Source organism: Malaclemys terrapin, chromosome 2 (genome assembly GCF_027887155.1).
Source record: "Malaclemys terrapin pileata isolate rMalTer1 chromosome 2, rMalTer1.hap1, whole genome shotgun sequence".
Classification (NCBI taxonomy): domain Eukaryota; kingdom Metazoa; phylum Chordata; order Testudines; family Emydidae; genus Malaclemys; species Malaclemys terrapin.
The window spans coordinates 283,280,422-283,350,852 of record NC_071506.1 but is presented as its reverse complement, the minus strand read 5'-3'; the positions used below and the strand labels follow the sequence as shown (position 1 = coordinate 283,350,852).

General features: G+C 51.3%; 1 protein-coding gene and 6 non-coding genes across 11 annotated transcripts; all 7 read right to left on the bottom strand.

Annotated features, from left to right (window-relative positions):
• Positions 1-16,670: 16,670 nt before the first annotated feature.
• Positions 16,671-45,806, bottom strand: TBRG4 (transforming growth factor beta regulator 4). Of its 5 annotated transcripts, none has more exons than XM_054016790.1 (11): positions 45,730-45,806; positions 43,644-44,141; positions 39,529-39,843; positions 36,768-36,939; positions 33,387-33,544; positions 32,650-32,760; positions 30,549-30,693; positions 28,183-28,428; positions 26,988-27,099; positions 22,328-22,442; positions 16,671-16,967 (listed from the first exon to the last, which is right to left on the bottom strand). In XM_054016790.1, the coding sequence occupies exons 2-11, from the start codon at positions 44,064-44,066 to the stop codon at positions 16,866-16,868; spliced, it is 1,899 nt and encodes a 632-aa protein (XP_053872765.1). In that variant the 5' UTR covers positions 44,067-44,141; positions 45,730-45,806; the 3' UTR covers positions 16,671-16,865. The 5 variants fall into 5 exon arrangements, with proteins under 5 accessions (XP_053872765.1, XP_053872767.1, XP_053872766.1 ...); XM_054016792.1 differs by having other exon boundaries at positions 43,644-44,079; positions 45,730-45,792; XM_054016791.1 differs by lacking the exon at positions 45,730-45,806 and adding an exon at positions 45,336-45,580.
• LOC128833285 (small nucleolar RNA SNORA5) lies at positions 18,123-18,260 on the bottom strand. The gene has a single exon (XR_008444175.1). It is a non-coding gene; the product is annotated as a small nucleolar RNA SNORA5 (small nucleolar RNA).
• Positions 27,444-27,581, bottom strand: LOC128833283 (small nucleolar RNA SNORA5). The gene has a single exon (XR_008444173.1). It is a non-coding gene; the product is annotated as a small nucleolar RNA SNORA5 (small nucleolar RNA).
• On the bottom strand, positions 29,233-29,370 carry LOC128833284 (small nucleolar RNA SNORA5). Its single transcript, XR_008444174.1, has one exon. It is a non-coding gene; the product is annotated as a small nucleolar RNA SNORA5 (small nucleolar RNA).
• On the bottom strand, positions 33,860-33,989 carry LOC128833286 (small nucleolar RNA SNORA5). Its single transcript, XR_008444176.1, has one exon. It is a non-coding gene; the product is annotated as a small nucleolar RNA SNORA5 (small nucleolar RNA).
• On the bottom strand, positions 38,248-38,387 carry LOC128833280 (small nucleolar RNA SNORA5). Its single transcript, XR_008444170.1, has one exon. It is a non-coding gene; the product is annotated as a small nucleolar RNA SNORA5 (small nucleolar RNA).
• LOC128833282 (small nucleolar RNA SNORA5) lies at positions 42,719-42,856 on the bottom strand. The gene has a single exon (XR_008444172.1). It is a non-coding gene; the product is annotated as a small nucleolar RNA SNORA5 (small nucleolar RNA).
• Positions 45,807-70,431: the final 24,625 nt, after the last annotated feature.

The window sequence follows — 70,431 nt, the reverse complement described above, 5'->3', positions numbered from 1 at the left end:
GCAGCTTTCACCGGCTCACTCATCTTTTGCATCATCCAGGGCCTGCAGCTGCCGTAGGCTCTCTAGCCCGGCTTGGGTTTCTCTGCACTCTATTCCCCAGAGCGCAGGGCCTGTCTTTTCCTCTTACCTCTGGCTGCTGGCGTCCTATTGCACGGCCGTGTTTTTTACCCTGGCTGGCTGAGCAATGGGGTGCACTTCCTCCCCACAGCAGAGGGGGGAAAATGGCTCTAGGAAGAATGTGGTGGACCCCTTTCTCTTGGGTGGAGGAGGGGCAGCCTTTGTGCCCAGCGGCTCCCTGAGGCTGGTCTCTGTCCTTTACACAGAAAGGTACATTCTTTGGGCAAGTGAAACAGTCGGAAAATCAACCTTAAAGGGACAGTGTCCGGTGGAAAATGAATGTCTTTTACAAACCCCCAACTCCCTAGCCTGTGTCACTAACCCCCTTGGGCTGGTCCTGCGTAAAGGATTGTAGGAATCTGATCTGATTGTCACGGTTTTTGCTGCAGCTTAACTCTGAGTGTCAGCCAGTTTGAGGTAAGGTGAAGAGATTGGTCAGTTCAGGGATTGGCAACCTTTCAGAAGTGGTGTGCTGAGTCTTCATTTAATCACTCCAATGCAGGGGTCTCAAACACGCGGCCCGCGGGGTGATTTTCTTCCTCGCAGCCCCCCCGCCTTCCCCCAGTGTTTACCAGAGCGGCTCCGGCCGGACATGCACCGGGAGCAGGGCATGCTGCCTGCCTGCCCTGCCCTGCGCAGCTCCGGGAAGAGGCTGGAATGTGGGGAAGGGGGGGCGGAGGGGCTGTGTGTGGCTGTTGCTTCAGGCAGCACCCCCAGTAACTCCCATTGGCCGGGAACGGGGAACCGCGGACAATGGGAGCTGCTGGGGGCGGTGCCTCAAGCAACAGCAACACACACCCCTGCGCCCCCCCTTCCCCACGTTCCAGCCTCTTGCGGGGGCAGGGCAGACGGGCAGGCAGGGAGCCTGCCCTGCCCCTGGTACGCGCCAGGCCAGATCCTGCCCCCCGAACCCCTCCTGCATCCCAACTCACTGCCCTGAGCCCCCTGCCGCACCCTGCACCCCGACCCCGTGCCCTGAGCCCCCTGCTGCACCCTGCACCCCAACCCCCTGCCTCACCCCGCACCCCTCCTGCATCCCAACCCACAGCCCTGAGCCCCCTGCCGCACCCTGCACCCTGACCCCGTGCCCTGAGCCCCCTGCTGCACCCTGCACCCCAACCCCCTGCCTCACCCCGCACCCCTCCTGCATCCCAACCCACTGCCCTGAGCCCCCTGCCGCACCCTGCACCCCGACCCCGTGCCCTGAGCCCCCTGCTGCACCCTGCACCCCAACCCCCTGCCATACCCTGCACCCCTCCTGCACCCTGACCCCTTGCCTCACCCCTCACTCTTCCTGCATCCCAACCCACTGCTCTGACCCCCATGCTGCATCCCTCCTGCGCCCTGACCCCCTGCCTCACTCTGCACCCCTCCTGCATCCCGACCCCCTGCCCTGAGCCCCATGCCGCACCCTGCACCCCGACCCCCTGCCCTGAACCCCCTGCCTCACCCCGCACCCCTCCTGCACCCCGACCCTCTGCCGCACCCTGCACCCCTCCTGCACCCCGACCCCCTGCCTCACCCTCACCCTTCCTGCATCCCAACCCCCTGCCCTGAGCCCCCTGCCGCACCCTGCACCCCGACCCCCTGCCTCACCCCTCACCCTTCCTGCATCCCAACCCCCTGCCCTGAGCCCCATGCTGCATCCCTCCTGCGCCCTGACCCCCTGCCTCACCCTGCACCCCTCCTGCATCCCGACCCCCTGCCCTGAGCCCCCAGTTGCACCCTGCACCCCTCCTGCATCCCGACCCCCTGCCCTGAGCCCCCAGTTGCACCCTGCACCCCTCCTGCATCCCGACCCCCTGCCCTGAGCCCCCTGCCGCACCCTGCACCCCGACCCCCTGCCTCACCCTGCACTCCTCCTGCATCCCGACCCCCTGCCCTGAGCCCCATGCTGCATTCCTCCTGAGCCCCGACCCCCTGCCTCACCCTGCACCCCTCCTGCATCCCGACCCCCTGCCCTGAGCCCCCTGCCGCACCCTGCACCCCGACCCCCTGCCTCACCCTGCACTCCTCCTGCATCCCGACCCCCTGCCCTGAGCCCCATGCTGCATTCCTCCTGAGCCCCGACCCCCTGCCTCACCCTGCACCCCGACCCCCTGCCATACCCTGCACCCCTCCTGCACCCTGACCCCCTGCCTCTCCCCTCACCCTTCCTGCATCCCAACCCACTGCCCTGAGCCCCCTGCCGCACCCTGCACCCCTCCTGCACCCCGACCCCCTGCCTCACCTCTCACCCCTCCTGCATCCCAACCCGCTGCCCTGAGCCCCCTGCCACACCCTGCATCGCGACCCCCTGCCCTGAACCCCCCGCCACACCCTGCACTCCTCTTGCACCCCAACCCCCTGCCTGAGCCCCCTGCCGCACCCTGCACCCTGACCCCTTGCTGTACCCCTCACCCCTCTTGCACCCCACCTCCCTGCCCTGAGCCCCCACCACACCCCATACCCTTCCTGCCCCCCGTGGGGGCAGGGAGGGGGCAGAGCTGGGGTGGAGATTTTGGGGAAGGGGTTGGAATGGGGGCAGGGAAGGGGTGGGAAGAGGCGGGGCAGGGGCGGGGCCTCATGGAAGGGGTGGAGTGGGGGCAGGGGGGGAAGGTGTCAGTAATGCGGCCCTCGGGCCAATGTACTAGTCCTCATGTGGCCCTCATGGTCATTTGAGTTTGAGATCCCTGCTCTAATTTAAGGTTTTGCGTGCCAGTAATAGATTTTCACGTTTTTAGAAGGTCTCTTTCTATAAGGCTATAATATATAACTAAACTATTGTTGTATGTGAAGTAAATAAGGTTTTTAAAATGTTTAAGAAGCTTCATTTAAAATTAAATTAAAATGCAGAGCCCCCAGACTGGTGGCCAGGACCCGGGCAGTGTGAGTGCCACTGAAAATCAGCTCGCGTGCCGGCTTTGGCATGCATGCCATAGGTTGCCTATCCCTGGGTCAGTTTCGCTTTTCTAAGGGGTTACTTTCACTTTCCTTCCTGGTCAGTTTCACCTGCCAGTTCACTCCCACTGGCAGGAGGCTGCAAGGTTGGGGTTGCAGAAAATGCAGGGGAAGGTTATTCCTTACCGAGGGCCAGAGCCTGCTTCCATTGATGAGTCCTTGCCCCAAAGGAAGTCCGCCAGCTCCCTCGGCAGTACGTGCCTTTGCCACACTGGTCTGGGGGTTGTTATAGGGCTACGCTGCACCCCACTAGGAGGTTTACACAAGTTCTGCTATCGAGGCTCAACTGTATGTGATAACTTACCTCTAGATGACGAGCTTAATTCTTGCATTGGAAAGGCAGCTACCACATTTGGCCAACTGACCAAGCGTGTGTGGGATAACAGGAAACTAACATTGAATGCCAAGATACGGGTCGACCAGACGTACGTTTTGAGCTCACTGCTCTATGGTGGCGAGAGCTGATCCATCTATGGCAGAAGGCGAATCATAGGACTGGAAGGGGTCATCTAGTCCAATCCCCTGCACACATGGCAGGACTAAGTATTATCTAGACCAGGAGTGGGCAAAATATGGCCCGTGGGCCAGATCTGGCCCATCTAACATTTCTGTCTGGCCTCCTCTGCCCTATCGTGATCTCCGAGTCCAGGTCGCTAAAAGTCCCGCGGTGCAGCGGGGTGCTCAGGCAGGCTGCCTGCCTGCTGTGGCCCCACGCCACTCCCGGAAGGGACCAGCTGCTGCCGGCATGTCTCTGTGTGCCCCTGGTGGGGGGGGGGAAGGCGGCTCCATGCGTTGTCCCCACCCCCAGAAACTGGTCAATGGGAGCTGCAGGGGCGGTGCTTGTGGGCACGGGCAGCGCACGGAGATCCACTGCCCCCCCTCCCCTCAAGGGGCTTGCAGAGACATGCCAGCAGCAGCCAGCCACAGCCGCTTCCGGGAGCAGCGTGGGGCCATGGCATGCAGCCAGCCTGCCTGAGCCCTGCTGCGCTGCTGGCCGGGAACCGCCTGTAGTAAGCACCTCCCGGCCAGAGCCTACACCTCACATCCCCTCCTACACCCCAACCCCCTGCCTCAGGTCAGAACCCCTTCTTGCACCCAAACTCCCTCCCAGACCCTGCACCCCAATCCCTTGTCCCAGCCTGGAGCCCCCTCCTGCACCAAACTCCCTCCCAGAACGCACACCCTTCACCCTCTCCTGCACCCCAACACTCTGCACCAGCCCGGAGCTCCCTTCTGCCCCTAAACTCCTTCCCACCTCCTCCATTAATAGAGTAGAAATGTGCAGCCCGTGATGACTTACCAAAATTTTTGGAGTGTCCCCCTACAAACATTATTACCCACCCCTGATCTAGACCATCCTTGACAGGTGTTTGTCTAATCTGCTCTTAAAAATCTCCAATGATGGAGATTCCATAACCTCCCTAGACAATTTATTCCAGGGCTTAACCATCCTGACAGTTAGGAAGTTTTTCCTAATGTCCAACCTAAACCTCCCTTGCTGCAATTTAAGCCCATTGCTTCTTGTCCTAGCCTCAGAGGTTAACAAGAGCAATTCTTCTCCCTCCTCCTTGTAACAACCTTTTATGTACTTGAAAACTGTTATCATGTCCCCTCTCAGTCTTCACGTCTCCAGACTAAACAAACCCAGTTCTTTCAATCTTCCCACATAGGTCATGTTTTCTAGGCCTTTCATCATTTTTGTTGCTCTTCTCTGGATTTTCTCCAATTTGTCCACATCTTTCCTGAAATGTGGTGCCCAGAATTCGACACAATACTCCAGGCTGAGGCCTAATCAGCGCAGAGTAGAGCAGAAGAATTACTTCTTGTGTTTTGCTTACAACACTCCTGCTAATACATCCCAGAGTGATGTTTGCTTTTTTTGCAGCAGTGTTACACTGTTGACTCATATTTAGCTTGTGATTCACTATGACCCCCAGATCCCTTTCCGGAGTACTCCTTCCTAAGCAGCCATTTCCCATTGTGTCTGTGTGCAATTGGTTGTTCCTTCCGAAGTGCAGTACTTTGCATTTGTCCTTATTGAATTTCATCCTATTTACTTCAGACCATTTCTCCAGCTTGTCCAGATCATTTTGAATTTTAATTGGATCCTCCAAAGCACTTGCAACCCCCTCCCAGCTTGGTATCGTCTGCAAACGTTATAAGTGTACCCTACTCTCTATGCCATTAGCTACATCATTTATGAAGATATTGAACAGAACCGGACCCAAAACTGATCCCTGCAGGACCCCACTCGTTATGTCCTTCCAGCATGACTGTGAACCACTGATAACTACTCTCTGGGAACAGTTTTCCAACCAGTTTTGCACTCACCTTATAGTAGCTCCATCTAGGTTGTATTTCCCTAGTTTGTTTATGAGAAGGTCATGAGAGAAAGAGTATCAAAAGCTTTACTAAAGGCAAGATATACTACATCTACCGCTTCTCCCCTATCCACAAGGCTTGTTACCCTATCAAAGAAAGCTAACAGGTTAGTTTGACACGATTTGTTCTTGACAAATCCATGCTGACTGTTATTTATCACCTTATTCTCATCTACATGTTTGCAAACTGATTGCTTAATTATTTGCTCCATTATCTTTCTGGGTACAGAAGTTAAATTGACTGGTCAGTAATTCCCCAGGTTGTCCTTATTTCCCTTTTTATAGATGGGCACTAGATTTGCCCTTTTCCAGTCCTCTGGAATCTCTCCCGTCTTCCATGATGTTTCAAAGATAATCGCTAATGGCTCAGATATCTCCTCCGTCAGCTCCATGAGGATATCTTCCATACCCATTGTCTTCACTTTATTCTAAATATCAAGTGGGAAAACAAAGTACCCGAGACAACAGAATCGCTTATTCACTATTCTCCAAACCAGATGTCACCGTTGGCTCGCTTGTCGGCATGGGACGGAGGGTGGCTACATTCCCAAGCATCTCTTGTATGGAGACCCTGTGGGTGCTTCCAGGCCACTGAGCGAGGTTCAAGGCCATTTGCAAGAGGGATCTGAAAACTTTCAACGTCGGCAGCAAGCTGGGAAGAGGCATCTGGCAACGGGCCACAATGGAGGGCGTCCAAGAGGCTGAAGCGAGGGAGGTGAAGGGGAAAGTGCAGCGGCCCTCAGGCGCCAGTGCTGTGCTGGTTTCATCTTCTGGCCCTGCACCATCGGGAGCGAGGACGGCCGCTCAAGAATTGGACTTTTTAGTCACTTGCGATTCTGCTGCGTGACCCACGGTAACTGACATGCTTTGGCGCTTACCCCATGGTCTATTGAGATGGACGGTTGCCATCTAACGATACACACCCAATGTGACACGTGCATCTGAGCCTGCGAACCAGATTAGAACACATTCAAAGTACCCGGCTCCCATCAGTTAGGAGCAGCTTGCGGCGGTGGGAATCCATGGGGCCTTGGTGCAATGGTGTTAGAGTAGTGCCCGCAGGCCTCCAATGAGAGAGAGGTCCCGTGGCGCTAGGTGCTGCACATTCTCATAGTGAGAGACTGTTCGTGCTGCAAAGAGCTCACAGTCTGAACAGACGAGCCAGACAAAGGAAGTAGAATCCCCATTTACAGATGGGCAGCAGAGGCCCAGAGAGAGTAAGAGCTTGTCTACATGGTGCCATAGTCCGCATCGGGGCAGCGTAAATTCTAGTGCGCGCCAACTGGCCCGTGTGGACCCTGCTGGTGGGCACTAAAAATCCCTATTTCCAAACAGTTCCACGTTAACATGCACTGGGGAACTTTTAATGCTCGTCAGTGGGATCCACACAGGCCCCAGTTAGTGCAACACGCTGGTACACCCTAGAATTCATGTCCCTCTGATGTGAGCTAAGGTACCCCAGGGACCAGACCTTAGGCCCAGATCCCCAAAGGTATTCAGGCTCCTAAGGGACTTGCTTGAGGTCCCCCGGAGTTGGGATTTGAAGCTAGCTCTCCAGAGTGCCCGGCTCTTCCACCCCCACAATAATCACCTCCCTCTTCTTTAGCACTTGCCCCCAGGAGCTCTCCAAGGAGGACAATATCATCGGCTCCATTTTACAGCTGGGGAACAGCTAAAACCAGTGCAGTTAATGAACCATATTTTGGGTGCACAAACATGGCCCCATTGTTCGACGTTCCGGCCCACGTGGTTTCCCGTAATCTCTACCCTGCGGCCCAAGCCAAGCCTGTTACTTCTCATTTCCCCTCCTCTCATGGGGATACCTGGTCCCTCCCCCTTCAGAGCATCCCTCCACAGCTCGTTAGCCTCTCGGGTGTCTCCTCCTCACACTGCATCAGGATTGCCTCCAGAGCCAGAGGTTCAGATCCTCCTCTCAACCCTTCCTCCTGGGGAGGATGAGTGCGCTGAGCAGCCTTCAAGCCCTGAAATCCACATGGCTGAGGGGGCGTGAGCGTTCATCAAATTAAACCTGAACCCCGTTGGTTCTGTGTATTCTGCACGGCCATGAAAGCCTCCATCACAGCCCACGAAAGACCCGCCATTGGCCCTGGTGTAGCTGACCAAAGTGCCTGACGCTCACCGGTCTGCTCTTGACTATGCTGTGGAGGCAGCCGCCTTTCACTGGTGTGACATTTACACACACACGCATGTGCAGTTTGTTGGACAGATGGACTCAGACAGAAACCTCAGACCCGAGGCCCTTCTTGGAGTGACTCCTAGATCTGAACCTGGCTTTGGCTCTGGGGCCGGTGGGGGGCTCAGTTTCTTGCCAGCTCGGCTGATTTTGCAGACTGAATCGCTGGGCCCCAAACCTGCTAGATCAGCTGCTGAAACTGACCCCGTCCCTCATTCCGGATCCAGAAGCCTGCATCTCCACCTAAGCCACATGCTGATGTCAGCTCTGCCCTCGTGGCCCCTCCTGGGAGGTGTGGCGTGTGCCCCGAGAAGCAATGCGTGTCCTTGCTCAGCTCCCACCGATTTCACTGGGAGCGCGGGGCGCTCGGGGGCTGGCAGAGATGCTCCCATACCGCTCGATGTCGTCCAGGAGAGCTCTGTTATTGGATCTCAGTGCAAGCAGGAGCGGGCCGGGATCCGAACAGGAGCGGGAAATGTATTACCTAGACCGGGGGTGGGCAAAATATGGCTCTTACACACAGCCCGGTTCCTGCCCATGGGCCACTTCTCTGGTTTATGTTCCATGAGGCGCCTCCAGTTCTTTCTCCCATCCAGATCTGGCTTCTGTTGAAGTGACTGGCCAAATCCCACGGCCAGGGGGTGGGTGCAGCATCGGACCCCGGGTCTTTGCTTGGGTTGTTCCCTGGGGCGCTGTGTGTACCCATCTCTCATTGTAATAACGCTGATTCATAACAATGGAGGCCGGGGTGATGAGTCAGCAGCTGCAGCCAGTGGAGTCTTTTCCATGTTTATAACAAGGAAGCAAATCAGTTAACGTACGCAGGACAGGGAAGAGAAACTACCCAGCCTGGGGTTCACCCAGGCCCTATGATCCTTTCCAAAGGCACCTTCCCCTCGCCCCCCCACTCCTAAACCCTTTGAGCGCTGGGGTCTGGATAGTGCCCATGCCCAGATCATCCATGTAGGGCATAACACCCCCCTCCCTGCCCAACCTGGAGTCTCCTGGATTGTGCTACATGCTTGGCGTGCGGGATTTGTAATGATCCATTCGGCGCCAACAAGCTGAGGTGGGCTCCATGTGTGATTAGAAGTGGGTTCCTTCTGTGTTCCTCGGCGGGCGGGCTTGGGGGCACCGGGGGCTGTGTTATCTGGGCAGGAGAAGCCCAGAGTGGCATTTGCTGCCCTATATGGAAGCACGAGCCGGCCTCATTTATTTATAGATCGCCTCCAGCTGCGCGCTTGAGCATTCTTGAGCGTGTGGGGTGCTGTGGCACTCACCACCTCGCCCAGGGCTGGAGACTGCCACCTCCCCGCCATGGCAAGTCTCCGATTCCTGGGGGCCTGCTGGACGCTTGGCATTGTCCACCTCCCTTATCCGTTAGCCTGATGAGTGCCGCCAGCCCCTGCTGTCATGGGAGCGCCTCCGAGCGAGGGGAGCGGTGCCAGCGTGTGGCTGGGATCAGTAGAGGCGTCAGGGCTGAGAGCCTGGAGTGCTTCTCAAAGCGCCTGCTGGCTACGAACGGGGATGTGCTCCAGTGACTGATAGACAGGGATGGACCCCAGGGGCTGCGCTGGCCAATGCAGAACACGGCCGCCCGCTCCCCCACCCGCCCTGCACACGGCCCCGAGGACGCAGGGAGCACGCAGCCTTTCAGCGCTAGGCCACTGGGTCAAACCTACCCGCATCCCTCTAGGTCCTGGGGATGGCAAATGGGCGTCAGGGGCGCCCCCTGCCCTTCCCATATTGCCAAGTAGGGAGGAGCTCTGGCAGGTTGAGAACCACTGCTCTAGCTATTGGTACCACGCCCATCACCTTAGCCTCTGAGCCCCGCCTCCCCCCAGCGCACGGTGGGAGCTGCTGTCTGACATGGCCCTTGTGGACCATGAGTCTGGTGGGTGTCAGTCCATTGCCTGTTGCACGGGTGCCTACATCACCCCCAGTCGCCTTCCTTGCTGGCTGCCTCCACAGAGAGGCCCTGCAGGGCTAGCGGAGATCCTCCTTTAGCTCAAGGGGCTGGGCTCTGTGCTTTGGGAGCACAAGGACAGGAGTTCAAGCCCTGGTGTTGCCACAAAGCCCTAGCTGGCCCTGGACTGCTGAGGTGCCTTGCACGAACTGCCTGTGGGGGGTGAGTTTGGACAGGCTGACCCCAGTCCGAGGTGTCCCTTGCAGCCAGGAGTGGGTGTGGAACGCGAGCAGGGAAAATAAACGACTGGCTCTTCCCGGTGTCAACCCAGCCTGTAACCATAGAAACCTTCCTTCCCCGCTCACCCTGGGTCTCCATGGCGACAGCAAGTGAAATCAGGCTTCCAACAGGCCGATTACATAGCAAGGAGGGGAAGATGGGAAATCTTTATGATATATCCCCCGCCCCCCAGCCCTTCCTCCCATGGAAAGGGGCTCTGGGGGGTCAGTGGGTGGAGGTCCACGGGAGGCTGTTGCACCAGCCGGGGATTTCCCCACCACTTGGAAACCAGCTGGTCTGTCTCGGGGTGCCTGTCCCAGCTCCCGCTCTGCAAAAGGCCAGGGCACGGCTGGGGATAGCCCCTGTGCACAGATATGCTCTGTCTCGGGTCTCCTCCCTCCCCCTGGCCCAAAGCTCAGCAGAGGGGGGCAAATGGGCTGGCTTTCTCCTCTGTGGCCTGGAAAGGAAAGGCTCCCGCTGTCCAGCCAGGGAGCTTTCCCTGGGCCGTGTGAGGTCGCCACTGCTCCAGCCGCTTGGGCTCAGGTCCCTCCCCAGCACGGCTCCCTGCCGAGGACGGTGCTTTTGGGGTCCCTGGCTATGGCCTGGCTCGTGGGTCTCTCACAAGGCAGTGGTGACTAGCGGACTGAGCATGGGACCGGGAGCCAGGAGGTCCTGGTGTCGAATGCCAGCCCCACCCCCAGCTGGGTCCCTGGCCCCTCAACTCCAGCCAGACCCTGCCCCAGCAGGGCCCCTGACCCCCAGCTCCTGCCAGCCCCCCCCAAGCTGGGTCCCTGGCCCCCAACTTCAGCCAGTCTGCTCCCAGCTGGGCCCTCGGCCCCCAACTCCAGCCAGATCACCCCCAGCTGGGTCCCTGGCCCCCCAGCTCCAGCCAGCCTGCTCCCAGCTGGCCCCCTGGACTCCTAACTTCAGCCAGCCCCCCCTCCAGCCAGGCTCCTGGCCCCCCAACTCCAGCCAGCCCCCCCAGCTTGGCCTCTGTTTGCACTGAAAAAGTTGTTTGCCACCGAGCTCAGCCTACATTAGCACTGAACTGGGCCGCTGCTGCCGGCAGCATGTAGCAGGGGGCACCAGCAAACTCCCTCCTCTGCAGCACCCAATGGGCGTCCTGAGGGCCTGATTTCAGTGGAAGTGGGGCTTTTCCAGTCTCTGATTTTCACCCAGATCCGTAGGATTGTGCCACGGAGACAGACAGAGCCATGCCCTCGAGTTGAGTGTAAGGCCTTGCTTTTCCTGGACAATAACAACAGGGACAGTGCCTCTTCCCCCCCGAGATCTCCCAGTGTTTTACAAAGATGGGCATGCACCACTACACCCGGATTGCAGATGGGGAAACTGAGGCACGGGATGGTGTATTGAGAAAGCGCTGGGGGGTCCCATGAGGCTCTTGGGGGTGGGGGCACAGATGATTTACAAACCCAGTCAGCTGGAAGATAAATGAGGGAGAGACAGGGCCCCCAGCTCTGGGACAGCTGGATTGCAGTCCTGAGCTGGGGGAGGGGGAGTTCTGTGAGATCTTAGACTCCTCACTTGCCTCAGTAACAGCCTGCTGCAGTGAGTTCCACAGATGAACACAGCGAGACGAAGCCCTTTCCATGACTCGGGCTGAATTTAGTCACATACCCTTTTGTTCTTGTGCAACGGGCTAATCCACAGGCCTTTGCTGTATCTTAATTTCTAATGCACCTGGCCAGATCCTCAGCTGCCGTAAATAAGCATAGCTCCAAGCTCTGACCTGCCGGCTCGAACCACGCTCCTCCTCTCTATGTGGTTTAGTGGGCCAAGTCTGGGGCCAGAAGGCCCGCACTGGACTGCCTCACTGTGTGATCTGGGGTGAGTCAGTTTCCTCAGGGGCCTCGTGTGCAGATATGATGGTGATCCCAGTGATCCCCGTGCCCTGTTCTAGTGCCGCGCCGCCCATTGATTCACACAAGAGCTGTCGCTGCATTGTTCCCTGGCCCCTTCTCAGTGCAGCCAAACCAGCCCTTCCAGCCTTTCCACCCCGGCTGCACACACACCAGGTGGGTTCACTGGGCCGCTCACAATGGGCCCTAGTTCGTGCCCCAGAGGGACCAAACAGAACAGGGCAGTTATTGAGTGGGCCAGCCCGTCGTCCCGGCCCAGCTTCCGGCAGTCGGAGGGAGGGCCAGATGCACCTCTGAGCAGCATCCTCAGTCATCCCCTTGCACTGAAAGCAAGGGGCAGAATCCCAAGACCCTGGGGCTGAACAGGTGGGACTGGGGGTGGAATTGTTGATGCAGAATTTTTATTGCCAGCCACGAGCCAGCTCGAGCCTCCAGGACTGGAAGCGCCTGGCTTTCTGGAGGGCCCCTTGTCGGAGAAGACGAGCATTTGAACCCCCTCCGGGGAAGGGCTGCATCGAAAGCCTTAATAAACAGGAGGCACGTGCTCTCCGCTGTGCACTCTCTAGTGACAGGTGAGCTGGCCAGGAAGAGAAGCAGGTCTGGGCCCTTGACGGCGGCTTTAGGATACAGACAGGTGGCACGAAAGGGTTGGTTTTTCTGCCTCCCGCCCTCTTTCGAAGACAATTGGCGCTGGGAATGACCAGCCACCAGCTCCTTCGAGCAGGGCTTTCATTTGAGAAAGCGCAGGGCCAGCTGCTACAAACGCAGCGGGAGACTCAGTTGCAATGAAAGGGGGCAACTTTACCCTGCTCGTGGACCCACTGCACTTGGCCGGCTGCCTCCTCTGTGTAAGCGCTGGCAGGGAGCACGGAGGACGAGTCTGGTTTACACCGTTGTATCTAGCTAAGGATCGAGGCTCCTGACTCCCGTTGGGGCTGGCGGTAGCCTCGGTCATTTCGGCAGTGTAGTGATTGTGCCCACGCTGGAATTGCAGCAAATGGCGCTCTGGTGGCCAGCGCTCACCTGCTGCCCTGGAGTGAGGCTGGCGGGACCCAAAGCTCCAGCCATCAGTCTTAGGCTCCCTTACAACCTCTCTCTTAACAGGGCCTCTGCAATGCAGGAGTGGCGCCAAATAGCCCCAGGCGTGGTCGCGTCCATGCCAGACCTGCAGCATCCAGGCCAGCGGTTGGTGCCACTAAGCAGCACAGGCTGTTGGACCCTCCTCTGTGACTCCTAGCTGAAGTAATTAGGCCATTTGTGTTGGTAACGGGCTCTTGTGAGCAGGGTCCCTGAAGAGGGATGGGGCCGGGGCCGGGGGCACAGAGTGGAATTGGATGATGGGGAGCACCATGGAGATGATCGTTAGCACTCGGGTGGAACGCGGTGACTGGTGGCTCCCGTTTGCTGGCGTCGTGTAGGTGCAGTGGGCATTGGTGAGGAAGGTTGGCGCCCCCTGCTGTATCTTGGCCTTTCCTTGGCCTGGTGTTCACCTCCCATGCTGTGGTATTTGGGGGGCAAAAGGGTCAGCGGAATGTTTGCTTGTTTTCCTTTGAAAAAGCCCCATTTCCTGGGGGCTTTCAAAAGAAACCCAGGGAGAGATTTTGACTGAGCAGAGGGGTCATTTACAAATGGGACGTCCTGGGCCAAATCTAACCAGCCCAACGGCTCTTTAATTGATCTCTGCGGGTGTCAATTCCCCCTGAGCTCAGCAGGCTGGCCTGAAGCCTTGACCCACAGAGACCCATATAAGCCCGTAGGGATGGGTGGCCAGTCTGGTTTGAATTGCTAGGTAGATTCCTTGTCTGGGCTCACCCCTTCCTGAGCTGTAGTTGTGCTTGCAGCCCTGTGGTCAAACACTCACCAGCGTCTCTTCCCTTCAGCGTTCTTAAACAAGGTCAACCCTTAGCGAGCCAGCCAGGCTGGAGCAGCCCTGCAGCTCCCCGCGTCCTCCCTGTGGTTTCTCCATCTTTCCTCTTATTGCCTCAGAGCAACCCCCCACCCCCTACTTGCTGCCCGACCCCCCCAAACAAGAGGTCCTGCTACTCCCCCAGTAGCTCCCAGGGTGCTATGGCAGGCTAAGCACGTCCCTTCTGGGACGCAGAGCTGCGGGCACTGGCTGACTGCACTAGCTTTGCACTGGCCTTTCATGGGCTCTCATTGAATCCACTTTCCAACCCCAGGGCGGGCACATCCCAACGGCCTCATTGCTTGAGGCATTTTGGAGGAAGCCTGGAGGAGCAGACTGCCGGGGACAACCCTGCACTGACCCCTGATGGATGGACATCACCCACCTCCAAAGCCCTGAGGCTGCCACCGGAACGCCAGTTTGTGCATCACTCCTTGCAGCTTTTGGACCACGATTGTGCATCCGCACCTATACGCGCCATGCGTCTGTACCAGTGCATGCTGGGAAAATCTGGGCCGCTGCCTCAGCAGGGGATGTAGTGTGTGACTGACATACAGACACAGCAATGCCCACAGCAGAGAGCTGGAAGACAGGAGGTCCAGCTGGGGCTGGTTATATTGCAAATTACAGTGTGTTGGACTGGTTCCAGAGAGACACCCACGGGGCAGCCTGGCCCAGTGGCAAGCATGGAGCATTGTCAGCAGCTGAGGTTACCATCAGCAACGCTGTGATTGGACACCAAGGATGTTTAGAGCCATCCATGCCACGAATTGGCTCCCAACTCACGGTAGTGGGGGCAGGCGTCTATAGGGGTTCAAAGGGTGAAATGCTCAGACAGAACCTATTAACTCGTCCAAGTCCAGATGGACAAATCCCTTTCAGCTCAGCTGATCTCAAGCACATTGGAAATGTTTCCAATCCAGGTCCCACAGGAGCCCAGGGTCCCCGCAAACTCTCCCATGGCACTGCAGCCTGGTACACCGGGCTCCTCCTATGGTACCGCCAGCTCACCAGGGATGGCAGGCGGTTCATGCTGCAGGCTGGCAGTGGGATATCGGTATGGAGCTCTGCATTCAGCACCGAGGCCCCCGTGCCATCGCACGGGGGTTTATTGTGCTTCGGGCATGCAGGAGTGAACGTGCCGCCCACACTCGGCGCTGATCCAACCCAGGGAGCAGCGCCAAAGCCAACGCTCCAGCAACAAAAGGATTCTGGAGCTGAATGCAGGGGAGGGGGGGATAGAGATGTGCTGCCGTGCAGTCAGCTGGAGTGACAGCCCCGGGCAGTGACGCTCAGCAGCCCACGGACCCCAGGAAGCGCGCTAGGTTACATAAGCCCTTACAAAGAGAGAGCGGCTGGTTTGGGATTTCTTTGGAGCATGAGGATTCAGAAGAGCCCATCCCTAAGGACATGTTCTGCAGCAGCTGTGATGGGGAGATGGGAGAAATCACCCCCTGGCTGCTGCTCCCTACCTCCTACACTAACGTGTAACCCCCTTTTTTCCACAATCACACACAACTCCACTGGCTTCTTTGCAGATCCAGCTCAGATTTACTGTTACACATATCCCTGAAGGCACCTGGGATCTGGCCAGGCCACTGGGGGGCCACAGCTCTGTCAGGTGGAAAGTGCCAGGGGATCTTGAATGCCCACCCGAGCTTGGTTTTGCACTTAATCCACAAGAGAGAACCTGCCTCTGGAGTCGACTCAGAGGGATGACTGCTACGGGTGCTGGACCACTACCGGAAACAGGGAAGGATCCTCCTTAGAGGTCTGATCTCCCACTAATAACGCGCCCAGACCCTGCTCAGTGCATGAGATCTGCCAGCCCAAGATACACATTGCTGCAGGTGAATCGAAGCCACACTGATTCTTCTGAGGCACACTGGTTCAGTGAAAGCTCCTGCTCCTGCTTGCTGAGAAGAGCGCCTCCCTCCCCTGTGGTGGACTGGGTCAGGCCATGCTGATGCCCCCAGTGCAGATGGCTCCTATCCCCTCCGCCATGCTCGCAAACACATGGTTGCTGCCTGGGGCCAGCAGCCTGTGGTAGGCAGAGACCTTGGCACAGCTGTGTTAAGACGACCCAAGTCAGCCTGATACCACGGTCTTGGCTGAAAAGAGCTGCCCATGAGGGAAAGTACCACCTGGAAGCCCGCCCTGCACAGTTCATGATCTCCAGGGCAGTGAGCAACAGGTGAGCGCTCATTAGGAACCAGAGCAGCTAATGGGCTAGGAATCCTGGGTTCGAATCCTAGCTCCTGCCCTTGACTTGCTGAGTGACCCATGGCAAGTCACGTCACTGCTCTGTGCTGCAGGGGAGATGAGGCGTAGTTAATGTATATAAAACCGGGAGATCGTAACATGAAAGGTGCTATAGGCCTCCAATCCAGCCAGGGGCTTCTGGGCCTCCTTGTAATACACTCAATGTCTGGGATAAGCCCCTACCAGCAGCCCAGGAGGTAAATTCACTTCTGCTGAGAGCCTGCATCAGCGCTCGTGTTCCCCCCTTCCCCCAAAGCCTCCCGAGCTGGAGAGCAGCAAGGGAGAAAGCCCAGCTGTAGAAGGAAGCTACCAGTGGAACTGCTCAGGCCACAAGCAGCTTCTGCTTCCATTTTACACTGTCACCCAGACAGCGCTGAGAGGGCAGATGGTTCTGGGCAGCCTCCTCCAGCGAGCGGAACAGAAATAAACAAGCCTCCAGTCAGAAGGGAAAGAGAGGAGCTCTTCAATGGCTGCATGCCCCTCCCCCTGGCCTCTGGTCCAAGAAGTGGTGCTGCTCCCACCAACCCCACTCACCTCCTGCCAGGGACAAGCACCCACACCAGCCTCTTGCCTTCGCTGGGAGCTCGCATGGCGCCAGGCCCCTCCTGCAAGCTCATTAAACAGCTCTTCCAGGTCCCATTGTGCTCTCCTGGTGCGCAAGGACTGGAAAGCGACCCTCATGCACCCCCTTCACGAGCACACTGCACGTATGGGGAGCAGCCCGAGAGGTAGCCGGGCATGCAGGCTGTGACGCACCCCCCCTCACTGGTGAACATGCAGTGGGGCAGCAGTGCCCTGTGCAAACTGGCCTGTACAAGAGGGAATTTATTCCAATACATATTTATATACACAACGCTACCCCCACCTCTGCCTTCCTCCTCCCCACCCCTGGGGAGCACAACACCCGTTCACAGCAGCAGCACTCCGGTCGCCTGAGGCAATTCTCTCTCTCTCATGCCGGATGCGAACACTAGAGTCCATCGTTCGACAGGTGCAGGGGTCACTTAGCCATCTCTGCCCCTACGGCTTTGTTCATTTTGTCCTTGAGGTAGGCTGCCTTCTGCCACTCCGATTTCAGCTCCAGAAACTCATAGTAGGGAACCTGCAGCGGAAGAGGGCAGGGAGCGGGGTCAGGACTTACGCTGGGGCAACCGTGCTGATCTCTCTCGGGGCCGGGCAGTGCTGGGAAGCCAGCTTGCTTGGCCCTGGTGGAGAGTGGCAGGACTGATCGGCAATCAGCCAGGTGATATTGACCAGCCCCAGAAAGGGAGGTGGTCCCTGCAGTGGGGTGTCTAAGGGGTCCCAGCCCCAAGCCTGCCAGAGAATCCTCCAGACACTGCCAGGGATGCAGAGTGGCCCCAGGGACAACTCTTCATCATACCCAAACCCGCTGGCCTGAGACGGCCTGGCTCTCCTCCGGGAGTGTGGTGTTAGCACAGAGCACTAGGGGGAGCTACAGGAGACAGGCTCAGCTTGAAAACCAGATTCCCCCTCCCTAGCTGCCTCAAGAGCAAAGATACAGCCCTTGGGAGTCTCAGCGTGAGACTCCAGCAGGACCTAACCTGCCTTGAGAGGCAGTTACAATCAGCCAGCGTCTCCAGCCCACTCCAGGGAGGGAGAGCTCTCTGGCCACCTCACTGTCTGGCGCTGCAAAATGCCCGATGGGAACCAGCTTCTGTGTGGCTGGCCTGGGCTAACGGCGGACAGTATCTAGAGCGTCAGCACCCCGCAGCTCTGCAAAATCTCCTATCCCAACAGCGGTCACATAACTAGACAGTGCACCAAGGACTGGTGACCCCACATCTGACCCCTCCTATGGGTGGCAGCCGCACCAGCTCAACTCACTCACCGTGGCTGCAACACACTTCAGCACATGCTTTTAAAAATGCTTAGAAATAAAAATAAGGGTAATGCTGGACGGAGACACTAGAACCCAGGTGCATATGTATAGAACGTACTGCACTGGTAGCCTCTGTCCAGCCTCTCTGCTCTGCAAACAGCCATCTGGGAGAGTAGTCTGCAGTCAGTCCTTGGCCCTTCTGCCAAGACTGCCACAGAGGAAGCTGTTGTCACGGGTAGTTTCTACAATGCGGACGTGGGTTTGGTAGGAAAGGGGCTCAGCCACCCCACCTCCTTTCATGCAGGCCACCAGACAGCCGTAACAGCTGCCGCGTGAGGCAGTCCCACACGGTTCTGGCAGCTGAAGGAACATTTCCTTATTTCAAAGCAAGATCAATACTATCTCCCAGCCCGCACGAGGTGGCTGTAGCATATTTTTATCCCCAGCACCCAGTGGTAGAGATGTGGGGCCCATGAACTACAGATGTTGCTGTGGCAGCCGACCGGGGCAGTACCCACCAGGGCAGAGGTGAGCACTGAATTGGACAGGGCTGCAGGGCAAATGCCCTAATTGAAAGTGACATTTCCTGGCTACCCCGTGTAGGTACTGTTACCGTATCACTGTCACATAGGAGCATCGCCTACTGCTGGTGGGGACCCGGCCAAAACGGTGCAAGAGAAGCTTAGGAAGTGTGCCTCGCGAGCAGGCAGTTCATTGGCAGCGCCACCAATGTTGCTGGCAGCTGGCCGCCGGCTATTATTAATGGAGTAGTTTGGTAGCAGGGCCTCTGGGGCTGCCAGCCTCTGCCAAATCAGACACGCTGGAGCCTTTCATATACCTCTCCACACCAGGTGGGGGCAGCGTCTTACACTGACATTTGAAGGTTGTGTCTGTTGAAGGCTCTGAAGTCGTTCGTATAAACGGTAACTTGCAGGTGGCCTTTATAAATCTTCAGCGCTTTAGAGGCACAAAGTGCTACAACCAAATGCCAACTATTATTAAATGGATAGGCAAACGGTAATAGGGAATCACTGCAGCCACTTCTGGGGTGGAGCACAGCAACACTACAAAGCTAGTAGCGATGAATACAATACCCCACCCAAATTAACATCAGAGAGGCAACTATCTAAAGCGGAGGAGCTAAGATGCTGACTCTCCGGGAAGAATCAGGAGCTATAATGAGCACAGGATTAGGAACTGTTTAATTTTTTATTGGAGAGACAGCATTTCAAATGTTGCATGGTCTATTTCGTCTCTTCACCCACCCACTTTATTATCCCTTCCCCACTACCAGGGCGAGAGGCAGACAAAATACAGATTTAGAAATGAGGAAAGAAGAGATGCTTGGCAAAGAGGGCTATTGAAGCTTGCAGCCCCGCGGAGAGGGTGGCATGTGTAGCCAATGGCCAGGTGGGGATGACACATACTGTGCAGAACGCAAGTCACTGGTCTATAGATCTATCAAGGAAACCAGGGCCCCAAGGCAGCACAGCTGGAGTCAGGGAGAATTTTGTCACTAGCTTCAGCTCAGGTCCTGCCTCAGGCTGTTGATAGTGGCCACAAACTGGAATGGAAGCTGACTCTGCACTGGCTTGCTCTGGGATATGGTCTATTGTACCGGCTTTAGTAGCAAGGGAAGGTGGCTGGCGGGCCCAGGGAGGCGGCGGTTACTAACAAGCCTCAGTGCGCCGGCTTCCGCAGCGCCTACTGCTTTCCCAAGGGTGGGCTGCGGCTTGCGGGCCATGGAGCTGCAGTGGGGAAAGGCACTGGGCTGGGACTCCAGTTCCCGGTTGTGCCACAGACTTTTCCAGAGCCCTGGGCAAGTCCCTTAGTCCACGTGCCTCAGCTGCCCACCGGGGTGAGACTCCCTGGCCTGGGTTCTGCAGCAGCTCAGACTCAGTGATCAGTATGGTCCCTTCTGGCCTTAAATCGCTGTCTCTGTAAGCTTTGCTGCCCCTCCCCCCCGGTGGCAGGGAGAATAAACACTGACTGAGGAGCACCGGGACACCCGAGTGCTGGGGCCAGACAGGTACCTAGGTAGAAAGATAGTGAAAAAACAGAATCCTATCGTCTCTGCCTTTGGATCAGCGCTTTCACCTCCAGCTGCACTGGCAGCGTGGGGACGAGAACCGTCCCTGGGAAAGGGATCTAGTCATTTACACCGGGAGAAAACATTACAGCTTGGTCGGATTCCCCCTCTAGGTATAACTCGGGGGAGCCAGAAGCCACAAGGACCCAGAAAGGCCTCCAAGGACCCACAGTGACAGTGCGCGGGCAGGAGGCCGAGAACAGAACAGGCTGTGGAGAAACAGCAGGAGTTCCGTTGTGCTCCTCAGACACTTGATGTAAGTGTCGCACCGAATGCAGGTGTTGCTGCAGTGCCTAGAAAACTGGGGAGCTTTGACAAACGGGGAGGGAAGGGGAGCGGCAGGAACGAGTCTGCAGAGAAAGCGGGAACAGGCTAATGTCTGGTTCACAGACACAGTAATACCTTGTATTCAGATAGCACTGGAAGATGGTAAACCCCGCGCTAAGTCACACAACAGCCCCACTGTGCAGAGGCGTTGATTCCTGGGGGGTTATCAGCCACCATTTGGATAAGAGGCAGATGCAGCGTCCGGGATTAGGCCATGGCTGACAGCAGCACGGTATGTCTGCACTCGGGTTTGCACTAGTAGTGCAGCTGCACTGGAGACTGAAAACGCACCTGGAAACAAGGCCCAAAGCGGAGAGAGCCAGCGACTCGCCCAACAGCACCAAGGGAGAGAAGGTCAGCGCCAGGGTTAGGCCTGTGGCGTTCCTGGCTCCCAGACAAGGCTGATCAAGGGCCAGCTATTTTGATGAGCTCTTGGGTAAGTGTGGTTTATAGACTAGATGTTCTAGCCAGGGACCAGGACCCCAGTTCTAAGGCCCCTGGCACCTCTGCTGTGCCCAATCAATAAACAAATCACCTAACAGCTTCCTCACGCCCAGGCCCACGGCTGATGCCCAGCAACCCGTCGGCCAGAGTTAAAAAGGCAACACCCCAGCCTTCAGCCTCATTCGAACACGGCATGCAACGGCGCCCCTCTGCTTCCAACCTCTTTGCTGGGAAGTTTACACCTGTCCTCTCCAGAGAGGGGTGCTGCCAGCCACCGTCCTTCAGTACAAGCCACAGGAGGCTAAATCATGAATGGCTGGTCCGCAGGCAGATGGATCAATGGGCATGAAGAGGCAGGGCTGACATTTCACTTCACTGTCGTCCCCGCCACTCTCCCATCTTGGGGTCTAGAACAATGGGTGGCCCCGAGAGGATTGTTTGCTGATCCCAGGGGGCTGGAGCCCAGGTGAGCTACAGACCAGCTCTCTGGGCCCACAGGGGCAAAGACAGCACTGGGTGCTCCACTCATCCCTCTGGTTGCCTTGACAGGCTATGTTTAAGGCTGTATGCTCAGAGCTCTGCCCCTCCTCCGTACGCTCTCGCTACACTGAAATTAATGGAGTCCCAGCTGCTGGGGCCAGAGGCAGCCTCACCGTTGATTATGGCTATGAAAGTGTCTTCAAACCAACAGCAGCTGCAGAACACGCAGCACCAGAGACACATGGCGGATCTCACGTAAGCACCTCTGCAGCAGAGTCTTCTAGTCAAAGTGTGGGACCCTTTAACAACCTGCCCCCAAGCTGAGCCAAAGCACCTCCTTGAACCTGCTCATAACAGGGGGACCCCAACATCCACTACCACTTGGACACGTGTGTGTGTGAGAGTGTGTGTGAGAGAGAGAGAGAGACGGGGTAACTTTCAAGTGACGGTGATTTTTGTGTGACCAACTGGAAACCCCCTGCAGGGACTTCACTCTTCAAGGGTGGGTGCTCAGGACTTCCTGGGAAAAGGCCCCTTTAAGGCCCCTTAAATTGGACATTTGATAAAAACTGGCCAAGGCAAAGCGTTCAACGGAGCTAGGTAAGGTCACATCTCCCCAGAGGTGCAGCATAGACAAACAGCAGGGCTGCTCCCCTTTGGATGTCGGCCTCCTACTGCTGATCTGGGGACCACTTTAATATCAGTTACAGAAAAAGACCCACTAGGCCATATAGCCCCTTCCTTAGTCACCACGTGCAGGATGACTCCCTACTGCCCAGTCACTGGGCTCTGGCTACTCCAGTTTGCAGCTCCTTTCCGTTTGCCTGGGAAAACTAGTCCCCAGATCTCCCTGGCAGGAAGTTCTGGCCTTCATCTCATCTCTCTGCATTAGACTGACCTCCTCTCCTGCACCACCCTAAATAATCCCACCCCTTTGTGCTGATTCTATCAACCTTTGGCCCCGTAGCCAGCTCTGAGGCCAGGTCTTTTCTGTATCCAGCTCCTAGTCCCCCTTCAGATCAGTCCCTCAGGCCCAGTGATGGTTTCGGCTGCTGTCTTTCAGGTAACTTGTGCAATGAATTTGGATCACTGAGCGAGGCCACATTCCTCCCAAGGGGAGAGGGAGACTGGAAGGGCTCCCGGCCATGTTTATTGGGCTCCCGTACACCACTAAGGTGCATGGTGTGCTGTCTGACAGCTGTCGGGGAATGGAGGTCAAGCCCCCGTTCACTATGGTATTGGGAGCAGGGGGAGAAGGCATCGGCCCTCGATGGCTACTCACATCCACGATCAAGAACCCGGCGGCTTGCACGTGTCGTCGGGCCATGGCGAAGCGGCCCAGCAGGTCCTTGCTTCTGCTGCTGAAGTTTGGGAACTCCCACCCCAGGAAAGCGATCCTGTGAGAGACACACACAGAGGGAACGGGGTTGACTGACTCAGGAGCAGGTGCAGGCTCAAATAAGAACATAAGAAAGGCCGTACCGGGTCAGACCAAAGGTCCATCCAGTCCAGCATCCTGTCTACCGACAGTGGCCAATGCCAGGTGCCCCAGAGGGAGTGGACCAACAGGCAATGATCAAGTGATCTCTCTCCTGCCATCCATCTCCACCCTCTGACAGACAGAGGCTAGGGACACCATTCCTTACCCGTCCTGGCTAATAGCCATTAATGGACTTAACCTCCATGAATTTATCCAGTTCTCTTTTAAACTCTGTTATAGTCCTAGCCTTCACAACCTCCTCAGGTAAGGAGTTCCACAAGTTGACTGTGCGCTGCGTGAAAAAGAACTTCCTTTTATTTGTTTTAAACCTGCTGCCTATTAATTTCATTTGATGATCCCTAGTTCTTGCATTATGGGAATAAGTAAATAACTTTTCCTTATCCACTTTCTCCACATCACTCATGATTTTATAGACCTCTATCATATCCCCCCTTAGTCTCCTCTTTTCCAAGCTGAAGAGTCCTAGTCTCTTTAATCTCTCCTCATATGGGACCCGTTCCAAACCCTTAATCATTTTAGTTGCCCTTTTCTGAACCTTTTCTAGTGCCAGTATATCTTTTTTGAGATGAGGAGACCACATCTGTACACAGTATTCGAGATGAGGGCGTACCATCGATTTATATAAGGGCAATAATATATTCTCAGTCTTATTCTCTATCTCCTTTTTAATGATTCCTAACATCCTGTTTGCTTTTTTGACCGCCTCTGCACACTGCGTGGACATTCTCAGAGAACTATCCACGATGACTCCAAGATCTTTTTCCTGACTTCTTGTAGCTAAATTAGCCCCAATCATATTGTATGTATAGTTGGGGTTATTTTTTCCAATGTGCATTACTTTACATTTATCCACATTAAATTTCATTTGCCATTTTGTTGCCCAATCACTTAGTTTTGTGAGATCTTTTTGAAGTTCTTCACAGTCTGCTTTGGACTTAACTATCTTTAGCAGTTTAGTATCATCTGCAAACTTTGCCACCTCACTGTTTACCCCTTTCTCCAGATCATTTATGAATAAGTTGAATAGGATCGGTCCGAGGACTGACCCTTGGGGAACACCACTAGTTACCCCTCTCCATTATGAGAATTTACCATTAATTCCTACCCTTTGTTCCCTGTCTTTTAACCAGTTCTCAGTCCATGAAAGGACCTTCCCTTTTATCCCATGGCAGCTTAATTTACATAAGAGCCTTTGGTGAGGGACCTTGTCAAGGCTTTCTGGAAATCTAAGTACACTATGTCCGCTGGATCCCCCTTGTCCACATGTTTGTTGACCCCTTCAAAGAATTCTAATAGATTAGTACGACACGATTTCCCTTTACAGAAACCATGTTGACTATTGCTCAACAGTTTATGTTTTTCTATGTATTGGACAATTTTATTCTTAACTATTGTTTCGACTAATTTGCCCGGTACAGACGTTAGACTTACCGGTCTGTAATTGCCGGGATCACCTCTAGAGCCTTTTTAAAATATTGACGTTACATTAGCTAACTTCCAGTCATTGGGTACAGAAGCCGATTTAAAGGACAGGTTACAAACCTTAGTTAACAGTTCCGCAACTTCACATTTGAGTTCTTTCAGAACTCTTGGGTGAATGCCATCTGGTCTGGTGACTTGTTAATGTTAAGTTTATCAATTAATTCCAAAACCTCCTCTCGTGACACTTCAATCCGTGACAGTTCCTCAGATTTGTCACCTACGAAAGCCAGCTCAGGTTTGGGAATCTCCCTAACATCCTCAGCCGTGAAGACTGAAGCAAAGAATCCATTTAGTTTCTCTGCAATGACTTTATCGTCTTTAAGCGCTCCTTTTGTATCTCGATCATCAAGGGGCCCCACTGGTTGTTTAGCAGGCTTGCTGCTTTTGATGTACTTAAAAAACATTTTGTTATTACCGTTGGAGTTTTTGGCTAGCCGTTCTTCAAACTCTTTGGCTTTTCTTATTACATTCTTGCACTTAATTTGGCAGCGTTTATGCTCCTTTCTATTTGCCTCACTAGGATTTGACTTCCACTTTTTAAAGGAAGTCTTTTTATCTCTCACTGCTTCTTTTACATGGTTGTTAAGCCACAGTGGCTCTTTTTTAGTTCTTTTACTGTGTTTCTTAATTTGGGGTATACATTGAAGTTTGGCCTCTATTATGGTGTCTTTAAAAAGCACCCATGCAGCTTGCAGGGATTTCACTTTGGTCACTGTACCTTTTAACTTCTGTTTAACTAACTCCCTCATTTTTGCATAGTTCCCCCTTTTGAAATTAAATGCCACAGTGTTGGGCTGTTGAGATGTTCTTCCCACCACAGGGATGTTGAATGCTATTGTATTATGGTCACTATTTCCAAGCGGTCCTGCTATAGTTACCTCTTGGACCAGCTCCTGCGCTCCACTCAGGGCTAAATCTAGAGTTGCCTCTCCCCTTGTGGGTTCCCGTACCAGCTGCTCCATGAAGCAGTTATTTAAAGTATCGAGAAATTTTATCTCTGCATTTCATCCTGAAGTGAAATGTTCCCAGTCAATATGGGGATAATTGAAATCCCCCACTATTATTGAGTTCTTAATTTTGATAGCCTCTCTAATTTCCCTTAGCATTTCATCATCACTATCACCGTCCTGGTCAGGTGGTCGATAATAGATCCCTAATGTTATATTTTTCTTATTAGAGCATGAAATTTCTATCCATAGAGATTCTATGGAACATGCGGATTTGCTTAAGATTTTTACTTCATTTGATTGTTCCCCCCCCCGCACGACCTGTTCTGTCCTTCCGATATATTTTGTACCCCGGAATGATTGTGTCCCATTGATTGCTCTCAGTCCACCAGGTTTCTGTGATGCCTATTATAGCAATATCCTCCTTTATCACAAGGCACTCTAGTTCACCCATCTTATTATTTAGACTTCTAGCATTTGTGTACAAGCACTTTAAAAACTTGTCCCTGTTTATTTGTCTGCCCTTTTCTGATGTATCAGATTCTTTTTAATGTGAATGTTTATCATCTGATCTGGCAATCCGATGATAAACATCTCTCAATCTAGAGCGCTGGGTACCCTGATCGCTCTCGATCTAGAGCGCTGGGTACCCTGATCGCTCTCGATCTAGAGCGCTGGGTACCCTGATCGCTCTCGATCTAGAGCGCTGGGTACTCTGGGCTCAGCAGGCAGGACACTTTGCTGGCTCTGAGCGGCTGCCAAAGCTCCAAAGGAACAAGCAACGCCAAGAGGAGCCGCTCTGCCCAGGTGCGATTGCTGACTGCTCTGGATCAGACCTCTGGCCCACCGACCGGCGTCCATTATCCTGCGTGCAGCCGTCACCAAAACCTAACGCTTCAGAGGACAGGAACAGGAGCACCACAGTTGTTCAGGGCTGCATGTTTGGGGTCAGGAGCAGCAATGCCAGGGGTCAGGGTCGGAGAGATTAGTTCAGGTCCTGAGGCAGGAGATCAGAGGGCCCTTGTCTGAGCATTTATAGCCACAAGCGCTATGCCCAGGAGATGACTGAGCCCTGTGATTTGTTTGATGTGTGAGTGAATATGAATGCTGGGGAAAGGTGCTAGAATAATTTAACCACAGAGTAAGTCCAGCAACAATGCAAGAGGGCAGTTTAGTCTGATGAGGGGCCAGTTACAGTGGCAGATTGACGTGGACATGGCTCCTCCTGGCACTAGATCCAGATCGAGCCAGCCACTACTGACTGGAGTAGTGCTTCGTAAGTTCGTCTCAGCATCCATGCTGTGGCCGAGCCCTGGGGCGCTAAACCTTGAAGGTCCAAGCAGGTTAATAAGGAGAAAGAAAGGGGCCTTGCTGGCTAGGGAGCCTGCGCTGCCCGATTAGCATCAGAACCTTCTCATACGGCCCCCCGCCCTCTACACCCCCACCCTCCCACTTCCCTAACAAGGGAGGCTAGTGGTTCTGCTCACAGCTGCTTGGGCTGAGTGTGGACATGACCAGGGGGAACACTCATTCCAGCCTGAGCCGGGGAAAGGGCTATGGGTCCCCCCAGGATCCCCAGCGGCTGGGTAAGGGAACTTTCAGATGAAGATGCTGGTTATTCCGATTGGCTTGTATCCGGTGTCTCTGTGGGGACATCTAGGGAGGAGGGAGAGGTAGGGAGGGTACTCAGAGGAGCCAGGCAGCTTGAGGAAGGCACCTTCTGCACCAGCAGCTCTGATGTTCCCAGACTCTGCTCACAGCGCCCATCTCCCTTTGCCCGAGTTTCAGTGGTCACGATGCAGTCATTGCTGGCAGTGGGTCTGTGTCATAAGCTGCCAGGGAGTTAATGTACCTGTTTTGCTTTCACTACTGCAAACGCAGAAACATCTCACCTCATCCTGAGCGCGTGCACACAGCAGCCTCCCCCCCCCACTCCCACCGGGCTGGGGCGGACTCAGACCCCTTCATCCTGGCCTACATGGTAGCAACCAGGCCTGATCTCTGGCACTCACCTCATGGTGTTGTGGGGCGGGGGTTTTGTCCCTTCTGACTGGAGCAGGTGGGGGGAAGCGAAGTCCTTTATGGGGAGAGGCTGACTGTCGCTGTTCAGCATCATCTCAGCGTCTACACAGGAGAGAGGGGAAACCACAGGGACTCCTGAGTCCTGTCTGGCTCCTGATTAGCATCCGTCGTCCTATTGGGCCACATCCCCAGGGAGATCTGACGATGCACAGAGCCTTGCCTAGGCCCATCGGCTCACCAGTGAGAGGGTGACACTAACTAGCCAGCAGAGCCCATCACCGAACACCTGCCCTGCTACCAACCTACCCTGGACAGACCTGCATTTTGGCTTTGATTTGCTAGCCAATGGCAGTGGGTCCAGCAGGGCCATTCCACTGTGTCTTATGCTCTGTGTGGATGGCAGGGAGCTGCAGCCACACCCAGCAGCCTCTCTCCTAGCTCATGGCAGGTGTTTGTAGCATGTTTTTATCCCCAGGGTCCAATGAGCAGGACATGGGGCCCATGAACTACAGGTGTTGCTGTGGCAGCCGGCTGGGCCAGTACCCACCATGGAGAAGACAAGTACTGAATTTGACATGGCTGCAGGGGGAGGGGGAAGCTGCAGAGTTCTTGGGTGGACCTGACAGCTGCTGTTCACACAGAGGTACGGGAGGATGGGGCGTTTCCTCCCCGAGGTAGGGACTGGTCTGGCCGAGCCAGAGGGGAGACAATTTTCCATGTGCCTTGTCGCTTCCCCGAGACAGTCAGGCATGTGGCTGAGACACAGTGTGTTCCACCCACTGCTAACAAACCACCAGTGATCTCGAGCCATGGAGCTGGGGAGCACGGCAGGACAGAGCCTGTCGCCCCTGTAGGCAGGGGGTAGAAAGGTCACGTGCACTGAGGGCCTCCTCTTAGTACCCATCACCAAGCCAAAACCACCTGGCACCATTAGCTGTCTCTGCTCAGGATTGGAATAGCAGAGGATGCTGGGGGTCAGGAGGAAGGTGCACTAGCAGGTCATGGATCAGTGGGTTAACGGTGGGGCGAGCGAGAGGGGGGCTGCATCAGGACTGCCACGCAGTAGGTGAATGTCAGGAGAGAGGAGTTACACGCCATGTGCCCTCTGGACAACGCAGCGGCTGCCCAGTTCATTAGCACTGAAGTCACCGCAGCCTTGGGCTCGGGTCCCAAGAACACACTCACCGAGCTGCCAGCCATAAATGGTGTGTACGTTGAACCGCCTGTTAACCTCGGATTTGGCCACCTCGTTCAGCACCTCCTGCAGGCTGCTCTGTAGTGGAGTGGCCTTCCTGTCCTCTGGCGGCTCCGGGGCACTCAGGGCCTCTGGCGGAAGGAAGGGCCCCTCGTAGCCCGGGGACTCCAGCCTGGCGGCAGCGTTGATATGCATCAGTTTGAGCCTGTAGTTCTGTCCTCTGGGCGTCTGGTCATCTGAAGGGTAAGAAGGGCAGCAATGGAGACCCGGCCCAGGGGAGGGGCCTGGATCGAGGGCTCAGCCACTCAGATCTCCTAAAAGTTCAACTCGGTCCACTTCATAGCAGGAGTCAGGGCTGGTGGGCTCTAGCCCCACATCTGCCACTCGGAACCCGATCCTGCAGGGCCCACAGTGACAAATGGGATTATACGCTGGGGCTTGCCTGCGACAGGAGGGACTGCACTCAGTGACCCAGCAGGGGCACCAAACCCCATCCCCCGCTGCACCTAGCGCCCAATCTCCAGCAACTGGGCAGTTGCAGCTTTGGCAGCACCAAGCCTGTGAGACGGGCTTTGAGAGAGAACTCCCAGTAGCGCGAGGAAGGGACATGCACTCTGCCCGGCACAGGGTCCTTGAGGCGTGTCAGATAAGAGCCCCACGCCAGATGAGATTTGGTGGCACTGGTATGGCACAAGTGTTATCACTGCCACGTGAGTCTCCACGTCAGGAGAAGCTCTGTGCTACAGAGATGTGAACACACAGACCCGAGCATGCCCGGCCATAGTTACTCCAGGAGGGAGCGTGCCCATCTCTAGCAGCAGAGCCAGCATCACACGGGAACCCCCCGTCCCAGGCATCACCCTGCTAGACAGACGCCCCCTGGGGCAGACTCCAGAAGCGGCTGTTCTAAGGAGAGGCCGTTGCCAATCCCCTCTGTGGTGCACTCATGCTGAGAGGGGCTGGGGCCTTTCACACTGCTGAGCCAGCAGAACAGAGCTCATTCCCTCCCCACCAGAGCAGCTTTGCAAACCTCAGAGGCTGGGTGTCTGTAGCACGGTTTTATCCCCAGGGTCCAATGAGCAGGACATGGGGCCCACGAACTACAGGTGTTGCTGTGGTAGCCGGCTGGGCCAGTACCCACCATGGAGAAGACAAGTACTGAATTTGACATGGCTGCAGGGGGAGGGGGAAGCTGCAGAGTTCTTGGGTGGACTGGACAGCTGCTGTTCACATACGTCCTTCCCAGACTTTAGGATTCAGCGGGAATGGATGGGGGAGTGCAGGACAGAGCAGCAAACTAGCCTTTTAACATTCTAGAGCTGTGCTCAGACTCCAGCGTCCAGGACAAGTCAAAAATCCAAGGCTGGTGGCATCAAACCACTTCTTGGTGAAGTGTTACCCACATCAGGAGATACACAGCACCAGTGTGCCCAGGGCTGGGACAGCAAGGGGGGCACTTACAGTGCATCAGAAGGGCGATGTGGGGCCAGGACTGGAGTAGCCCTGGGCTGTAGATCAGCAGAGATGCCCACAGGCAGATCACTGTGGGGAGGACACACTCAAGCCAGTGCTATTGGCACTTCATTTTCATGAGCGTGGGGCACGGGTCACTTGCTGGAGGATTCTCTGCACCTTGAGGTCTTTAAACCACGATTTGAGGACTTCAATAACTTAGGCATAGGTTAGGGGTTTGTTACAGGAGTGGGTGGGTGAGATTCTGTGGCCTGCGTTGTGCAGGTCAGACTACATGATCATAATGCCCTTCTGATCTTAAAGTCTATGAGCATCACACTCACTTCCACCCCGCTCCCCATCACATCCACAAACCCAAACGCGAATGCCCAGCAGAGATTAGGAGCTAGTGCTGCTGGGTCAGCCACAGCCCCCATGCCCCACGGCCTGGCTGCTGAATTATTGATGTGCAGAAGCCATCAGCGCTTTGATGTGCTTCCCAAAGCAGTGGAATCCCCAGGACTGTCCTGGGGGTTATAACAGGCAGCAGCGAGGCCAGCTCCCCATATGTGGCCCAGGCTGTGGGGAGGGGAGACTGAGATACCATCCCTCATTCAATCCTTCATCTCTCTGCTGAGACTGTTACAACGGGGCCACCTGGTGGTGGATTTCTGACATGACATCCGTTGGCAATGGAACTGAGACTACATTCATCTCACCCCTCATGGGATGGGCAATGAGGGTCACCTGGGCCAGAGGGGAACTGACAACCTGGAGGACAAAAGTGCAATATTCCCATTCCCTTGAGCTCTCAGGATCTCCTATGTCTTAAAGGCTCCCCCGCCCCCCTCCATCCCGACTGGCAGATGCAGGCACAGCCCACGTCCTTGACATCTACATTTACCTAGAAGCTGCCTATAAAACTGTGGGGCCAGCACGCTTTGCAGGTAGGGAGTCTTCGCCTGCTGCAGTACACACAGTGACCACACCAGGTCTGTCAGCAGGTGCGGGTTCAGGCTGCCCAGTTGGTCACCAAGCTTCTCATGGATCTAGGGAAGGAAAGTCACAAGCTGTCAGATGGGTTTCCTGGGCTGGCTCTTCCTAGCTCTGCCAGGAATTCCGAGGCCACTGGACCGATACCTGGGTGGCTTGGCCTGAACACAGCTAATGAGAGACATCGTAGCTAGAGAAACACTTCTCCCAGCAGAGGGGGTATTTGCAGTCAAGGGATTTTCTCAGTTTGGTTCTTTGGAAATGTGGAAGTGGGTTGCCCGGCAAGACTCTCTCTGAATGGTACATGCTCTCTAGGGTTTGTTATTGTAGGATTGCTACTACAGAGGCAGCACACCCCACTCATTGTACGCTTGCTGCTCTCTGAAAGGCCACAAACTCACTACAACCGGATCACTCCGTTTTTCATGGACCAGACAGCACTGAGGGCCGTGGGATGCTTCAAAGCCATATGCGTGAAGAACACGGCCTTCGCCCAGGAATGAACGGGATGAGAAGCCTTGCATGCCCTCCCCGGCCGCAGTGGGGTGCCAAGCGTCATCCTCCTCCTGAGAACACCTGGATCAGTTGTGCTGACAGGATGTCCCTCTGGGTCCGCAGCAAGCAGCCGGGCAGCTCCACCACTGCAGGGCCTCTTACCATTATACTGAGGTTTTGTAGGCAGAGGCTTTCATAGACTCCCAGAAATGAAGGGCTGGGAGGGACCTCAAGAGGTCATTTAGTTCAGCCCTCTGCACTGAGGCAGGACCAAGTAAACTAGCCCACCCCTGACAGGCGTTCTCCAGCCTGTTCTCAAAACCTCTACTGACAGGGATTCCACAACCTCCCCTGGATGTTAGTCCAGAGTTTAACTATCCTCAGAGCGAGAAAGTATCCGCCTTGTTGCAGATTAAGCCCATTTATGTCTTGTCCTGCCTCTGGTGGTCAGCATCCTCTTTACAACAGACCTTAACACATTTTTAATAAGCCAAAGTTGGTAGTTTATGGCTTAATGAACTGCCTCTTTAGAGATGCCTTCTAATTCTGGTGTCCGTGACAACCCTGCAGACCGGGGCCCTCGATCAATGCACACAACAGGCATGGGGCGGCAAGGCAAGCTGTCCCAGGCACTGCCCTGCCACTGCGCCTCCCCCTGGCCCTGAGAGAGACCCCATAAGGATGAGTGGCCCCATGGAGACCAAGCAGAAGCCCCAGAGGCTGGTAAGTGAATATGGAAGGGAGTGGGGGAGCGGAACAGACCAGAGGACAACTCCTGGAACTACAGACCTCAGACCATCTCTGCACTTTGGCTCCAGGGAAGTGGTCGCTTTGGTATGTGACAGCTCAGCAGATGGTACAGAGACAGTTAAGCCTGTGGCCAGAGCAGGCCAAAGGACAGTGGGGAAAACTGAGGCGAAGGTGCTGCAATGCCACATCCAGCCAGGAGGGGCTGTGTTGAGGCAGCAGCTTTGCTACCGGGTGGCTTAATGATCTTGCCTCTCTCAGTCCCCAGTCAGACACACCCTTCCTTTAAATACCTGGCCCAGTCCTATGACAGGCAGGTTTGCCCGTAACCCTTTCCTGACAATTGTTTTACCCTATCACATCATCCATAGCATGGGGCCTCCGAGTCAATGCTTGACTGAAAACACTGAGCCTAGCACTTTGACATACGCAGCAGGAGGAGCGAGTGCCAGGCCCTGCTGGGATGCCCTGCTTCCTGTTCACAAGAGCTTCACTGAGCAAACGTGAGCACTTACTCGAGACGACCTGTGGTGCCCCCCGGGTTTGGACAGACTGTAGATCATGCATGTGTTCTGGGAGATGGGTGTGTGACTGCGGGGCTATGGCATGGCTGTCCTGTTTCCTACAGAAGTCAGGGCTGGAGATCTTCTGGACACCCCTAAGTCTGCAAGCTCAGATATCTTCAGGAGATCTGCAGCCTTGGCAGACCTGGCTCTGGTTCTGATGTAGCCTGAGGGCGTGACGGGGACGGGAGGGGCGAGAAACGTTACCATGTTATAGAAGTTCTCGCTGCGGCTGGGCTGGAAGTTCAGGCGGGCGAAAGACAGGATGATGTCGCACAGCTTCAGTGTGTTGAATCTGTCGGCATTGTCCAGGGTATACTGGAAAGCAGAGAGGGAAAGCGGTAAGTGTGGACCCAAACTGCTCCAAAGCAAACACGGACACTGACGCTTGCAACATCCAACCCACGGACAGCGCTGCCCTGATGACGCAGGGCGGAAATAAGCCAAATGGCTCCTATCGACCTGTCAAGGACTTTGTATTAGCATCCAGCACTATACTGAAGGAGCACAAAGATACGGGGGTGTGAGCATAAACTGAGATAGGCAGAATACCCCAGCTGTCAGATGAGGAAACGGAGGCACAGACAGGTTAGTTGGGGCTGAGCTGGGGTTAGTTGCCAAGCAGTCCGGGGCTCCCCCCAATGATCCCCTCAGCGTTAGCTGCTGCCACACCAGGCAGCCATCTGCAGCGAGCCAGCTCTGATGTGCCCCACACGGTGACCTCCAATATAGAAGAGCCATTTGAGCCATTTTTACAGTCAAGTCAAAGAGCTGCGTGCGCTACCACTGAGCAAGGCATCAGCTTGGTACCATAGTGTTCAGACTTTCTAGACTTTACAAATACATCTCAGCATTGTTACCCTATCTTACAGCTGGGGAAACTGAGGCAGAGGGGCCCAACAATGGCTGTTTCCCCCTTTCCTTCCCCACTCAAGTCTCCTCACCTGAGTGAAGGCCTCGAAGAGGGGTAGGCTGAGCCACTTGAGGTAAGCGAAGGACTTAATGCAGCGCCCCACGTCGCCAGGAGTCATCTCGAACACGCGGGCGTGCAGGTCTGATGCCATCTTCTGGAAGACCTGGGTATCGTGGAAATTCAGCTTTCCTTAAAGAGGCAGAAGAAATCAGCAGCTGCTGAGGAGGAGTCAGCCAGGAGCTCCAAAGCACTAGTGGGAGCAGTGCAAGGGGGGAGCAGGACGTCTGGGGGGTAAGGCACAGGGGGAAAACGAGCAAAAGCATCAAGCCGTATTCCTGGAGAGGTAGAGGCTCTGTGTGAATGCTGTTCCCTTCCCATCTCTAAATCAGATCTTAGCTGCAACTACAGAGAACCAGGCCAAGCCTCTGCCCCAAGCCCATCAGCCTCTCTCGATCACCAGGCGGTGCTGAGAAGGGATGCAGACTAATGATGCTGGCCTGTGCTGGGTGTCTGGAGGAGATTTTTATCCCCCATCTCTAGACAGACATGGCATGAACAATAGGCGCTTCTGTGGCAGCTACCTGGGCCAGTACCCGTCGCTGAGGAAGAGAGCACTGCATTTGACAAGGCTGCAGAGTGCTTCACACCTGATGCTAGTCTGACTGTAGGCTCATTAGCTAATACCAAGGGGCAGCATAAATCCCGTAGAAGTACTCATGATATCCACATGAATGCTGAGCCAGCCCACCAGGTGAAACGTGCAAGGGGAGAGTCAGATAGACAGCCCCAGATAGGCGCATGGGGGCTTTGTGTTTGAAACCATCAAGCAGCACCGTTACACTGATGCTGATGTAATCAAATCGAAGTACTAGTGGGAAGAGGTGCGGTGACAAGGGCCAGGAGGCAGGAACTTTGCAGTTGCTAGTTCAGCTTTCTTGGATTCCCTCTCTGGCATATCATTTAACCTTTTAGGGCCTCAGCTGCACCAACTGCGTCATAGAGATAATATTCTATTTCCCCAAGGCTGTTATCAATGTACTTCAAGTGTCTGCAAGATGAAAATAATTTGAGATCAAAGTGCTAGCATGTTCATTTATTTGCCTTCCTAATCATATAAACAAACCCACGTGCACAATTTCAGAATGCAGAGCTCCAGATAGTCCCATGCCAGTGGGTGCGTGTCCCTACAGCTCTGCACCGAGGGATGGTACTCACTTTAAATTCTTCATTAAATCCAAACAATGTTCTTAACACACAAAGGAGCTTGTCTTGGCTCAGGAATAAATTCGCTGCAAGCTTGAAGTTAATACTAAGCTGTATCCGAAAACAAAATCAGGACTTTGGGTGATGGATGTTACAGAAAATAGGGAGCAAAAGAACCACCATCATAGGTGAGGAGTGTTGTGGGCAAAAAAAATCCCCAGAAACAGACAATACCAAGGGAAGTAAAACAGTGTCAGATAGGCCAGGAGAGCTCTCCAGAAGACAGGGACGAGAGAAGAAAAACCTGTGAAAGTCCACCAGAGTAATATTGAATCACTGAATCCTGCCGAGTTAAAAAGTTTGGAAAAGAACTTAAGTTCAGTTATGGTCAGGGTTGCAAACTGGTACCTAATTACTGAACAGATCTGCTCCAGGAGTTTGAGACGTACCTAAGCGACATCTGTTATCTCTGTAGAACCACCGCAGCTCTGGGAGGGCGAGCAGGACTCTTTCTGGCTCACGCCACCAGAACCGTTTTCTAACTACATTCTAATGGCAGAATTTCCGTGAAAATGCGCGAACCAGCAAGAGTCTAGTAAGACTCTAAGACTGTAGGAATTCTGGGGCTGGCAGTCAATAGAGGTATCGTATTTGTTCAAATCCTCATAGATGTTAAGGCCAGAAGGGACTAATCAATCACCCAGTCTGACCTCCAGTATAAAACAGGCCAGAGAATTTCAACCCAATCCCCCTGTATTGAGCCCAGTAACTTGTGTTGGACTAAAGCATCTTCCAGAAATGCATCCAGCGTAGATCTGAAGACATCAAGAGATGGAGACTCCACCACCTCCCTTGGTAGTTTGTTCCAATGGTTCATCACCCGAATTACAGGCGAGATGATCTAGTTCAGACTCACTGAGAGAAGCAGGGAATGCTCTGAATGCCATTTCTACTGTCGCTTTTTAGAGTATAACCACCCCATCTAGGACTAGTCAGTTGGTCTAGTTCAGCCAGTTGGTCGCATGCAAGACAGACAATGAAGTGGACTGCTCAGCTGGAATCAGCCTGTTTATAGAGGGGCTCGTGTCACAGTTTTACCTGGTAGGAGGATACACTGCCCATTTGTCTGGACTGTTACCAACAAGAAAGCAGCATTTGTGATGTCCTGCACAGGATGAGAGGCAAAATGTCTAAAGAAACCATTAGCCAGCAAGGAGAGGCCAGAGAACTAAGACACCCATTATTATGCCTATGGGTGTGTTACTTTCTGCTCAAATTAATGTTGTTTATACGTAAGCAAACTATGACTAGGTCCATTCTTGTGATGGATCAGAAAACTCTGATCTACTCTGTAGCTTGCAAACAGAGATATCCAAGTTAAGACTGAAATACATTGGCCCACCACATCCAAGAGCACAGGCAGAGACCTACTGTACTATGTAGTATATTAGCCACTGGATAAAATAGTATCACTTTACAAATATTCCTGAAGTAATACTTCGATGGGGAGAGATCAAATAATTTTGTGACATCACCCCTTTACGCCTAATTTCATCTGAACAATCCAGTTCGTTGCCAATCTCACAACCACAGCACTTCTGACCTGTTGAAACAGGCAGATAGTAAGACTTACACCTTTTGCAGGTGGGGAAACTGAGGCACATAGGTTAAATGACTTGCCTTTGGTGACAGAGGGAATCCGCTGCAGAGCTGGGACTCAAATCTGGGAATTTCTGGCTCCCTACTGTGTGCTCAGAGAAGTTCTCTTTCAAACTGTGTGGGTTTAAGTAGTTTTCTATGAAAGCCTTTGTTGCTAGAAGTCTGTGGTAGGTGTGGATGGTGACGCTTAATGCACTATTGGATACAAGGGTGATGAGCATGATAAGAAACTAAATAGAACAGAATGCAAAAGCTGAGTGAGCTGGTAAGGGCTACGTTGTAACTGACAAAATCAATTCCATTGCAGGTGTGTATTAGAGGTACCAAATAACTCAACAGTTACCTCCCCAAAGCTGGGTCAAGAGAGATTTCAACCCACTGGGTCAAGTTATTTGTATTTGAATGTATGAGCTTAGAACTCTCAGCCAGGACGGCATCATCATGGTAGTGATGTCCTAAAGTCCTAGTTCAACGCAATGACTGTGCTGCACTGGACTCTGCTGGTGTGATACTTGACTGAGTAGTTCAGGGGATGGCTGGACTCACTTACCATATGCAAAGGCCAAGTCCACCAGAACGCTAGTGCTGAGGGTAAAGTGCTTCTGAACCAGATGGTAGGAAATGGCCCGGAGCAGGGGGACAGAGCGCCGCTTCTGGATCGCTAAAGCTAATGTCAGTTTCCGAATGTCCTCAGCAGTGAATTGCTCGGCTAATTCCAAAGCCTGCCAACAGACATTAAGCATAGAGAGTAAAAGTGGGATAAAACTATTTACACGATTAATCACTTACATATCTGGCACATTTCAAAGTATCTTACAAAACACCCTCTCAAAGATCATCCAGCACTGAAATGCAGCCACCTCTGGAGCAGAACATAGCAGCTCACAGTAATAAACAGTATGAGATATGATGTGAAAACCATTGTATCCAGAGGGGAGAATTAAAGGAGGCAGAATGTAATTACTTCTGACTGAATGTGGTCAGGGTATCAGTGCTACACTGATTACTATGCAAAAAATACTATGGGACCTATTACAACCACAAGTGGCCAGTATGGACTCAATACAGGAGCAACTGGGTGAAATTTATAAACATAAGAATGGCCATACTGGGAATGGTCCATTTAGCTTGTATCCTCTCTTCTGACAGTGGCCAATGCCAGATGCTTCAGAGGGAATGAACAGAACAAGGCAATTATCCGTCCTGTTGCCCAGTCCTGGCATCAGTCAGAGGCTTAGGGATACCCAGGGCACAGGGTTGCATCCCTGACCATCTTGGCTAATCCCTGTAGGAGCCTGACTATTTATTCCTACCCTTTGTTTTCTGTCTGTTAACCAGTTACTGAGAAGACCTTCCCTTTTATCCCAGGACTACTTAGTTTGCTTAAGAGCTTTTTGGGAGAGACCTTGTCAAAGGCATTCTGAAAGTCTAAGTACACTATATCCACTGGATCACCCTTGTCCCTGTTTGTTGATCCCCCTCAAACAATTCTAATAGATTGGTGATGCATGATTTTACAAAAGCCATTTTGACTCCTCCCCAACAAATCGAGTTCATCTATCTCTATCAACAACTCATGTCTGATAATTCTGTTCTTTAATTCAGTTTCAATCAATTTGCCTGGTACTGAGGTTAGGTTTACGGGCCTGTCGTTACTTGGATTGCCTCTGGAGCCTTTAAAAAAAAAGACCTTTCCTATGCAGGAAAGGAGACTAGATGATGGAACGGTTCCTTCCGGCTTTAAATTCTGAGCATATGTTTACATTTCATCCAAAAGACAACAGCACTCTAACTTTAAGGGTTTATGCCGGGCTCAGTCCCATGGGATCTGAGCATCTAAACCAATGCACCAGCAAAGTGAGTACTGACACAGGGGAAAGAGTGTCCCCTAGTGAATCACTAACACCATTTCCTGGTGTTTCCCTTGGAATCTCACCAATTACTAACCTTACCCCACTGTGTTTAATTTGCTATCTGGCAAGATCCTAACCCAACCAGTCTAAACTGTGGTATTTTTTATTAGCATATACCAATGTCTGTAGCAAATATTTATCCCCAGGGTCCAGGAAGAGAGAGACATGGGGCTCATGAACTACAGAGGTTTCTGTGGCAGCTCTTTGGGCCAGTACCCACCATGGAGAAGGCGAGTACTGAATTTGACATAGCTGCAGTCAAACAACCACCTAGAGATCTCATTGGTGGTTTCAACCTGGGGAGCGTTTCCCCAGCCCAGATCACGTGCCTGAAGGACATCTAGTAAGCACCGGAACAATGAGCTAATCCACGGGCACAGGCCTGCAAAGCTGTGATTCACGAGCCATCTGATTCAGAACCAGGCTGAACTGGAAGGAGAGAGGAATGGAAAGGGAACTAAGGTAACATTCCTTTTCTCCCAGTCTGTGATAATTTAAAGTGGGGGGAGTCTCAGGGCAGCCTGCCCCCACAATGAGCAGATTCTGCAACTCTATGCTCAGATCTCAGTGGAGTCTGGCCCTGGGGGTGAGGCAGGCTCTCTACAGAGTCTCACTATGGAGCCATTTCAGTAAAGTGTAAAGTAAACCACAACAGTTCTCTCCTTAACCTCAGACCAGATCTGTGGGTCATTTGGCTTGTCATATTCAGGATCACGGCTTTTTAAAAAAAAAAAAAATGGATGGGGATGGTGGTGGGAAAACATTCCACATCAAAAACCCCTAGGAGGCCCCCGAAGGAATATCCTGCCACGGATGCCTGACGTGCTGTATAAATGCCTACGAGCGCTTATTTGCGAGTAGATTTTTTTAAATCACTTGACAGCCCTAATTTTGCTAAACTTTTTCCTTATGTATCCAGCACATTTAAGGTAGTTTATTTAAATAAAACATGTAAAGTTCTGTTTTTGTGCATTTGCAATTAAATTTGACTTTCCATCCGATACAGCTTGACACAAACTGCAAGTAAAAAATTAATCCTCTAGGAAGTGAGAAATGCATCATTCATCATTCTCATGGAATAAATGTAAAAATTAAGAATCTAAATACATGTAAGTTAAACTGTATCTAGTTCAATATCTGTGTATAGATAGAGTTTATCCTCCTGGTTAACAAAAAGCAGCACCAAATTTGGTGTAGAGGCCGTATTTCATTGCAAATCAACGTTTCAATGATTACTAGCCAATGAAAATAACTAGAAAGCACAATTAAAATTGCTGATTTAAATCAAGGCTTCCAGCTTGCTGATTTAAATCATGATAAAATTGGAGATTTAAAAGGATTTATTTAAATCAATCCACCCTGCAGGAGACTCAAGCATGTCTGAGCTGCTGCCTATACCTTGTCCTCCAGCCGGTCCATCAGGGTCTTCGAGAGGTGTCCGAGCTTCACCATCATTGCCACCACAGCTCTCGTGTCCCCAATCTCCGTCCAGCGCAGCTCCAGGTGCTTCACCATGTCGCTCAGCAGCTCATTCTGATCCTCCGCCTGCTTGCTGGCTGCCACGTACTCTGCCAGGGAAGCAATCTGCCTGAAATCCAAGCGTCTCAACCGCCAGCGCACCTCCTGCTTCACCGATCTCAGCGCCCTCTCCAGCCCCAGAAGGTCGAGGCTCTTCAAGAGGGGCAACAAAGAGCTACTACAGACTTGGGAAATCTAGGCAGCAAAGAGGAAATATGGGAATGTTGTTAGGCACAAAGGAGGCTGTAACCGAGCAAGACGTGGAGTTAGAGACTAGAGGATTTATCAGATGGGATCAATCATCCAGCATTGGCAAATGCCAGACGCTCCAGAGGAAGGCACCCCCCAAAGAGTGGTTTTAGTGCTCCCGTGTCTACACTCCACATTCACTGCCCCTTTAACTTCAGCCACAGCCTGCAGGTTTCCCAGCAGCTAATATGTCCAGCCCCGGTCTGGAGACAGAGCAGTGGCGCTCTAGTTTTCCCAGGGCTGAGCTTTCATTGCCTTTAGTGTCAGTCAACAGGTCTCTCTTTTTCCTCTGTGTTCAGACCAAACTCCCCCTCCCCCCGCCTGTGTACATTCCACAACTGCCTCATGATTCCACAGGCACAGGGCACGTGCAGCTCTTCTCCAAGGAGAAACTGATGATGAAGCGGCTGCAAGGCCATCATTCTTACGCTTCCAGATCTTGACTATATGTGCAGGATCCAATGACCTAGGCCACGTACAGGGCAGCGTAGGGCTATCACTGCTGGGCCATGGGGTCAAATTAAGCTTTTCTCACTGGAACTGCCAATAGGCAGCTGGAAGGAAAAAAAAAAATAAAACGGAAGTCCAAAGTTCCACAGATGATACTCTAGATTCTAAAGCACTTTTCATGCTGACGAATCCCCATGGGTTGTGCGGAAAACAAAGGAAATATCAGCAAATTGCAGCCACCTCTGGGGTGGAACATGACAGCTATTTAACAACAGTACAAAACAGTTTAAGGAAAGGGAAGAATCACTTCTCAGCTTGAAGCGGAATTAAGGGAAGTAGAATGTAATGACTCAGATAGAATTTGGCCAGGGTGCTCTACCAGTGCTCTGGCAAATGGTACCACAGACATTGTAATAATCAAGACTTCAGTCTTACGAGTTGTCAGAAACTTGGCGTTTTTTAGTAGCACAGCAGCCTCTCAGAGCCATCCCTTGACACTGACTCGATCACCACTGTAGAATAGTCATTCTTAGAGATCTCAGAGTGGTTTGCAAAGGTTCTGTAAACAAGTATCACCCATTAGGCAGCTGAAGAAACAGATCATGACCTACCAAAGATCACACAGGTCATTGGCAAGCCAGGAACAGTATCTCAGCATTCCCACTCTCAGTCTCGTGCCCCATTCAGTCTTTCAATACAAACCACCAACACCATTTCCTGCAGCACCTTGATACCGAATTCCATTGAGAGACTTCTGTCCAACTGCTGGCCTGGTCCAATCCTGCCTGTCTTTTGATATCTCAGGGCTTGTCTACATGGGGTCTTACATCAGCTTAACTTTAGTTTGTTTGCATTAAAGTGTCTTGTGCCCACACTCAACTTTTTTTTAATCAAGTTATTTAGTATCATAGTTGGCAGCAATTAATCCTCTTTGGAAGAGAAGTTAACTTCTCACTGCAGTGAGTTTATTTGCTTTAAGGTTCGTGTGGACAAATTCTTAAGTATTCCGCTTCAGGCAATCCTCCCACTGCCATCCCACAGTGCACTGCTTCACACCTGGATCAGACGCCTGTGGATCTGTCTGTGCGCCTTCCATTGCTCCATGGTCATCTCGACCAGATCCTCATTTAAATGCTGGCACACAGCTAGGTGTGGCACTTATTGATACCAGTAGTGGGTAGCACAGAGCTGTGTGGCATAACAAAGTAGTGTGAATGCCACTCAGTTAATTTACATAAGAACGGCTATACTAGGTCAGACCAAAGGTTCATCTAGCCCAGTATCCTATCTTCTGACTGTGGCCAATGCCAGGTGCCCCAGAAAAAATGAACAGAACAGGTAATCATCAAGTGATCCATCCCCTGTCGTCCAGTCTGAGCTTCTGGCAAACAGTGGCTAGGGACACCATCCCTGCCCATCCTTGCTAATAGCCATTGATGGACCTATCCTCCATGAACTTATCTAGTTCTTTTTTTGACCCTGTTATAGTCTTGGCCTTCACAACAAGGAGTTCCACAGGTTGACTGTGCGTTGTGTGAAAAAATACTTCCTTTTGTTTTAAACCTACTGCCTATTAATTTGATTTGGTGACCCCGAGTTCTTGTGTTACAAGAGAGAGTAAATAACACTTCCATATTTACTTTCTCCACACCAGTCATGATTTTATAGATCTCTATCATATCCCCCCGTAGTCATCTCCTTTCCAAGCTGAAAAGTCCCAGTCTCATTAATCTCTCCAAATATGGCAGCAATTCCATATCCCTAATCATTTTTGTTGCCCCTTTCTGAACCTTTTCCAATTTCAATATATCTCTTTTTTCAGATGGGGCGACCACATCTGCATGCAGTATACAGGATGTGGATGTACCATGGATTTATAAAGAGGCAATATTATATTTTCTGTCTTATTATCTATCCCTTTCTTAATGATTCCCAACATTCTCTTCACTTTTTTGACTGCCGCTGCACATTGAGTGGATGTTTCCAGAGAACTATCCACAATGACTCCAAGGTCTCTTTCTTAAGTAGTAACACCTAATTTAGACCCCGTCATTTTATATGTATAGTTGGGATTATGTTTTCCAATGTGCATTACTTTGCATTTATCAACATTGAATTTCATCTGCCATTTTGTTGCCCAGTCACCCAGTTTTGAGAGATCCTTTTGTAGCTCTTCGCAATCTGCTTGGGACTTAACTATCTTGAGTAGTTTTGTATCATCTGCAAATTTTGCCACCCCACTGTTTACCCTTCTCCAGATCTAAGTGCAACAATTTGGTGCACTTAGAGTAAACAAACTAATCCAATTTAACATTCCCATGTAGGCATGCTCTTACGGTGAGATGCTGAAGTATTTCTACTGATCTATACCAGGTGTCTGTAGCATTCTTTTATCCCCAGGGTCCAGTAATAGAGAAATGGGGCCCATGAACTACAGATGTTGCTGTGGCAGCCGGCTGGGCCAGTACCGACCACAGACAAGGACAGTACTGAATTTGACAAGGCTGCTGTAGTTTAATAGGTAGTGGAGAACATAATGTAACGTGTGAAACCCACTCTTATTCTCTTGTTTAGCTATCCTATCATTTTACTGAGATTTCATTGGGCTAATCCAGGGTTCCACATGGCTGTTGAGAGCTGGGTGTGAATTCATTGAAGTGCCCAAAGGGGGAAACTAAAGTTCTTAACATGGGTACAACACTGCTGCTGGCAGCAGAATTCACCAATGATCAGTCCAATTCAAACTTTAACTTTATTAATCCTTGTGCAGCTGTTCACCACAGCCCTTGTGAAGACAACAGAATTTAGCAGGGCTGTCTGAAGCACCACTGCTTCGTGTCACCAATAGGGGAGGAAGCAGCAGGATCTCAATAGAGAGACTGCAAATTGGTAAGGCAATGTAGTGTCTGCTTGGCTATCACCCCAATTCCTGCCTGTGCCCAACCACTGGGACGCATAGCGCCCACAGCCACTACAGCCTTTGAACACACAGAAATGGAATACCTAAGTAATGCTGCAGTTTTAGTGGTTTCTAGTGCAATAAGTATTCTGCCTTTTCTGAAAGCAGTTGGTCACTCTCTCTCTCCCTTCCATGTGCTCTCTCTCAGCTGGAAGTTCGGAGAACCAACATCATGTGACCAGCCAACTCTGCACAGGCCACCAGCTAGGGATCTTTGGGAAATTACGTCTCATCAAGTGTGGTTAAAAGCACCAGGGAAAGGGCACTTTCTACGCTTCTTCTCCCAATCACACTCCTCCCTCCGAGAGCGCCTGTCCGCAGCATCATGGGAATGTACCTGGCTATGTAGAACGCCGAGCACTCGCTGGAAGCGACTGTCCTGCAAGATGCTCTTCGGTTTTAGGTTTTCCTTCACCACGAGTCGGGAGAGTTGGATGATCAGTGCGGAGGCCTGCTTCCCATTTAGAGAGTCATGTTCACCCACGTGCAAGAGATCGCCAGGGCTAGGAGCTGATGCAATGAGTTCATCAATCTTTCTGTTCTCTGGATGTCCACTGTACCCTTGCTTCTTGACTGAGTGTGTGTCTATTTGCCTGGAGAGGCCTGAAGTGTATAATGAAGCGAGAGCTCCCTGAGGCAGAGCTCTTGCTATCACTGTCTTGGATGCTGGTGCTAACAGAGAAGCTGGGTTTGCCAGGGATGCGAAGGTGGAGCCACCAAAGAGCCGACGACAACAGCGTTGCACCAGTCTGGCTGCCATGACACAGCTAGATCTATTGGGAGGGAAGAGGAGGGGTACAAAACTGAATTGGGGTCAACTCCACATCTCAGAGGCCTACAAAAGGAAAAAACAAAAAACACTTTAACAAAAGTATATTTAAAAGTTAAAAAAGAAGAGGGAACTGGATGACTCTAGGGCATAGAGTTTTCCACCAATAGCCTGGTTTGAATCTAGCCCAGGCCGGTAGCGACCGAAAATCATGTGTCACATAGGTTATGCCGACATTTGTAGTGGTGTGTAGTGTAGACATACTACATACCCAGCTAGTATGGGTATAAACAGCAGTGTAGATGGTGAGGCACTGCTTAGGTAAGTAGAGTACAGACACGCCAGAACCTTAGGGTATGTACCCCACACAGCTCTCTACACGCCCAAGCTGTGTCTCCCACTTCTACTCTGCCTCCCCTCTGCCAAAGCCTTTCACTGCCTCGTGTAGCTACACACCACAGTGGGGAGGCAGCCTGTTTCTCACTATGGCATGTAGCTACATCTACCCCACATGCTGCCGCAAGTGTAGACAAGGCCTTAGGGACATTCAACTGCTCTAGAAGATAAAGTGTAGTCTCGTGCTGGGAACTGTCAATGAATTTCAGCCCTGTTTGTTTTACATTCATTCGTGATATTTATATGGCATCATTAAGGTCTGCGAATGCAAGAAACACTTCCTTTCACTTTCACTCATTTATCCACAAGTCAGTCTAAGTCTTAGGAATATCATCAATAGCTTATGCTAAATTGAGAGCAATTGGGGGAATAAAACCCATGAACATTTAAAAGTGCCTGTGAGAAGTTACAATGAAAATCTAAGGTTGGTATTAACTCCCACTGGCGACCACTGACATCCATCATAGGATTGTATCTGCTTCCTATCAGTCACTGCAATACCTAGGCACTGCTGCATGGTTTGACTCGGCGCATGCTCATTTAAGTACCCTGTTTTGTCACATGCACATTGCAGGCACAAAACGCTGGTGGTACTGCTAGGTACTGTCTACTAGTCCTGCTGAAGCCAGTTGTGAAATCCCCGAGAACAGCCCTCTCCTCCCCCGACACACAGGCCAGCTCCTCTGGGGCAGCAACAGCACCTGGGGACTGACACCAGGCCCAGTTCTGACGCCCCCCCGCCCCCGAACCGTGTCTGAATTGGATCGCCCACTTCCGGGCTCCGACTGATAAGTTTCATACCGAAGCCCCCTCTACACTAGGGCACGTTGCCAGCGCAGACCGACCACGATGCGATTTACTCACAAATCAGACACGGCTCTAGGGGTGAAACTCTGCTTTCCCCCGTATAACGGGTGTCCCCCCCTCGGGGCTTTTCCCGGCACGGATCGCACGCCGGAGTGACACCGCTACGCTACGGCGAGTCAGTCGTGTAGACACAGCCCGAGAGGAGCCGCTGAGGACAAGCCAGGCCGCACCGGGGAGCGAGCCAGGGCCGGTGAATGTCACCAGGGAGAGGCCCAAGGCCCGGCCCACGGGGCGGTGCCCCACGCGCGGCGCTGAACAGGCTCCAGGCCGGCACGGGGAGGGGGAGGGGAGGGACCACCCCGCTTCCCGGTGCCGTGACCGGCCCGGCCCGGCCGCCCCTCCTCGGGCTCCCGCGGGACCCCAGGCCCAGGGCCCGGCCGGAGCCACTCACCGCCCCGCCAAGCTGCCCTCGGCCGTCCGCAGCCGAGGAGAGGGGAGAGAGCGCGCGTGAGCGGCGCGGGCCGAGCGCGTCACTGCCCGCGCGACGCTCCTCCCGCAGCGCCGCGCCGCGCCTATTGGCGGGAGACACGCCACGGGCGCCATTTTCACGGAGGGCGGGGCGGGGCGCGCGGCGCTCTGCCCGGGCGCCATTTTGGGTCGGGGGGGGAGGCAGGCAGGGCTTGGCGGGTGCAGCAGCAGCCCCGCGGATAGCGCTGGGAGATGGGGGAGGGGCGGCGGCTATATGGTGCTATGGGCTCCTTGGGGAGGGGGGAAGCGCCCCTCCCAGGCAGGGGGGGGCCACGCCCGGCTGCTGGGGGGTCTAGATGGCGCCAGATGCGGGGCGTCTCTCCAGTCTCTGGCCCTTGGGGGAGGAGAGGGGCTAGTGTCCAATTCTGGCTGCAGCCAAGCTCTGGCGTGTCGTAGGCCAGGTGCAGGGCCTAGGGGAGAGCTTGGCCTGCCCCAAAATGAGCTGTAGCGAAGGTCTGGCTGCCTGCGCCGCGCCTGTCCCCGTAGTATCTGAACGGCCGCTCAGGGTGTAGAGGCTTATTCCAAGGCCAGGGCTGGGTCCCGCCACCTTCTGCTGACACAGATGGGATTTGGGGTGGGACCCTCTGGGAAGCTCGTGATTTTGCTAAAGAGGTGCAGGTCTATTTTTCCTAAATGGACACGATCTAATGTGCCGAAAGGAACAACGTCTAGTATTTCCAACGCCGAATGTTCAAAAATCATATCAGGCTCACCAAAAAAAATCATAAGGTTGGCTGTTAAGGCATGAGGGTATATTTAAAAAATAGATTTGGTGTTCTTTTAATTTGCCTTCTGAGCCTCTAGGATCTACTGGGATCACAGTTTGAGGTTTTCTCCATAGCCATGAGGGTTCGCTATCTATCTTTTTATTTAAGAAGGAAGGTTGAAATCATCACATGTCCTACTTGACCCTAGGAGCTGGGGCTTTAAGGAAAACAATTATTGAGACTCATGACAAAATCATGAGAGTTGGCAACAGTAAGAGCCTTGCATCTGTAACTGCTGTTATCCCGTGTTCATTACTAGCTGTTACGAGTCATAGCACTTAATGTCCTGTTTTCAGGCTTCCATCAAGGAACATGTCTGATAAATGTTAGGTGGGGCTGATTCCAACCCATAGAGAGCAGTAGTACATATAAGTACCAGCTGCTGTTACAAGTATTTTACACACTGCTTGCATGCTGCTGGTCTGCTATTCTTTGCACATTTGATTATTTATGTAGCAGTAGCAACCAATGGTGCAAATCCATATTGGGCCCCCCTTTGTGCTGACAAACAATTAGGATAACATTCCCTACTCAGAGTTTACAATCTAAATAGATTAAGGGTGGTCAGAGGGTATAACATTCAAGCAAACCACTTGCTATTTCCATTTTGTTTTTAAAGTTCTTGTTTATTTTACATTGAGGGGTGTTTTGTTTTTATACTTTTTCCTGGTGCTAGAAAATCCTGCCAACTGGGCTTAATAAGCAGAATAACTACTGTTCTACACAAACACCTCCCATTTAATCAACCAACTAGAGAATTTGCCCTTTAAGCAGATTCCATTGACTACCCACTATACACCTCAATTCAGTGTCTATGATATCAATTAGTCAGTGTTCTCTCCTTCTAGAACTGTCTGATTAGTCTTTCCTCTAGGGAAGCACGTAACACTTGTTTTTATTGATACTTGTATAACTTGTGGTTCCCCTTTAAAGTGAAGCAGTTTCTCATGTGTCCCCACCCCTCTTTTGTACTTGGCCTGATGGGAGGCCAATTCCCTCACTTGATATTAATTAAAATGTGACTTTTAAAGAAATTCTGTCTTACAAAACGTTTTTTTGGATATTGATTCTGTGGGAAACTTAATCTCATCCTTTATTGAAATCTCCCTCAGTAGTTTTAGATTGATAGGTCTGGATCAGTTCGGTGCAGAGCCAACCTATGCAGTGGAAGGACTTTATGTCAGGCCATCAGGAAATAATCTATCTTTAAAACATCCACCACATCATTAATACATAAATTAAAAAGACATGCTAGAAAAGTAGGGAAAATATTACTACAGTCTCCATTGACTTTAGTTTTTATATTTGTCATATTGCCCTGATGTAGAGCCCCTAGAATATACAAAAGTCTTAAATGAATACACATGCTTCTTAGTTCTGAGCAAAGTTTCTCAGTTAATAGCATCAAATGCCATCTTTAGATTTATGAAAGCAGCATATACTGTGGTTAAGAGCACTAGGTTATATTTATAAACCATATAAGAGAAAACACCTGTCAATTCTGGCTCTACCAGCCCTAAAGCCAGACTGCTCTATATGTAGTAAATTAGTGTCTAAAATCCATATTTCAAGTTTAGATCGTAAAAATCTGTAATACATTTTCTGTGCTATGTCCACCAGACTCGTAGGTCTCTCTGAAGCAGGATTCTTTGTCCCCCTTTTTAAAAATAGGAACTATGATACTAGACTTCCAGTCAGATAGAATCCATCCAGTGTGATTAATGACAGTAAATAATGTAGCCATGAATGTGGACCACCAATCAAGATTCTTCCAAAAAACTTCAGAAAAGAGAAATTCTCCTTTGGAGCTTTTTTCTGTTGTTGGGCTAAAATAAATGACTGAATTTTATTGTACATTACTGGAAGACAGAGTGATAAATCAAAGAGAGGATTCCTTATTACATCAACTATAGTAGAATTAGATTAAAAATATTCGGAAGGGAGAATCATCAAAGACCTGGCCAAAATGTGCTATTGGGCTCCGTCATTAATATGGGGATCCTCAGCTGGATCCTACCAGAGCTTGAGGCCACCATCTTCCAAAATATGGAAAAAAAATTTACTTTAACTGCTGCTTCAAAATCCTTCCACTAGGATCTAAAATATTCTTGTTCTTTGATATAATAAACCTTTATATCATTTTCTGGTAGTTACTAAATTAGGAAGTAAGTTAGAGGAACTGCGTCTTACCCTATTAGCTTTATGCGCTAGAGCAGACTTTTCCTTCACATGGTCTTCATCAAACCAAGTGCGCTTATCTTTGAAAGCATTTTTGGGATAATTAAAACCCAAATTAATTTGTTTAGAGACAAGCGATTGTAAGGACTTTACCAGCAACTCATATTCACAAATTTGAGAGGAGTTCTCAGATGTAATTATTACATCTAAAAAATCTTAAGTCTTCCAATCTCCTAGATAATGTGACACAAATGTCTGGGATCCATTTTAGTCATGCAACCAAGTTGTTCCAAACAGGTAATCAAGGCATCCTCACCCATCAGAAATAATCTCCTTTTTTTAGAGAGAATTTTATCATTCATTATAGAGAGAAATTGGTGGTCACTATCCATATGAGAAAGTATAGCGAAATCTCTTTAGAAGGGCCAATTAATTATGGGGATAATAATCAGTAATACCACCAGTTTATGAAATATAGGTAAAATGGCTTTCTCTATCCCTTGCACTCATTCCATTTATAGGTATCAGATTAAATTTAATCTATTAAAGCATTTGGTTTTTGTCCAGAGATGTTAAACACTGGATCTCTAGAGTTTCAAGGGGGAAGTTCAAAAATCTCCTTAATGTTTTCTTCCCCTTATACTGAGTTCATTGGAGAACCTATCTAAGCATTAATCTCCCAAAATAATTAGACAAGCAATTGGGAACTAAAGACCTACTATACGAGTTTGCTTGTCCGGGCACTCCCACAATAAAACAGGGAGAATATGGGGGGAATGTATGCATTTAATACTAAAATTTGCAGATCAGGAATTTGTTTTAAAATATAGTCTGAATGTCCTTTGATTCCCAAGGTAAAATCTGGGCTCTCAGGTGTAAGGAAACCAACGTGACAAGTTCTGATACACAACTCCTTTTTGATGATTGGCTTCCTTCTTGGAGAAAGGATTCAAAACCAAGAAAGACTATGATTTCAGATTCAACTAACCATGTTTCTTGTAAAAATCAATAAAAGTTTTGAAAATGTAAAGAATTCCATATCATTCATCTTATTTTATACCAGGATAAAGTACGTAAATTGTTCTGGCAAAAGTTCTCCCTGGGTGGAGGGAAAGAAATCAGACAATCTAGTCATATATAAGAAATGGACACAATGGCTTGATTATAAGAATTTGATTAATCTCCAAATACCACATTCTTCTGAAGAGTTTCAGAGTAGCAGCCGTGTTAGTCTGTATCCGCAAAAAGAACAGGAGTACTTGTGGCACCTTAGAGACTAACAAATTTATTAGAGCATAAGCTTTCGTGGGCTACAGCCCACTTCTTCGGATGCATATAGAGTGGAACATATATTGAGGAGATATATATAAACACATACAGAGAGCATGAACAGGTGGGAGTTGTCTTACCAACTCTGAGAGGCCAATTAAGTAAGAGAAAAAAACTTTTGAAGTGATAATCAAGATAGCCCAGTACAGACAGTTTGATAAGAAGTGTGAGAATACTTACAAGGGGAGATAAATTCAATGTTTGTAATGGCTCAGCCATTCCCAGTCCTTATTCAATCCTGAGTTGATTGTATCTAGTTTGCATATCAATTCCAGCTCAGCAGTCTCTCGTTGGAGTCTGTATTCTTCTGAAGAGTAATCTATGTTGGAGATTGTGAACACAAGAGGAGGAATCGTATCTCAAAGCTCCCATAAAAAGATAGCACCATTTTTGGGAGGGGGAATGGTAAAGCTAGTGGGCCTAGAAGAAGAGACTGGAAGTTCAAATCAATAGTACAAAAAGTTCTAGAATGCACCTGACTAAGAGTTGATGTAAAATCCTGAGAGAGAGGATTATCATAACATAAATAACAAGAACTAGCCTCTTTTTGTATACATTATATCAGATATAGTCTATTTTTTGTCAAGGTATAGTCAAGGTCCAGACTCCAGAGAAACATTTTTATATCACAAGTGCCTGTATTAAAAAAACAAAATGCTGTGCATTAGTAATATATCCCATTGTTTATATTTTTAGTGCATTAAATGAAAAATCAAACCATTGTATAACCTAAAAATAACCTCCCAGAAAGATGTAAAAAATTACATTTGAGACTTTGAGAAAGAACATAAATAAAATGTCAGATGCAAAAATTAGCATTAAGACACTTTCAGACAACTGTTTTAAGTTTTGAATTTGTTTTGAGTTTACAATGAGGAATTTTGATTTTGTCAGATAAAATTATTGTAAGCATATATGTATATAGATGAGCATATTCCAAATTTTCAAGCCTTGTGTGGCTTATTTAATATTAGTATCAGAGTTTGAAAGAAAATAATACTTAAAGGATTTAGGATTCAAGCCTTTCCAATAATAGATACACACCTACACGTGTGTATTAAGCAAAAGAATCATGAATAATTACTGTGAAATACCTGTTACATTTTCAGTAGTGATATTACAGTTTTAATTTTATATGGCAATACAAATTTAAAATAAAATATATGTGAATGTTTACTTATAATACCATCAGTGGACAGTTACCCCAAAATTTGGACCCAAGACACCCCAATAGTGGCCTGCCTATAACTGTAAACCAATTAAAAATTTGTCCCGCTTCAATGGATAACAAGAGGTGGACCACCTTGGAGGAATTGCTCGGGTTTTACCAGGGAGTTTGTCTCTGACCCTCAGAGGACTCCCCAGAATAGACTAGTTCTGTTAACCCAGGAGAGGACATGAATACAGCCTTCCGCTTAAAAGATTGATGCTCAAGCAGTAATTTTTTTAAAACAAAGTAACATTTATTTTAAGAAAATATTCAGTTACCATACATTTAATAATTGAGAAAGAATGCACTAGGACAGTGCTTCTCAAACTATCTGATGTGGCGGATCGGCAATTTTTGTTTGCAATGTGCCAGGGATCGGTACTATATTTGTGCCATATTATTATCGTATTCGCATAGGCATGTAGCACGTCAGATCAGAAAAACTAACATTCTTCACTGGATTAATTGGAATGGGAGCGTGCATACCAAGTGTAGCGTACTCACGGAGATGTTCCCATTTAAATATATTGAAGACTGACTGAAAGGCTGTGTGTCTGTGTGGATAGTATAATATGACTATTATTTGTTTACGATCCAAGAAAATATTTGAACATTTGTAGTAATATTAATTTATATCGGAAACAATATAATGAATATAATAAAAGTTGGCAGACATTTTTTATTTTGTTTATTTTGTAAACAAATAATACAATATTACAATACAAATACAAAATATTAAAAAAATCAAACCAGCAAAGTCTCCTAACAAAGATATTATAAAAAAACTTATATATAAGTAATAAAATAAAAAATTATAATGAATAAAGTAAAGGTTAAAAAAAAATAAAAAAAGATTGAAAGGAATAGGTAACATTAAATTGAAATCATAATAATTTTGAAAATGTCGTAATACTAAAATATCAAATTGATAAGCTATTTTATTAACACAATAATAGGCATGTTAAAACCTTAACCTTTACGAATGTGAAAAGTGAGCCTGCTTCTTCTTTGTCAGTTTATCCAGTCGTGGTTCAATTGAGGATAGTGCTACATGCAATGGAGAATGAATATCCATACTATTCCTGTACTTTGTCTTAATGAGACTCATAGTTGAGAAGCCAGTCTCGCAGAGGTATGTTGAAGGAAATGGGAGAAGAGTTTTCAGAGCAATTTCAGTAAGCTCAGGATATTCTGCTTTCACTTCTATCCAAAAGGAATCAGTGATGTTGTAGTTTCGAAACTCATCTTCAATCTTTCGTCAGCAGCCAGTTCCAACAATTTATCCTCTATAGTGACAGTTAAGTCATCTTTCAATGGAATAAACAGATTTTGGATCCATCCAGTCCCTTTCCACGGATCTTCTTCTGCTGGAAAGTAAAACTCAAAATGTTCCGCCAAATTCGTCAAGTGTTCACTGATGACGTTTCTTAGCGATGTAACATTAAGGTCTTTGCCTGCATTGGCGATGATTGTTGCTAATTTGTGAAACATGTCATAACAATCTCTTGACACTTGGCTCTTCCATGCTTCTAGCTTTTGTTTCTGTCCGTCGATCTTGTCTGCCATTGTAAGTCACAAAGCCATCCTTCCCTGCCTGGAGGTGTTGAGATCATTAAAGATGACAAAGATATCAGCCAAATAAGCCAGCTTGACTATCCAATCCACATCTTGGAACAATTAAGACCAATTTGTTTTTTTGTCCTGAAGAAACTCGGCAAGCTCGTTTCGGAGCTCAAATACTCCTGACAGGACTTTTTCCCTCGATAACCAACGTACATCGGCATGCAATAGGAGCTGTTTATGATCAGCTCCCATATCATCACATATTGCAGCGAATAGTCTTGAATTTAAAGCATTCGCCTTTACATAGTTCACAATTTTTACGACCTTGCTGAGTACACTGTTTAGTTCTGTTATTTTTTTTGTTGCAAGACTTTCTCGGTGAAGGAAGTAGTGCGTCGACTTGCATTCGGGTGCAAGCACCTTAAATCTGGGTAACCACTCCAGAATGCCATCCTGTCATTGCGGCAGTGCCATCAGAACATACGCCTACACAAAACTTGAAATCCAACCCACATTTGTTAACGATGTAGTCGCTCACAGTCTTGAACACTTCAGAACTAGTTGTTTTTATTGGTAGTGAAGCAGAAAACAAAAACTCTTCCTTCAAGTCACCCTCATGTTCAAAGTGCACATACACCATCAAAATTGCCATATTAGTAACGTCTGTACATTCATCAAGCTGCAAAGAAAAGTACTTTGCTAATGTAATCTGTCCTATGAGCTGATCTTCCATATTGTGATCCAGATCGTGAATTTGTTGAGCTATAGTGTCATTTGAAAGTGGCACCTGAGCCACTTTCTTTGCCGCCGGCTCGCCCTGCATTTCCATGCAGATATCTTTAATACAGCCTATCACTAGCGTCTCACTGATTGTGCATGGCTTTTTAGCCTTAACAACACGAAGCACTACTTTATAAGAAGCTCTCAAAACACAAGTATTTATGTGTGACACTTCAAAGATCTGTTTCTGACGGCCTTTTAAATCAACATGCTTTCTTTCGAAGAACTCTTTCGGCTTTGAACTAATTTCATTATGTTTTGTATTTAAATGCCTCTTGAGCTTTGACGGCTTCATTGCATCATTAGCCAACACATCGCCACAAATAATGCACTGCGGTTTTGGCACTCCACCATCATTCGTGGCTGCAAAACCGAACGGAATGTATGAGGAGTCATATTTCCGAGTAAAGCCAGAACGAATTTTTGTTGGTGACAATACTTTGGTTTCATTTACATCGCCGTCATCTGATTCAGAATTATTTCCATGTTCACCAACCGGATGTCTCTGCTTGATAAATATGTCGATTGGGCCTCACTTTACCATCTGTAAATTAGGCATAAAAATAATGAATATAAATTCCATTACCCCGGGTATGTACTTAATTTATGATATTGGGATGAAAAATTTATAATATTATTAGTACAGTGGAGTCACATCTTATGCGTGTGGGGAAAAAGATGCTTTCTCCCTATGTCTGGGCATAGCTCACTGTCCAATTAAGGGGGAGGCTGTGCACGGACAGCGTGAGAGAGTGTGGCTTGAGGTTTCTGGTCCTCTCGGGGTGGTGGGTCTTGTGGGCCAGTCTGGGCCGGCCTCCTCCTGCTGTGTGTTCATAGAGGCTAGGTGGCCGACCGGACCGCCCTATGGGACCTGATCCTTGTCCTAATGAGGGCGGGGAATTTGTTTACTATGTGCTGATTCCCGTTGGGGACAGGGAGTACGATTAAATTCCTTTGTTTTGCATTAATAGTTTCCTACTTTGTGTTGATTAGTTTTGTGTGGCTCAGCCTTCGGGGACTGGTCCCCCCGAAGGACGATTGACTGGCTGCTAGGTGACCCCGGGAAAATTGGATCCTACCGTGAGTAGGGCGGAAATCCAAGGAATCCCTGGATCCTACCGTGGGTAGGCCGGAAATCCAGGGAATCCCGGAGTGGCCGAGGGGTTTGGCAGGCTCCCACCAGCAATAGGCTGGTAGTGGTGAGAGATGCTGTAACAGAGATCCCGAATTAGGTGTGCTGTGTGACTGTGGGCCGTGAGGTGACCCTACCCCTGTTTCCCTTGAAGTGCCGAGAAGCCCCTCCTTGCTCAGAGAGCAAGGAGGCCCCGGGAAACCGCCCACGTATTCCTGGGCAGTAGAGTAACCCATCCCGTTCTCTTGAAGACGGGCCGGTGCTCTCTGTCAGAGGAGGGGTGTGTGGGGATCGTGCCTTTCCTAACCCTTTGTGTAGTTGACCTACGACCGAAACCTTACCCCAGATCTTCCTTTTGGAGTTGTGGGCTCCCTCCCCTTGCTCGGAGAGAGGGGAAGTCCCTGGAAATCGCCCGCCGTACCGGAGGCAATAGGGTATCCTACCCCGTTCCTTTAAAAGACGGGCTGGTGTCTTTGCTGAAAGAGGTGTGTGTGAGGACCTCCCTTATAAATCCTCCCCATTGGTGTGAATGTTGAGGAGTTGGCCTCGCCTGTAAAGGAGGCCAGGGCTTACTGCAGTGTTCTAGTGACTAAGACTCAGAGAAATACCACTTTTTATAGTAAGGAAGTGCTAGTTTCTGGCTCTTGGCCAATAAACTAAATAGCAATTGCTTCATTGATCACTTAATCCTCACCTACGGGAGGGGGTTGCATCGTCTAGATCTAATTCACTATATGCATATAGAATTGAGGTAAATCGAGCCTTTCGTGTCGTCCTCGGTCGGGGTGCTGCATCTGGTACCGACAGAGACACTACGAGTCTGCCGGGCTTGGTGTGGGGCCCTGAAAGGGGGAAGGGAAAACCACTCCTTGTTTGGGGGCGGCTGGTTTTGTTTGGATAACTGCTCACTTGTATGTTGAATAGCCTTTTGCCTGGATTACCTTTGTAGCTCAGTAGGTGGTCCAGGCGAGGGGTTGTTTGACTGCTCACCTGCACCTGTTAAGGGGGGTTTGTTCGGACAAGAGCCATCTAGCCATGGGAACCTCACAATCCAAGTAGGTCCCGTGCCAGAAAAGGGCACTCCGGCTGCATATATGTATTCCAACTATGGGCCCTTGACCTGCATATTTCTAAAGGAGTGGAATTGGAATACCAGGGATAATCCAAGTTTGCAGTTCCCGGAGGAAGGGACTTTTAATTTTAACAAAATTTTGCACCTTCGGGGGGCCTTAGTAGTTTACAAGGCAAATCAGATCCAATGGGATGCATTTTTTAATTGGTATGGGGGAATGGAGAAGTGGCGTCGGGAATCTATTCAACGGAGTCTAAATAACTCCCATGATAAAGTTAAGACCCAATTGGAAGAAACAAAAAAACAATTGAAGGAAGTACAATCTAAACCCTTAACTCCCCTGGCTGCCCCCATGTTCCCCGTTAGGCAAATACCCTCAGCTCCCCAGGCCCCGACGGTACCCCCTCCCTATAACCAACCCCCCGAAGATCTCATAGATTTTTATTTGGATCACGGGAGACCGCCTAGGCGGGCGCGGGCACCCCAGGAGCAACCGGAGGGGGAGCAGCTACAGGAAGTCCCCCAGCCACAGGAAGTTCCCCACTATGTGGAGGGGGTGGACTCGGAGGGTGAGGACGAGGCGGGTGGACAGCAGCCCGCTCCCTCTTCCTTCACAGAATCTGTCATGCCCTTAGTATCCTCTCCAAATTCCCCAATTGGGGAATTGGAGAAATGTATGCACCGCATCTTCGACCAGGCAGACCAGTTGGCTGAGATGCTGCGCATATCTCCTGGCCCAGCCTACCATACTCAGCTGCAAGTGGCCCGCCATGACAAATCAAAAGGGCGGGGGGAGGAAGTCTGCCCCAGTAAATTTAGAGAAACGGAGGACGATATCTTAGGAGATGTAAGTAAGGCTCGAAGGGAGCTTGTACGGAAGTTCAAAACCAGTGCAGATGGGAAAATCGGGACCTCCCATGAGGTGAGAAATTTTCCCTTGAAACAGCTCCCTGCGATGGACGGTGGGGTAAAAGACGGTTACTCACCGTTGTAACTGTTGTTCTTCGAGATGTGTTGCTCATATCCATTCCATTAGGTGTGTGCGCGCCGCGTGCACGATCGTCGGAAGATTTTCTACCCTAGCAACACCGGCGGGTCGGCTGTGGAGCCCCCTAGAGTGGCGCCTTCATGGCGCTGAATATATACCCCAGCCGACCCGGCGCCCCCTCAGTTCCTTCTTGCCGGCTACTCCGACAGTGGGGACGGGGGGCGGGTTTGGAATGGATATGAGCAACACATCTCGAAGAACAACAGTTACAACGGTGAGTAACTGTCTTTTCTTCTTCGAGTGCTTGCTCATATCCATTCCATTAGGTGACTCCCAAGCCCAACTTAGGTGGTGGGGTCGGAGTGAGACATTGCTGTGTGCAAAACCGCTGACCCGAATGCAGCATCGTCTCTGGACTGCTGCACTAGTGCATAGTGAGCTGTAAACGTGTGGACTGATGACCAAACCGCCGCTCTACAAATGTCCTGTATCGGAACATGTGCCAGGAAAGCAGTCGAGGAGGCTTGGGCCCTCGTGGAGTGAGCGGTGAGGTGCGGTGCTGAGACGCCTGCCAGGTCATAGCAAGTCCGGATGCAAGACGTAATCCAGGAGGATAGGCGTTGTGAGGAGACCGGTGAGCCTTTCATTCGGTCGGCCACTGCAACGAAGAGTTGCGTCGTCTTTCTAAAGTGCTTTGTGCGGTCAATATAGAAGGCCAGGGCCCTTCGTACGTCCAGGGAATGCAAACGTTGATCCTGGCGAGTGGCATGTGGTTTGGGGTAAAAGACCGGGAGAAATATGTCCTGGTTGATATGAAATAGAGAAACCACCTTAGGGAGAAAGGCAGGATGTGGACGAAGCTGCACTTTATCCTTATGGAAAACTGTATAAGGGGGCTCGGATGTAAGCGCCCTGAGTTCAGAAACGCGCCTTGCTGAGGTAATGGCTACGAGGAAGGCTGTCTTCCAGGATAGATACAAAAGTGAACAGGTGGCTAGTGGTTCAAATGGAGGACCTGTGAGTCTGGAGAGAACCAGATTAAGGTCCCACGTCGGGACGGGCTGACGCTGTTGTGGGTACGTCCGGTCTAAGCCCTTGAGGAATCTAACGACCATCGGGTTAGAGAATACCGAGGACGCGAATTCCCCTGGGTGAAAGGCTGATATAGCAGCCAGGTGAACTTTGACTGAAGATATCGCCAACCCTTGCTGTTTTAGGGAGAGGAGATATTCCAATATGAGAGGAATAGGTGCCTGCAACGGGGGCGTGGCTCGTTGTTCGCACCAACATGAGAACCGTTTCCACTTGGCCAGGTACGTGGTCCGTGTTGAGGGCTTCCTACTGCTCAGCAGAATCTGTTGGACAGAGTGCGAGCATTGCCGCTCTGCCTGGGTGAACCATGGAGCAGCCACGCTGTGAGGTGGAGTGATTGCAGGTCGGGGTGACGCAGCCGACCGTGGTCCTGAGAAATGAGATCCGGACATAATGGAAGCGGGATCGGTGTTTGAACCGAGAGTTCCAACAGTGTGGTGTACCAATGTTGTCTCGGCCACGCTGGAGCGATCAGAATTACCTGTGCCTGGTCTCTGCGCAATTTTAGCAGTACCTTGTGGACCAGAGGAAACGGAGGGAAGGCATAAAACAGGTGGCCTTTCCAGGGAAGGAGAAACGCATCCGAGAGGGAGCCCGGAGCTCGACCTTGTAGGGAGCAGAACATGTGGCACTTCCTGTTGTCTCGAGATGCAAACAGGTCTATCTGGGGAAACCCCAACCTCCGGAAGATGGAATGTATGATGTCCGGACGGATAGACCACTCGTGTGTCTGGAAGGACCTGCTGAGTCGGTCCGCTAGAGTGTTCTGGACTCCAGGGAGGAACGATGCCGTGAGATGGATTGAGTGGGCGATGCAGAAGTCCCACAGGCGAATGGCCTCTTGGCATAGAACTGACGAACGTGCTCCTCCTTGCTTGTTGATGTAAAACATGGCCGTGGTGTTGTCGATGAGAACTAACACACAACGGCCACGTAGTTGATTGAGAAATGCCTGGCACGCCAGGCGCACCGCCATCAGCTCCCGAACATTGATGTGCAGGGCTAACTGGGGTGCAGTCCACAGGCCCTGGGTATGGTGTTCGTTGAGATGGGCGCCCCAACCCAGAGATGAAGCGTCTGTGACCAGATGCAGAGAGGGTTGTGGGGCGTGAAATGGCATCCCTTCGCAGACCACATTGTGATCTAGCCACCAGGTGAGGGAGGTCAGGACCGAGTTCGGGACCGTGACCACCATGTTCAGGCTGTCCCGATGTGGACGGTATATTGATGACACCCAGGTCTGGAGTGGGCGAAGCCGAAGTCTGGCATGCCTGGTTACGTACGTGCAGGAAGCCATGTGACCCAGCAGGGTAAGGCACGACCTCACCGTGGTAGTTGGGAAGGCCTGTAGCCCTTGAATGAGGCTCGTGATGGTGCCAAAGCGGTTGTCTGGCAGGATGGCTTGTGCACGTCTGGAGTCTAGAACTGCGCCGATGAAATCTATTCTCTGGGTAGGTTCTAGAGTGGATTTGTCCTTGTTGAGTAGGATGCCCAACTCGTTGAATGTGTGCACTATTCTGTGGACGTGAGCTTGAACTTGCTCTTTGGTGCGACCGCGTACCAGCCAGTCGTCTAGGTACGGGAACACCTGTATCTCCTGCCGACGAAGGTACGCTGCCACGACAGCCATACATTTCGTGAACACTCTTGGGGCCGAGGATAGGCCGAAAGGAAGGACTACAAATTGGTAGTGCACCGTGTTTACCACGAATCGCAGGAAGCGTCTGTGAGGTGGGTAAATTGAGATGTGAAAGTATGCGTCTTTCATGTCGAGGGCGGCGAACCAGTCTCCAGGATCGAGGGAAGGGATAATGGCCCCCAAAGAGATCATGCGGAACTTCAACTTTACTACGAATTTGTTGAGTCCGCGCAAGTCCAAGATGGGCCGCAGACCTCCTTTGGACTTGGGGATCAGGAAGTAACGGGAATAAAATCCCCTGCCCCTTAACTCTATCGGAACCTCCTCTATGGCCCCCATGGCCAGGAGCGTAGAAACCTCCTGTATAAGAAGTTGCTCGTGAGAAGGGTCCCTGAAGAGGGACGGGGAAGGGGGGTGGGAGGGGGGGATAGAAGAAAACTGGATAGCGTATCCCTTCTCCACCGTGCGGAGGACCCAGCGGTCCGAAGTTATAAGGGACCAAGCACGGTGGAAGTGGGAGAGGCGATCCCGGAAGGAGGGGGCTGGATCCTGGGGGATGACTGGGGCGCCCTCCTCGACCGCACCTTCAAAAGTTCTGCCTGGGGCCTGAAGGTGGTCTAGGTGGCCCTTGGTTTTGGCCGGGTTGAGGGCCGGTCCACCTTCTTCTACCACCTCGCCCTCGCCTCCGGGTCGAGTCCTGTCTCTGACGAGGCGGGGGGGTAGAAGCGCTGAGGCTGCGGCCTAAATGGTCTGCGCTGAGGGCCCACAACATGCATCCCCAGGGAGCGCATGATTGTTCTCGAGTCCTTGAGGCTCTGCAGGCGAGAGTCCGTCTTGTCCGAGAACAATCCATGTCCCTCAAAGGGCAGATCCTGTAGGGTTTGCTGCAGCTCCGGAGGCAAACCCGAAACTTGAAGCCAGGAGATCCTCCTCATAGCGATACCCGAAGCCAGGGTCCTCGCAGCTGAGTCTGCTATGTCCAAGGAGGCCTGCAAGGAGGTCCGAGCCACCTTCTTACCCTCCTCTACCATGGCTCCAAACTCCTCCCTGGACTCTTGGGGAATCAACTCCTTAAACTTCCCCATCGAGTTCCAGGAGTTAAAATTGTAACGGCTCAGTAGCGCCTGTTGGTTCGCCGCTCTAAGTTGCAGCCCTCCGGCTGAGTAAACCTTACGGCCAAACAAATCGAGCCGCTTAGCCTCTTTTGATTTAGGCGCTGCAGCCTGCTGGCCGTGGCGCTCTCGTGCGTTCACTGATGCCACCACCAGTGAACACGGTTGGGGGTGGGTGTACAAGTACCCGTAGTCCTTAGACGGGACAAAGTACTTCCTTTCCACCCCTCTCGCTGTGGGTGGGATAAAGGCAGGAGTTTGCCATATCGTATCCGCATTGGTTTGTATCGTGCGGATCAGGGGTAGCGCCACCCTCGATGGGGCATCCGCTCCGAGGATGTTCACGATAGGGTCCTGTACTTCCACTATCTCCTCCGCCTGCAGGTCTATATTACGGGCCATCCTACGCAGGAGATCCTGGTGAGCCCGAAGATCTATCGGAGGGGGACCCGTACATGAAGTGCCCGCCACTGCCTCATCCGGAGAGGAGGAGGAAGATGCCTCCGGTGGTACTGGATCCAAGGGGGGGTCCTGATCCCCCTGCTCTTGGGCCGGAGCATCACCTGTACTTGGGTCTATGGTGTCAGGTGGCGTGGACACGGAAGCCTCCATGCCCCCTGGCGGAGGCCGAGAGATGGTGGATTCTGGGGCCCTTCTAACCGAGTGACCCGAGCGAGAGGTCGATGGTATTGGAGCCCCTTGCTCCTGGTGGTACGCCCACGGGGTCCAAAATGACCAGTGAGATGGTCCATGAGAGTGGTCCTCTGCCATCTCCTGCCAATGGCCCAAGTTCCGTTCCTCGGCTTGCCCTTGAGGGGGGTATGCCGATCTCGACAGGTCCTCCGAGGAGCGAGACACCGATCTTGACGGCCATGGCGGTGCCGAGAGAGATGAAACGATCCCCGTGGGCTGCGGTGCCGCACGGTACCGGTCCGGAGATGATCTATCTCTGCGCGGTGCTGGCGAACGGTGCCGGGACCGCGATCGGTGCCAATGACCTCGTCGGTGCCGGGATCCGGATCTGGACCTCGATGAGGACCTGGAGTATGCCCGGTGCCGGGAGCGGCCTCTCGACGTCGAGCGTCGACCGTAGCGGTGCCGAGAACTACGTCTCGACGTTGATCGGTGCCGACGATCATAGCGGTGCCGAGACGTAGAACGGTGCCGCGACGAAGATCTTGGCCGCGAGTACGACCGGTGCCGAGGTGATATTCGGTGCCGGGACTGCGAGCGGCGTGGGGACCTGCTTCTGGACCTGGACCGGTGCCGAGGTTCCAGCCCTTGTGATGGAGGGCGCATCAAGGCAGGTTTCCCCCTTGACTGGACCGGGCGGGTCAACGGTGCCGTCGGTGCCAGTGGTTGAGGCGGTGCCGGCTCCGTGAGAGCTATCAAGTCTCTCGCCACCACGAAGGTCTCCGGAGTCGACGGGAGTTGTATTACCGCCGGTCTCGGTGGAGACGCTATCTGCACCGGACTCAACGGCCTCGGTGCCGGAGTCGACAGTGCTGGAGGCACCTGTTTCCGGTGCTCCACCGGCGCACTCGGCTCTACCCCCGGCACTGGGGGAGCCGGCGTCTTCGGCACAGAGGTCCCCGTTTTATGGGCTTTTTTATGCCCTGGGGATAATGACCGGTGTCGAGGTGCCTGCTGCGGTGCCGACGAGGTCCGGTGCCGGGGAGGTTTGTCCGACACCGCCCGCGTTGTCGGCATTGCCGGTGCTGCTGGGGCACTGCGCACCGAGGCGCTAGGTGCCGGGGCCTGGCTCGTAGAAGGAGTGTCCGGGCTAAGTGCCACCTCCATCAGGAGTTGCCGGAGCCGAAAGTCCTGCTCTTTCTTGGTCCTTGGTCTGAAGGCCTTACAGATCTTGCACTTATCTGTTTGGTGGGACTCTCCCAGGCACTTCAGACAGGAGTCGTGCGGGTCGCTCGTGGGCATAGGTTTAGCGCAGGAGGCGCACTGCTTGAAGCCGGGAGCTCTGGGCATGAGCCCGGGCCCGCGGCCGGGGGAGAAGGGGGCGACGACCCCCTTAGTCCCCTGGACTATTATAACAAATCTAACAACTTTAAAACTATTTAACTATTAAACTACAAACACTAGAACTATAACTATAACTACAACTGCGAATAACTAACTAAGCTAGGGAGAGTGGAGAACAGCTATGCCGCGCTCCACAGTTCCAACGACCGTCAGGGGCGGTAAGAAGGAACTGAGGGGGCGCCGGGTCGGCTGGGGTATATATTCAGCGCCATGAAGGCGCCACTCTAGGGGGCTCCACAGCCGACCCGCCGGTGTTGCTAGGGTAGAAAATCTTCCGACGATCGTGCACGCGGCGCGCACACACCTAATGGAATGGATATGAGCAAGCACTCGAAGAAGAACGGAGGTTCATGCCCCTTGGAGCCCAACAGATATGTGTACTCTGGGCCTCAAATTCCCAAAAATTCGGGATGACCCTCTCCACTTTAAAGAGGAGTTAGAGGTTGTTATTAATTGCTATAACCCCACTATGGGAGACCTAGACCAATTCCTGAGAAGCGTAATGCCCAGAGAAACACAAAGGCGTCTTTATGAAACAATGGAGTGGACAGACAAAGTGGAACCAGATAGAGAACAGTTGGCCGATATGAGGGGAAAATTGTTAGAAGCTATTCTTAAGGTCTGCCCACCAATGTCCGACTGGACTAAAATAAACACTTGTAAACAAAGTAAAGGGGAGAACCCTGCTGATTATTTGGACTGGTTAAAATCGGTCTTTGAAAAATACTTGGGGCATTAATAACGCTGAAACCCAAGCAGAGCAAGCTATCGTGGCCGTTTTCGTCCAGGGTCTCCGCCCAAAAATTAGCGAACGATTACGTTTGGGTCTAGTGGGTTGGGAAGGAAAGGGTTTAAGAGAGATCCTAGCTGCAACCCAACATTATTTCCACCAAAGCGAGAAAAAAAGGGAAGATGCGGAGACCCACCTAATGGCTCTCCAAATCAATAATTTAAACCCCAAAATACAAGAAAGGAAATTGTACAATGGAAAGGAACTCAATCAACCCTATAGGTATGGGGAAGGAAACGTCAGGGGAGAAATACCCCCTGCTGCCATGCCATGGATAGGCGGGACCCCCGGAAGCCCGCCAGCCTATTACTGCTTTGGATGTGGAGAGGAGAGGCATATCAAAAGTGCCTGCCCCCATCGGGATCGATGGGACTATAGAGAGCAAGGAAGACCCCAGGCCCCGCAGTGGGAGGGCCCGTTTGCTGGACCTCCACCACCCGCACAGGTGGACTATAGATAGGACAGCCTTGAGACTTCATGTGACCTTATTGCCCCCATTATCTCCGTGGATCAATCTGGCCATTATGTTACCTGTACCATTAACCAAACCCCAATAAAGTGCTTAGTCGACACTGGGGCTTCTCGGTCCACACTGCGAGTGGAGGAGTTCCCCTCCCTTCCCTTATCTGGGGAAATTATTAACGCAGTAGGGGTCGGTAATGTCCCTATCCCCCATCCTGTGTCAACCCCACTGTTGATATCAATAGGCCCTTGGACAGAACAACATGCTTTCCTCCTTAGCCCTTGTTCCCCCATTAACCTCCTGGGAAGGGACCTGTTATGTAAATTAAACTGTTCTATCTTTTGTACTCCTAAAGGGGTGTTCCTGGAGGCTCCAGAGACCGCACAGCACGAGGTCTTGGGGGTCCTGCAGGCACACTCCCCCGACAAAACAACAAGCCCAGATCTCTCCCCAGTACAGAAAGAAATATTGGCCCAAGTTTCCCCAGCTTTGTGGGAGGATCATCCAAATCAAGTGGGCTGTATAGAATCGGCGCAGCCTGTTAAAATTCGGTTAGACCCAACTAAGCCCCTTCCCAGGATCCCACAATACCCCCTTTCTAAAGCAGCTGAGGAGGGGATCAGGCCAGTTTTGGTATCCCTGATTCAATAGGGGGTTATTGTTCAAACTAGTAGTGAATGTAATACCCCAATCCTGCCCGTCTGAAAACCAGGCACAGGGAAATGGTGCTTTGTTCAAGACCTGCGAGCTGTAAATGTAGTAGTCCACCCCCTGTTCCCGGTTGTGCCCAACTCTGCAACCATTCTCTCTTGCATTCCCCCCTCAGCTACCTATTTCACAGTAGTAGATCTATGCTCAGCCTTTTTCTCTATCCCCATTCACCCAGAAAGCCAGTATCTGTTTGCCTTTACTTTCCAGGGCCTGCAGTACACCTGGACCCAGACTGCCACAAGTTTACACGGAATCGCCTACCATTTTCTCCCAGATCCTCAGGAAGGACCTGGAGAATGTTACGCTTCCTAAAGGGTCCACTTTAGTCCAATATGTGGACGATCTCCTGATAGCCTTTCCAAGGTTGGAGGCTTGTCAGGTGGATTTTCTGGCCCTGCTGCAGGCTCTGGTAAAAAAGGGGCATAAAGCTTCCAAATCAAAGCTGCAACTTTGCCTCCCCCGAGTCCACTACTTAGGGCACGATTTGACTGCAGGAGAGAGACATTTATCTTGCGATAGAATTAAAGCATTACTGCAGGTTCCCAGACCCGCTACTAAAAGGCAGCTGTGTGGCTTTCTTGGAATGGCACGCTATTGCCGGCAATGGATAGCTGAATCCGCCTCTATTGCCAAGCCTTTACATAACCTAACCCACGAGGATGTGCCTGAACCCCTCCCCTGGACCCAAACAGCTGAAACCGCTTTTAAAACTCTTAAAGAACTATTGCCTAGTGCCCCAGCCTTGGGCATACCCGACTACTCTAAAACCTTCACCCTCTTTTAGTCAGGAAAAGGATGGAATAGCACAGGGGGTGTTGACTCAAAAACACGGGGACTCCCAACGGCCTGCCGCTTATTATAGCGCCCCTCTAGACCCGGTGGCGGCAGGACTGCCCCCGTGTCTTAGAGCAGTAGCTGCAGTGGCAATTTTGGTGGATGCCTCGGCCGCACTCGTTCTGGGTTCCCCTCTCCTTGTGTCAGTATTGCATGCTGTAACCGCACTCCTCCTAAGAAGAGCGACCCAACACATGTCCAATTCTCGCTTGACTAAATATGAAATGTTACTCCTAAATGCCCCCAACGTAACCCTAGTCCATTGCCCTGTTCTCAACCCGGCTTCTCTGCTCCCAACAGCCTGGGATGGGGAGCCTCATGACTGCCAAGCGGTAACCACTGAACTATGCTCTCCCCGGATAGATTTGGGAGAGACCCCTTTACCTAACCCCAAACTAATATATTTTGTCGACAGGTCCTGTTTAAGAAACTCCAAGGGTATCCTTGTAGCAGGTTATGCTATATGCTCACCCCACGACTTAGTGGAAGCTCACTCTCTTCCAGGGGTGAACTCGGCTCAAGTGGCTGAGTTGATTGCCCTTACCCGTGCCTGCACCCTAGCGGAAAAACGGTCCGTTAACATCTACACCGATTCCCGCTATGCCTTCGGGGTAGTACACGATTATGGGCAACTCTGGAAGTACCATGGGTTCTTCACTTCTGCAGGGACTCCCATCCGAAATGGGCCTTATGTTAATGCACTTCTTAATGCTCTTTTACTCCCTTCTGAGATAGCCATTATAAAATGCGCTGCCCATCAAATTCCTTGTGATGAGGTCACACGAGGAAATGCTCTGGCTGATGGATCAGCCAATCAAGCGGCCCTTTCCGGGTCTCCGGCTGAATTTTCTGCTATTTGTTTTATAGCCCTAGATAACTCCAATCTAGGCCTGACCCCCGTCGAACCATCTTCTCCTGACATGCCCCCAACCCTCATACGAGACTTGGCGGACATGCAGGAGTCGGCAGAGGAAGGGGAAAAGAACTACTGGAGAGCAATTGGTTGTGAAAAGTCTCCTGACAACGTATGGCACACACCGGATGGTCGCCCGGTGGCACCTGGAGGCTTGCTTCCTTACTTGGCCTGCGGGCTAACCCATGTAGGGAGCAGGGGAATGATACAATCAATCGAACGGCATTGGTATGCCCCACTCTTTGCAGCAATGGCCCGACATTACTGCGGCACCTGCCCAGTGTGCCTTGCTCATAATGTGGGAAAGCCTGTGAAACCCAAACATGCAGCCCATCCTTCCCCATGGGGCCCTTTTGTAAATATACAAATTGACTTTGTCAGCATGCCTAGATGCTGCACATTTGAATATATTTTGGTGTGTGTCTGTAGATTCTTAGGGTGGGTTGAGGCCTACCTCTGTGCCAAAGCCGACTCCCTGACGGTGGCAAAGAAACTGCTACATGAATTCATTCCCCGGTTTGGACTGCCCCTTTCTATCAACAGCGATCGGGGTACTCATTTCACAGGCCAAATCATGCAGCAAGTCTGCAAGGCACTAAGGATCACTCAGCACTTCCACTGCGCTCACCACCCACAAAGTGCTGGGGCAGTGGAATGAGTAAACGGAGTGCTGAAAAACAAAATTGCTAAAATGTGTTCAGAAACCAACCTTAAGTGGTCAGTCGCCTTACCCCTGGCCCTAATGGAAATGAGGAACACCCCTGTCCGCAAACATGGTCTTTCCCCCCATGAAATTTTAATGGGTGGGCCAATGAGGATACCAGCGGCCCCTCCCATCACACCCAGCTGCCTAGATACAGAGCTAACAGATGAGAGGGTCCTGGCATATTGTAAAAAACTCATGCAATGTATTAAGTGTTTACACAAACAGGTTCAGTGTGCCTTCCCTGCTCCAGTGGACTCCTGTCACGACTTGCAACCAGGAGAGTGGGTATACATCAAAAGATATCAATGAAAGAATTGCTTGGAACCTCGCTGGAAAGGCCCGTTCCAGATATTGCTAACCACCCACACATGGCTGTCAAGTGCCACAACCTGCCCAACTGGATCCACGCTTCCCAGTGCAAGTGAGTCACGGCCCCAGTTGACATCAGAATCTCACCTCCACTCTGGGAAGCTGCAGAGGAGGCTCAAGACCTCTCCTATAAAAGCCCTTGCTACTCATTAAGAGAAAGAAAAAAGAAAGGCCAAAATAAAGCCTCCTGAAAATCCTGTGGCGAGCCAAGCGCCCGCAGGTACAACCGTGTAACTAGGACAGACCCAGCCAATAGAATTAAGGAATCTGCTAAAGTACGGAAATGGCTCATGCCTTCCATCGGGTTTATGGGCGTGACAATGCTATTGCTGCTAATCCTAAACTTTCATGATTCGCTTGTTTTTTTTTGGACTTCCGGGTTGACTCCTGCCCCAGCCTCAACCCTCGGACCGGCACCCTCTACATCCCAGCCCCAGGCTTCCCGGAGAACCCGAGTCACCCGATCTTTGGATGCCCTGAAGGAAAAGAGACTGATTACAACAGAAGACATTAAAAACTTGCCATGGTATCTGCGAAGAAGTATTAGTACCTGGCCGTGAGGGACATGTGGTTTGGGAATGTGGGGTTCACTATTACCTAGGATTTCTCCCGGGGGAAGCCCCTTGCCGCTACCCCCAGGTTCCTTCCTGGTGCACTGCAGTCCCCAATTGGGTGGACGAGTCAATTACCGGTCAGGTTGTCACCCCTTCTCCTCTAAGCCCCGTGGGCACTCCCCTAGCTATATCCCAAGCCACTGTCGTAAATGCTTCCGACTGGCCTAGGCCAGAAGGTTACCCTATTCTCAACAGAACCTAATGGCCACCTGTATGGCCACACTATCAAGTGGCGTAAAAACAAAACCATCACTAAGGAATCCTTCCCCCTTTCCCTTACCGACACCAACCTTGAGGCTCTAAGGGAAAACTCCCGTGCAGGAATTGACATATTAGCAACAGCTGACACCTGCGAACTGTCTTTTAAGGAAGGAACCTTTTCCTATTTAAGGAATAACCCCCTTAACCCCCCCCAACTACGAAAACTATTTATAACTATTAACAACTACTAATCTAAAGAACACAATTAACAACTATCTACAAGAAACAACGGGTAAAGCTAGGAGAGTGGAGAACAGCTATGCCGCGCTCCACAGTTCCAACGACCGTCACGGGCGGTAAGAAGGAACTGAGGGGGCGCTGGGTCGGCTGGGGTATATATTCAGCGCCATGAAGGCGCCACTCCAGGGGGCTCATCAGCCAACCCACCGGGTGTTGCTAGGGTAGAAAAAACTTCTCCAAAGATCGTGCACGCGGCGCGCACACACCTAATTGGAATCGATATGAGCAAGCACTCAAAGAAGAACTAGGTGGCCTTCTTTCTGACAGCCAAAGTAACACCGAAGGCCCAAATTCAGGCCCTCTGACAGAAGCTGACTATACAGACGGCCTTTACATAAAACAGTACAAGCCAGGGCCTGAACGAAATTAAGCTGTACAATTCCCTGCCAAATACAGTCATGGGCTTTGACCAGAGCAGGGAGGGGAAGGAAGCAATGCAATAGGCCTTAGCAACAGAATAACTGCTTGTTTATGAAATACATGATAACTGCTTGTCTGTAAGAACATGATGACCGCTTGTTTATAAAACATAATAACCGCCTATATGAAGAAATTGCTTCTAGTAAAGGTCAACTTCTCATATAGTTCCAGCTATCTAATCATATATCATCTGTGGGCATCCCGTAATAAACTCCTATGACCCCGGAAAAAACAATATGTACCCTGACGAGAACAACACCTCAACTGGTGCCAAGTACCACCCATGTCGGAAACCACCAAGAAACCCCCCCACCCAATAGGCACCCAATTCTCATAAATAATGACGGAGCTACTGGGAAAAAGGGACAGCCCCTACTCTTATTTTCACATAAATGACGTATTATTTGTACTATGCTTGCGGTTTGACGGAATAAAGGCAGCCTGCGTGCTGTGCTAGGTGTGGTAGTTTTCGGACTGCTACCCCAACGCGTTGGTATGTTTTGCAATAAACTGGCCTCAGGCTTGAGTCTGTGAACTAAAATCAATGCGTGGGTGACTTTTTCCACGACACGTGGGGGTTAGGTTCTAAGGTCAGCACGTAAGAGGAAAATCACATATAGTGAAAATTACCGTAAAGTACAGTACACACAGTACAGTGTATACACTAGAACAGGGGTCCTAAATCTACCGCATGCGTGCCAAAGGTGGCAGGTGAGCCTTTTGTTTTTAAATGGCAGGCTGCGGGTCCCGGCCGTCGCTCAGCCCGCTGCCGGTCTGGGGTTCCGTCCGCCGACCCTGCTCAACCCACTGCCAGCCAGGGGCCCAGCTGCCGGCCCCGCTCAGCCCGCTGCTGGTCTGGGGTTCCGGCTGCCAACCCTTGCCAGTTGGGGTCCCAGCCGCTGGCCCCGCTCAGCCTTCTGCCGGCCTGGGGTTCCGTTCACCCAGCCGCTGGCCCCGCTCAGCCCGCACTATTTAAATTGTTATTTTTCTCTCTCTCTTTTTTTTTTTTTTTGTGCCAAGCGCGACTCTTCTGGTACTTACATTCTCAGATCAGTGGGTTCAGACGGGGTCCCAAATGACAAATGCGCAGAGATCCGTATGATGCTCTTTATTCAACTTCTCGATGGTAACTGCCGGTTGGGCGGGAAGTGAGGTAAGCGTGCTCTCGCGTGTCTCATGCAAAGCATGCTGTAGCGCTATGGCATAATTATCAATATTATAATATGTGCTTTTGAAAACATAATATTACTTAATATTGTCGACTTTATCGACTGATAATTATTCTTGGTGGAATTCCGGTGCGATTTTTAAATTATACTATTTCTTTCTTTCCTGGAAACTCGCCGCGGACTGGCAGCCGATGGCTCGTGGCATGGCACCGGTCCACGGACCACCATTTTGAGTA

Coding starts and splice junctions, on each gene's coding strand:
- TBRG4 (XM_054016790.1), bottom strand. CDS start 44,066: ATGGCAGCCAGACTGGTGCAACGCTGTTGTCGTCGGCTCTTTGGTGGC. Junction 36,940..39,528: donor TGGACCGGCTGGAGGACAAG/GTATAGGCAGCA, acceptor GTCTGTTGGCAG/GCTTTGGAATTAGCCGAGCA. Junction 16,968..22,327: donor CCGGGTTCTTGATCGTGGAT/GTGAGTAGCCAT, acceptor CTTCCGCTGCAG/GTTCCCTACTATGAGTTTCT.